Source organism: Pelophylax lessonae, assembly GCF_965119305.1.
Source record: "Pelophylax lessonae genome assembly, chromosome: 5".
NCBI lineage: Eukaryota > Metazoa > Chordata > Amphibia > Anura > Ranidae > Pelophylax > Pelophylax lessonae.
The window spans coordinates 450,550,156-450,622,244 of NC_138772.1; the positions used below are offsets into that span (position 1 = coordinate 450,550,156).

General features: G+C 42.8%; 1 long non-coding RNA gene across 1 annotated transcript; it reads left to right on the top strand.

Moving 5' to 3' along the window:
• The first annotated feature begins 1,541 nt into the window (after positions 1-1,541).
• LOC309555839 lies at positions 1,542-47,145 on the top strand. Its single transcript, XR_014225282.1, has 3 exons — positions 1,542-1,706; positions 11,114-11,200; positions 47,023-47,145. It is a non-coding gene; the product is annotated as an uncharacterized lncRNA (long non-coding RNA).
• The last annotated feature ends 24,944 nt before the right edge of the window (positions 47,146-72,089 follow it).

Genomic DNA, 72,089 nt, shown 5'->3' on the forward strand with positions numbered 1-72,089 from the left:
TCTTTATACCTATACACAGTTATGTTTAACATTTCAGGTTGGTATGCTAATACATTCCTCTACCTTTACAACTGAGCAGCCCCCCCCCCCCCAAATAAAAACCCTGTATTTATACCAATGACCAAAGAGGATGAGCAGGGATGGATAGAAGAGTGAGGGTTTTTTATAGCTAGCCTCATTGGTGGCAATGATAAATGGTAAAGGGATGCTTAGCTCCCGATATCAGTTTAGCACGAAGTACGCATTAAAAAGGCTCTTGCACACAGCCGTATCTGGTTGCATGGCGTATATTCTTTATGTACACTATGTACATTCTATTTATGCCCTAGGGAGCCCACAGGTGCTGGTTATATAAGTAATTTTTTAAACATAACCATATGTCCATATACACATATGACGCAGATTTATGTGTCCAGAATTTTACGTCCATATAGATATGGATGTTTACACATGTACTTGTGTATAGACACGAACAGCCGTTGACTTCTATAGGCAGCTATATGGAGCACCTGTTGGCTCCCTGATGAAGAAATTTGCGCTACATGGCTGTGTGCATGAGTCAGAACAGACACCAAGCTTAAAGCATATCTAAATCCCAAAACAGAAATGTAATATACTGCAGCTTACTAGTCATTACTTGTGCTTGGTGCATTAGTTTTCATATTTCAGGCTAAGAACATTTTCAGCAAGTACAAAAAATACTGGTTGGTCTTGCCTTAAATGAAGTGTCGCTATTAATTTCTGTTGGCTGGTAAGAAAGCAAAAACATCTCTATGTTTCTTGTGCAAACTTCTAGTCTTATTAATCCACCATGTAATGGAATGAAAAGCAGACACATTTAAAGTCAAACCTGTATGACAGCCAAGGCCTCTTCCATATGTTCAGTGGAAGAATGACAAGAAAAAGACAAATAGACAAGAATTGTGTTATTTGTAGTACTACCAGGGAAAAAAAATTCCCTAAAATAAAAAAAACACTACATATTAAAATAGCAGATTCTGCCACTGGAAGTTTTTTATGCAGCTCTTGTTTCAGTGGCAACCTAAAAGTGTTGGATTTCCAGTCACTGTAGGTAATGGAAACAATGGTCACCGGGAAAAATGTGTAGAGTAAAGCTGGCCATATACTAATTGAAATTGGGCCAGTTCAGCAGGGATGGCCAGATTTTAATCAGTGTATGGCCATCCCTGTTCGATAGAGGTTATTAGTTGATGATGGATTCCTCCATCCTCCTCATTTTTGTGAATGGAGGAATCTTCAAACTCATACATATCATACTCATACCTGTATATGGGGAGCTTAGATCTCCCCAGCGGGACAGAGGTAGCCATAGGAATCCAACAGGGTTTTTTCTCTCCCATATTCTATCCAAATATAAGAAAAGAAAATTGCCTTTACACAAACTTTTTTTATTAAAAAAAAAGTTCCTGTTTTCGGTGAAACCTCAGCCTGTCTCTGTTTGCCCTGGATTGTGAATTTGACGTAAGAAACAGAAAACATTTTAAGAGGAAGTGGAACTCAGATGACGAGTTGCTGTTCCTCTTACAGTTTGTATATGATTTTCCTCTCATGGTTTTAATGGTGGATGATAGATGATATGATTAGGGTTCTGGTTTTTTTTCTGCTTCTTTTTGTTCCGATGAGGACAATCACAAAATACATAATGTGTAACAATCACGCGGTGGAGTTATTTTACATACTGTGTGGTAAGTACTTTCTGTTTCTATTTATGTATGCAATCCAGCTTCTTGTACAGTCTTTGCTTGAATGCTGAAATTAAAGTCTATCTATACTCTCTATAGGTTTACTTAGTAGGTTTTCTAGTAGGCATTTTAAGGCATAGGATACAGCTATGTGTTTTAATGTGGGGCATTAAAAAAAAACTCTTGCTATTTTACAGGATGTAGTTTCCGGACAGTATACAGTATCTCACTTTTTGTTAACTATAGGTAAAATAGATATACACACATTCAAAATGCACTGAAAGATCAAAAATAGCAGAGGTGTGGATGGGTTCTGTGGGAGCTACATTATTTACCCTATTGTCCAACAATATCAAAAAATCAGCAGCGCAGTATTCTTAATTTATATGTGCTCATCGATCCATATATGAAATAACACTTAATTAGAATGAAAAATTATGATATCCAATAAATAAAATATATTTTCCTTATTGTTTACACAGTATATAGATATTTATATGCAATTTATGTATTGAAATTGTTTACATATAGAAAGATATTTAAATGCACTTTATTTATTTATTTATCGGATATCACAATTTATCATTCTAATTAAGTGTTATTTCATATATGGATTGATGAGCACATATAAATTAGGAATACTGCGCTGCTAATTTTTTTATATTGTTGGACAGTTTTTTTCCTTTGGTGGAAGTGAAGCAGCTGCGATTCCCTTATAAATTGACACAATTTTTATTATTTATCACATTTGGGGCGGGTGGTTTTATATTTATTATTTTATTATTTTACCCTATTCCCTGAATTGCCACCAAAGCCTTGGGATAAATCCAGGACATTCAGGAATGGGGTACATCTGACATTCTGCTTGCCTCTCACAATGTAGTGCTCACTGCCCAAGAAGCCTTAGGCAAATGCTGAATTTTGTTTAGATTTTTGGGGTCCAACTGTGGCAGCATATGGTAAAAATGAGTGCAGAAACGTAGAACAGGAGCTTTGCTACAAAGCCTGAAAGTTAGTTAATGTGATACTAAACACAGACTGTTTGGTTTACATTGTCCCTTCAAATTTTGTATGTGGATGATGGCATTGTAATTATTTTAATAAAAAACAAAACAAAAAAAAAACATCCTAGTGCCTTTTTCCCGTGTGATATACAGTACAGTTGTCACATGTCCCAGCTCTCTCCCAGCCTGTCTGCAGGGAAATATAAGCAGGAGGAGCTTCTTTTTTTTTAAAGATAACTACATTGTACACAAAATATATGGGTACAAAAATAAAAGAAAACACAGAAAATAAAGTAAACAATGCTCAAATATCACCATATAGAATATACAGTATATAAATTCATTACACATAGATCAAGCATTGAAGGAACAGGTGGCAATCCAAACTCAGCTACAAACATGAACTGTATATTGTCCATATAACAGTGTATACAAATACAGTAGTCAAGAGAAAGTGAAAAAATATCCACAATAGGTCCCTATCTCTGGTCAGTACTTTGGGTATTAGGTGGTATAGTATGGTCTTAACACACCCATAAGTCCCAGATTTTATGGAACTTACGAGGGCAAGCTCTGGCTTCACACATCAATTTATACAGCGGGAGTGCCTGATTAACGAGGGTAAGCCAAAAAGCTATGGCAGGGGTATTCAGAGAATTCTGTAGCATAGTTATACATTTTTTAGCGTAGATAGAACTAAACGTAGGAAAAGTTGGAAGCTTTTAGAAAGAGATTTATCATCAATGTACAATGTTCAACAATGTGGAAATAACATGGTGTGGGCGGATTTCTGCCAGGGACAGGATGTGTCACGCCCCTCTAGCCTGTGTCTTAGAATAGGAGGGAGGTGAAGCCTCCATTAATCTACATATTTTATCCCACCCCCATTGTGTTTAGCTGGTTAATGGGCATGAAGGAGGGAGGGAGTGGGATGTAATTTATCACTGTGTGTACGCCCACATGTGTAACTCTATAGTCATATGGGCTGCTCAGATTTGATAGGGAGGAAATGCTCAGCATAGAAACTCACTGAAATCGGAGCATGTGCAGAGTTGCCACCACAGCTGCAAAATCCCTAGCTGAATCAGGGAAATAAACAGGAGGTAGAGATAGAGTACAGCAGGATCAACCAGTTTTTTTGCAAGATACAGAAAACAATTCTCATGGTGAATGACAGTATTTAGTGATAGTTTTTTTATAATGTGGGTTTAGTGACACTTTAAAGTGGAACCTCACCTGACACCATTGTTGGAAATCTTTGAAATACTGAGTACTTCTGGATGTGGGAGAGCATGTAATGAAAGGGTAACTTCATTTTCGTATGGAAAAAAATAAAAAAATATATACCGTATACAACTGCGACACAAGTCATAATGACCACAATTTACAAGCGATATTTTACTGCATCCGAGTAAATAAACGCACAATGTTTCGAAAAAAAAAAAAACTGCTATTCACAAAGAAACTCTCTTTAAAATCTTGCATGCGTTATCTTTCCAAAGAATGCCTTAAATACCGCATGAAACCATGCAGTAAGTTATGGCAAGCATCTGATATGATGCTTTTCTAAAAAAATTGTAAGACAGCCAGCAGTTTAGTCGTGGCTGGTATGCTGAAGGGTATCAGCATCCATGAATAGATCCAGCAATGTGCAATAATTAAAGCTTCTTTCCTTTAAAAGGACCACTTGAGATCTCCTCCTCCTCCTTTGCATTGCTTCAAATTCCAGAAGACTGGATTCAAAGGGCTCCATCCTCTTAGTTATGTCATCTGCCAGCCTCCAGCAACAACTCCTGTCTAAAATGTAGCTCCAGCTTGCACTTTCCCACCTATTCTTTAAACCAATCACTGGGGGGGTCTGACCATTGCTATAGTTATCGCAAGCTTGGACCAGTACTTAATTACCGTATGCATTTATTTATTTATTTCCTTTTGCAAATTTACTTTATTGCCTCTTCATGGGGTATTTACCAAGCGTTTTTGGTGTTTGTGCTAAATATCACATACGAGCAATAGTGAATTGACATTTTCATTATCGCATGCGTTAGGTGGTCACGTGACCGTCACAACACATGCGATAACCTTTAGTGAATTGTGCCCATTGTAAATGAATGTTATTTAAAATGACCTTTGTTTTTCAATCTGCAGCTCTGTTTTTTTCTGAAAATGGAATGCAGTATGGCTACCTGGAGTTGTTCTGTACACAGAATGTATACAGAACGCCCCCCAGAAACATAATTTCCTACTTGTGTGATTGGCTCACTGATTTTCCCAGAAGTCTGCCCTAAGATACAAGTCAGATTTCAGGCATCCTCTGCAACATATGTAATTTTTGGTGAGATGCTTCCAATAGGAAATCACATCTAAATGGATGCAGACCCAGCAGCTTTTCTCATTAGAGCCCTGCAGGTGCACAGCTGATTGATAATTATGAGACCACTCTCATTAGTCTCACTTTACCACATGGATACAGACAAACACACAGGGATTTCTTCAGGTAGGATTCTGCAACAAAGTTTGTTAAACTCCTTGCAATGTACAGAGATCACCCAGAGGGGAATGTTTTTATCTCAACAAAAGTGGAGTTACGCTTTAAAGCATAATTAAAACCCAAATGGCTTTTTATAGGTTTTAAGTACAGTAGGGAATGTGTAAAACACAAAATCTAGCCTTCACTTCCTGTGCGGTAGACATAACTATACGTCAAAGAAAATCTTTCCAAAGATAAGTTGCCACTAGAACAAGTTTCCCCATTAGAAGATCCCCTCTCTGTTTCTGCTTTTGTAACAGACAACCCCAAATTGTGGATTTTGCCCATGTTCAGTCTTAGTGGCAATGGAGACCAGGATTAATAGGGGACTGAAAATTCACAATAGAGACATAGACAATATTAAATAACTGACAGAGATTCTAGCCCTTTCCCATTCTATCTAAAGATTAAGAAAAGAAAAAAAACAGTTTTGCATTGCATACACTTTTAACCTGTGTAGCCTCTGCAACGGACCAACATGGAGTGCGATAATTATACTTTCAGCCCAGAGATGCCACAGAGACTGCTTCTTCTTGAACCCTGAAAAGCTGTCGCAGAGAAAGCCCCCACCCAATCAAAAGGTCTAAGACAGGGGTGTCCAAACTATGGCTCTCCAGCTTTTTAGGAACTACAATTCCCATGAGGCATTGTAAATCTGAAATTCACAGACATAACTAGGCATGATGGGAATTGTTGTTCCTGAACAGCTGGAAGGCCATAGTTTGGACATAGCTGGTCTAAGGGGTGTAATGTAGGAGTGCCAGAGGGTTTTATAATGCTCACGCTCTGCTATAGGCCACCCAGTCATTCTGCCTAGTGTGTTCAGAAGTATGGATGTGATCTTATGCTGTGAACTTTTGTCCCATAGCCTTTTTTTCTTTTTTCCTGAAGGGTGGGAACCTCTCCTCCCCATGACAGCCAGGGCGGTTAGCGCCTTCTGGACGTTCTTACATCGGGCGTCTGTTTCTCATGTTGCAAGGCAATCTGGTCATCCCTGCACTCGTTTACAACATTTTTATACAGTTGATGTGTTAGGCATCCTCCGATGCTAGTTTTGGTCGCCATGTTTTGCAGGCGGCTATTTAGGACTCTTGGGTGCCCCTTCTGGGTGGTTCAGAGTGTTGGCATGTTGCCCTGGGTTTTTATGTATTAGTTGGTTTGCCCACCATTCGTTATGGCACCACTTTGGGACATCCCTGTCTGGTAATGAATATTGAAGAATAGGCTGTGTCTATCAATGAATATAAGAGAAAACAGGATTTTTGTTACTTACCATATAATCTCTTTCTCTGAGTTCATTGCTCTGAGACACAGCACCCACCCTTCTTTTTTCTCCTTTGACATTGCTTGTGACTGACTGGGTTGCCTATAGCAGAGAGGGGGTTTTATGCCCAGGGAGGACTGCCCATAGGAGGTGTCCTACTCCTGTAGGTAGGGCTAAAAAACCCTGCTTGGTAATGGATATTGAAGATCATCAATTAACTCAGAGAAAGGGATTTTAAGGTGAGTAACAAAAAATCCCGTTATTACCTAACAGAATAAAGTTTTATGATTTGTTAGATAACAAACATGATTTGGGTCATATTTACAATTCTCTTAGGAAATCTAATGCCTTCTGGACCTTTGTAAAATAGGTATATTTGGCATCCTTCCATACATTAATGTAACTGTGTTTTATGAAGGTAACTCCATCAGCAGAAAAAAAAATAATAATTTCATGCGTATTAGGCAGTGTGTTCAAATTAATAAACTGGCTTAATGCAAAGCACGTTAACGCACATGAATTAAAGTGCATTCATTTGAAGCACCTCAGCGGACCAGGCTGGTGTGAATAGGCCCTTAGTAAATTAACCACTTCCTGCCTGCCGTATAGTAAAATTATGGCGGGCAGGATGCACTCTTGTTCTAGAATGACGGCGCCCCAAAACCGGCATGCGCCGATTGTGGTTATGTCATGTTACTAGGGCACAGCGCAACCCCAATCTCGGTAAAGAGCTGATGATGCAACTGTTTACCTATGTGATTAGCTGTGTCCAATCACACCTGGTCACATGTAAACAAGGAATTGGCATTTATCGGCTCTCCTTGGCTCACACTGACAGAATGTGTAGCCAGGAGAGCCGATCAGTGGCATCTCCTCACAGCGGAGGCCTGTACAGGTAATCAGGGCACTGATCATCATTGCCCTGATTACAGTACAACCCCCAGCAGTGCCCATCAGTGACACCATTCAGTGCTGCTTTTCAGTGCCTATCAGAGCGCCTATCCATGCCATCTATCATTGCCCACCAGTGCCACCTATCAGTGCCCATCAGTGCGGCATATTAGTGCCTCCTCATCAGTGCCACCTAATCAGTGCCCTTCAGTGCCACCTCATCAGCCCACATCAGTGAAGGAGAAAAATTACTTATTTACATAATTTACTGACAGAAACTAAGAAAAACTTTTTTTGTTTCAAAATTTTCAGTCTTTTTTGTTTTTTTTTTTAGCAAAAAAAATTAAAAACCCAGCAGTGAATACATACCACCAAAAGAAAGCTCTATTTGTGTGAAAAAAAATGCTAAAAATTTAATTTAGGTACAATGTTGCACGGCCGCACAATTGTCATTCAAAATGGGACAGCACTGAAAGCTGAAAATTGGCCTGGGCAGGAAGGGGGTAAAAGTGCCCTATAGCAAGTGATTAAAGACTTTGATTGCAAAAAAAATTGTAAATAACACATGGTTAGTATAAGGCCACAAGTACACTGGGAGTTTAGCCCACATGGGTCAAATCCCAGCATTTTCAGGGGCCTGGGAGGCACAGTTACAGTGTCCACCCAAACTGTCAGCAGCCTGTCAAAAGCTATGACAGACTGAAATAAACAGTGGCTGGATGCTGTACTAAGTGGTGCTTAAGTTTAGGGCTGTATGTGTTCTGGGACATATGCTCGGAAAACAAAATTCTTTCATTCTGGGCTTATGCCCCTAAATGCATAGGCTCTAAATGCGAGTACCACTCGGTACAGCATCCAGTCACCATGTAGCCTGTCATAGATTGTGACCTGCTGCTGGCATTGGAACTGGATAATGCAACTGTTCCTCCTGAACACCTGAAAATGCGAGAATTTGATGCACATGGGCTTATTGCTCAGTGTGCATGAGGCCCAGTACTGTATTATTCTTTGGTGTTACAAAAAGAGAAAAGAGGTCTGAGTAGTAACAAATATACACCAATCACAAATCAACGTTTGTCAGTTTAATGGTTAAGTGTAATAAGTGTAATTCCAGCTAGGACTTTGTTTCTAGCGTTGTACTCTGTTAGAAAGAGATTGGATCCGATTTCATTGCTGTCTTGGTCAATGCAGGGAAGAATTTCTCCTCAATTTCTGTCCCAATGAAAAAATGTCACCAGACATGAAGTGATGGGAAATCTCTCCCGGAATGGAACATTCCGCTGTTGAGTGCTGCTCTTTAAAACAGAACGTCACTTTCTCAACCAATATTGACTATTTTGAATCCTTATGCTGCTAGTAATAGTAAATAGATAGGAAAGTGTATTACATTTACTGGTTTTAAACAGTTTTTTTTTACATTTCTTTAGTTACTTCTTTAGTTTCCATGCCTAGACAAATGATATCATACATCCCAGGAGTCTTCAGGAGGGGATGAGGGGTTTTCTCAGCTAAGTACACCCTACTGCCTGCATGCCTGAACTAAGGGCAATGGATTACAGGAAGTAAATGCTACATTAATCATCTGCCCCTACTCAAGATGGCCAAGCCAGAAATGCTAGGGAGTGTTTTTCAAGGTTATTTCTCAGCAAAATAAAGCATTGAGACATTGATTGATAGCTAAATTTTCTTTGAATAATAAAAATAAATTAAATAGCACTTTTGTAGTTCCATTTTAAAGCCATTGGGCACTAGACAAATTCACAAGTTGGGCAGGTTGGGGAATATACCTATGAAAATATAGAAAAAAAGCCAAAAGGCAAACTGTTGGGACTTTATATGAGAGACATGACAGTGACAAGGCTGGTAGGTAAAGGTATAGCATTTATTATTTGTATATATATATATATATATATATATATATATATATATCATATAGTCATAGTGTACAAGATAAACATAATGTATGATATATATAACAAAACTGGAGTAATACAAATGATGAATGGTCCCCAAGCCAGCTTGAAAGAACCAGCATAGCAATAGACAATAATGGGAGTAAATTGAGTATAATCATAACATCCATAACTGATGCGTTTCGTGGCCTAGTATCGCCACTTCTTCAAGAGTAGGTGTATGATCCATATCTATAAACAAAAAATAATACATATAAAAGTATTTTGCATAGCACGATGGTCATTGGAAGCTGAAAGGGGAGGGGAGAGGGAGGGAGAAACCCCCACAGTCTCACAACTTACATGGTGGCTCCGGCAGTAGCTGGTAGTGACTGTGGGACATGAACCCAATGCCTCCCACGGGAGCTGAGGACGCAGAGGGTCAGCGGAGAGAGCGAATAGTGCCACACACAGGAAAAAATGTAAATGGAGGTAACTGCGGTAGTAAAGAGAGTGTGGACATGACAGAAGTAATTGGAAGAAATTATGCATAAAATTGAAAGAAAAAACGCTAAATAGAAAGTGTGTGAGTGAATGAGAAGGTGGAAATGTGGAAACCGAATGAATAAGTACAAGGGTGAGGAGGGAAGAGAAAGTAAGAATAGAGAGACCCCAGTTAACCGAGAATCAGAGGATGAACAAACAAGGTGAATAATCAAAGGGAAATGGTATGTGATCCAAAGTAAGAGGTGAAGGTGCGAGAGAGAAGGAGGTGAATACCCAGGAGTGAAGTATGAGGGAGTGTGCCTTGCTTTCGCCAAAGACCGCCGATCCAATGACATCCAGCGTCACGTCAGTGCATACAAATGATGGGAGGACCCGCGGGAGCGGCTGGCAGTGCCGACCGTCCGGTGGGCTCCCTCTTAATACGGATAACAATAACATAATGTATGATATATATAACAAAACTGGAGTAATACAAATGATGAATGGTCCCCAAGCCAGCTTGAAAGAACCGTATTATCCGTATTATCTTGTACACTATGACTATATGATATATATATATATACAAATAATAAATGCTATACCTTTACCTACCAGCCTTGTCACTGTTATGTCTCTCATATAAAGTCCCAACAGTTTGCCTTTTGGCTTTTTTTCTATATGAAATTAGGGATGGAGACACATGGTTTATCCCACCATGCGCCTCATTTAAAGTCCCGCCCTCCCCCCCCCCCTATACCTATGAAAAGGATCAATGATGGCATAGAGGAGTGAAAATAGGTGCAGAAGCAGTGTCTGTGCAGGGGCTAGGCTGTTTGCAGGAGCTATCCCAGATCCCAGATAGGTTTATCTGTTTGAAACTCATTTAGGGGCTTCAGCATGGACTTCACCAGGAACAAACACTTGGTAGAAATAGCAGCAGCCAGGTAAGTGAATGTACTGTGGTCACTGGAGTGGTCAATAGAGGAGAGGAAAACATGAAGAGAAGCCTAGGAGGAGAAACAAAAATGTATTGGTATACAGTCCTATTGAGTTGATAAGGAAGCAGAATCAAATTATCAATGAGCTGGCATGAAGATGTCCGGAAAGACACATTTTAGTAGGGGAGGGTTGATAATCTCAACAACCCAGACAATTAAAACCCGCCAGGGGTTCTTACCCTAGTACCTACCTACCTTATACAAAACTAAAAACAAATGTTTTGGCTGGAATTGCACTATAAATGTTGATTTTTGTTCACTGCACTTAATAAGTCCTTTAAACCCATTATTAAAGAAAATATATTTCTATGCATGGATTATAATACATGTGTATTTGTTTTTCAGATGACAACAAACATTTGTCTTTTTCTGTAGATCCCTGTACTTCTACTTGGAAAGAAGAAGTGAATATTTCTATGACATTTATACCAAGTAATTTTTTCTATTTGTTTAAAAATATATTTTTTTAAGGATAAAACAAATCAGAAAAAAGAGGATGATACTTACCTGCAGATATACAAACTTAGGGTAACCAATGATTGACAGACCTTCCCATGTGAAAGATAGACACAGGACATCTATACATCTCTGACCATGGAAAGGACAGTCTTTGCCAAAAGAATACATTCTGTTTGGTTGCTATCAGTTACTGCGCTTTAGAATGAGCACTTTTATCCTCACACGCTTTTAATAAAATTATAACTTATAAAGTGGCTCAGGGCCAGAAGTGATTTTATGCTGTCAGTAACTTTGTTCCTTATTCTCCAAGTGATGAAGTAGTACAGTCACATGGAGATTTCCCAACAAGCTGCTGGGTATGTGTGTCTGTACACAACAGAATGTGCTTCTAATGGTCGTGGCCTGAGTATCTCATATTAGGTCATCAATTTGGGTATAGACCATATATCTATATATAAGGCAGTGCAAAAAGCAGTGTCTTCATGCAAAGTACAGTAGCCTATAGCAGTCTGGCAACACTTAGTTTATACAAACCAGGTTAGCTAAAAGATTTAGAACGGATTGCTATGTGGTCAGTGTATTTTATACTGGCTTGTTCAATATGGTTTATTCTGAAAGAAAAGTTTATGTAACTCATACACTGTACTTGGTTATTCCAGAGATGAAGCTTTTACTTTTTTTTTTTAGGTATAATATTTAAAGCTGAACCCCAGGTGAACACATTAAATAGTGTTATCCTCCTGGCAATGCTGTGTAGCAGGGCTGTACAAATATTAGGAATAGATTTACTACTAATACATTGGGAGGTAATCCAGCTTCCTTATATATAGTACTGTGCAAATGTTTTAGACAGGTGTAAAGAAATGATGTAGCATAAGAATGCTTTCAGAAATATATATTTTAATTGCTTATTTTAATCAATTTACAAAATGCAAAGTGAGCGTACAAAAAAACAAATCTAAATCAAATCAATATTTGGTGTGCCTACCCTTTAGCTTTAATCCAGCCTCAATTCTTACACTTGCACAGTTTGTACACTTGCACAAAGTCAATGGTATGGTATTTAGCAAAAATATTATTGTGTGGAAATAAAATAATCAAACACTAGTGAACACTCAGGATGTTAACATGGTTGGGATTTGAACTCATGACTTAAGAACTTTTTGCTTGTGAGCGCAGACCACTAGACCAATGTGCCAAGGACAATTAGACTTGCATAATAGTTAAGTATGATTAAAGAATGAACATAGATAATTAGAACTCTATAGTCTCCTAAAAAATATTTTTGTAACATGAAAAAAAAAAAATAAACATATATCAGATATGTAACTGTAATTGATAAATACATGTAACCTCATGGAATAGCAGAATTACTCTGTAATATTCCTTCAGAACAGCATTCGTTAGCAAAAGAAGAAAACAAACTATGCACAATAATTGTCATATAAATAAATAGCCACACACGAGGTAGAGCACACCCCATATTTATTGGCATATATGTACACACGACCATAGCTAAATATTGCAGCGCAGTTTCATATAGGAAACTCGTAGGCAATTTCCAGGTATGAAAAGGGAGGTAAATTTGCGCTAAGGATGAAGGTATATATGTACTGTATATCACTGGTTGCTGCCTACCTCATAAGTATAACTCAATAGAGATATACAAGAAATAGAAAGGGGGGGTGAGGTAAATGGCGCTGCCTAATACAAAGTTCTGGGTAATGTCAGATATAACATGGCACTATGCAGAGTAAAATGCCACAATTAATTTCCAATAAAATCATATACATCAAACGTGTAAAGGTGCTAAAAAGTGCCGATAAGGATAAAATTCAAATCTATAAAATTTGTACAGTATGAAGGTGGTAGTGAAAATAATGAGCACGGTTAATAAATACACTTGATTGGTGGGTCAACCACAATGAAAAATTATTGTAAATATAAACAAGGTGACTTCATGTGAAATATGTGGTTGGATTATAAAAAATAAACATCTAAAATTAAATAGTATATTAAAGTGCAAAGTGATTACCAATAGTAAGCAAATGGTGTAATATCATATACTGGTATGATAAAGTGACTGGTGCAGCAAGAAACAAAGGTGCAATGATTATTTAAATGGCAGTATTCCTAGATGAAAGGTGACTGAAGTGCTTAAATAAATTTTGGCAAAAGTCCATAAAGTGTTAATTGATGTGGACTCCCAGAAAGCTGAGGTGGCTCTTGAGGTGATCCAATTCGGACGTGCAGGTGAGGAAACAAAGTGCTCCCCTCTCAGTAAAGCCCGTACTCACTGGAACTCTGTACCCCTACAGGGGTAGAAAGCTTGGTACCCTCAAGGGGTAAGATCCTCTCAGGTAAGTGGCCCTGTATTCACTGGTATAGATCATCCGATTGGGTCCCCAAGACATGGGATGTACTTAATAATGGTGAACATTATAGCTTCCAAGGGCGTCAGCACAGGATACATGGGATAGTGGGAATCCAGACCATAAAGAGAAGAGCCTCACATAGTGAAGTATAGTAATGTAAAAGTACTTTATTAAATACAGAAAAGGTACTCACAAAGGTATAAGGTAAACGAGCGTAGAAAGAAAACCGGGACCGCAACGTTCCTGTGTGTAGCAGAGTTTCCGGAACGCGATACGTTCCAATCACTGGAAGTGCGTCCCAATAGCAGCGGAAGTGATGTGATTACACCTTACGCTTTTCGTCATTCAGACGTCATCAGAGGCAGCGTCAATCACGTCAGCTCCGTTGGACAATATAGCAAGTGGTCACCAGGCAACCAGGACAAACAACGGAAGGCTAATCTTATTACAGCCAATCAGTAAATCATCATAGTAGTGGTCAAGTGTAGCTAGGTAAAAGACTGCATACTAATAAGATCCCCTAAGTGAGGAGATACGCTGGCCAATAAGGATTAAGACTATGTACCGTAGTCTAATTGCTAGGTAAAGTAGATATGTTGTATGGCTGGGAATCCCAATTCAAACAGGATATATGCAATAGGAAAAATAAATATATTTAAAAGAGGAAGAACTTGCGACACCATAAAAACTCTGTTGTAAATTATTAAAAACCAATTAAATCTGGATATTAATTTTAAAATCAGATATGAATTAAGAGCTACCCCTTAGGTGCCATAATCCTAGTAATATACAAAGAAAAGAGAAAATGAATGGTACAACAAAACGTTGTCCAAGCATCTATTGGCGGACTTTATGGGCACATACTGAGTGAACACACTTATTGATTTAAAAGAATTACTTTAATAATTAAGAAAATTTTAAAAGAAAACAAAGAGCACTATGCAAATGTTGACATATATATAGTTTCTTATACATTCAAAGTTGATATGCAAGCATTCTTGGCAATGGGTGAGGATTATGGTTGTTATACCAATCTGATATAGTCAACGCGTTTCGCATTTGCGCTTCATCAGGACCTCAGATGATGAAATAACCTCTTAATAAAACAGAAGCATATCATACATTATTAGTTTATACATATATATATATATATACAAAAATGCATACATTTACAATCGTATTAACATACATAGATGTTTATTACATATGCATGTATGTCGCCATGTGGCTATGAGGGCAATAGAAAAGCGGATAAACCCACCTCCTCAAGTTGCAGTGCACGATACCGTACGACCGGGGGCTGAGCTCAATGGCAGAGCACCTCAGACCACGACCACCTGAATTGGTAGATTATCAAGTAACATTTATATTGTTTTCTTTATTGTTTTTTAATTGTTTTTAGAATATTTTTAGAAAAATTAATTTTGACATCTATTATGGAATATTCTATAACACAATGATAATTACCTTGAACTATATTTGATGGATATGGGAACAGGTAGGACGGCTGGATAGAGAATGATATGTGGATCGCCTGAACGTCTTACACCTGAATGTAAACAGTATGTTGGTATTTATATTGTAATAAGATTCCTCAATTATATTATAGTATGTACCTCCCTTTCTCAGAGCATGTAAGTGAGCATTTTAAGCGCCGTTCTGTGATATAGATATATCACACCAAAGTAAGAAATAAAATACGAGAGGGCAGAAGAGGGAGGTAGAGGGGAAGGGAGTGAGGGGGGGAAAAAGGGGGGGGGGGAAGGGAGGGACAAGAGGGGGGGGGGTGGGGGGTAAGTGAAGAGAAAGTAAGGTAAAAGGAAAGAGAGGAATAAGGGATAGAAATGGAAGAAGGGGTGGGAAGGGGAGGAGAGTGAGATGGGGAAGGGGGGAACAGAGACAGATGGTTGGTGTGCATATATGTAATCACAGGTATACGATATAATTTGGGTATATATTTACTAGTATTTTATCTCTGTATACCTCAAAGAGGCAGAGGAAAGGGTGTCAATACAGGTCCAAAAATTCAATTTTATCGGGTAACATAGTCCCCCAAGAGGCCCCACCCACTCTATTTCAGGGGGAGGGGGGGGGGAAAAGGGGGTTTTTTCTATCTATATATACTTACAAATGACTTGTATTCTTATACATCAGACAAAAAGATGTCTCTGTTATAGATAGTCTCTGATATCTTGTTATTCTAAGGAATTGGATAGACCCTCATCCAACTGGTAGTAGTAAAACAGATCGATTTGTGCTAAGGATGGAAGGTAAAGATATATTCTGTTGGTATTAGCTATGCTAGTAAGTAGTACAAATCATATTCAGGTATGCAGTATATTCTGGCTCTCTTTCTCACAAAGGGTCGGTGTACTCACATGCTGCTACGTCCACATTCATATTCCAGCCGCCTCATCTTGCTCCCTGGTGGTCTGTGGTCTAAATAGGGTCAGCACACCGGCTGCTAATCAGCACAGGTGTTCGACATCGGCCGCGGCGCACCGGATGTGCGTCATCGGTCGTCGCCGGATATGACGTTCAATGGAACGTGTCTCATGTCGGAGGTAAGAGGGAGCCAATGGAGGCGCAGGGTGCTCACCAACGACCCGGAAGGGGTGGGTCATCGCCGCCCTGTCGCCTCCAAGAGGCCCTCCCCACCTCCGACATGGTGCTTAACTGTACCCAGAGGAGGTACCTTACACCGCTAAGCAGATGGATATTCCCGTGATCAAAGCTATCACGGCCAAATAGCGACACATCTTTTTATGCAATACAGTATATAAACAGGTATGTTTAAACAATTAAACCATTTTCATTTTTGTTTCTGCCATCAAGAGATATTCTTTCGTTTTTTTATCATTAATTATTTTGTAAAAGAATTCTTATGACAGTTTATTTGTTGTACCACCATTTGTATTTTTTTATATATATAATGGTTAAGATGGTGATGAGTAGGACCGCTCATCTTATGAGCGTTTTGGCGGACATCTATTACATCCTGGTTAGGTTATTATGCCTATATTGTGTGCAGTGGAGTGGGTTATGACGACCCAAACGAGGGGAGTATTCAATTTAAAGAGATATTGGAAAGATTACTGAAGTGTTAGATCTTATATCCACTATTGCAATTTTCACTACGTAACTGCAGATCATCATCTGAGGAAAACAAGAGGCAAGTATGTATATGCCTTATGATGGTATGGTGGCATCTTTTTGGGTGCAGATTTTATTAGGTCATTTGGGAAGTTAAAGTTTGGATTTAATTTTTACATTGTCACCAGATATCACAACAGCAATTAAGATTTTTTATACATATATACCAATTCAGAGGAATGGTTTGAAGCTAAGAGCCTCATTCAAGCCTGGACTTATGGTGGCCTTAAGGTTATAAATCCATCTAGCCTCTCGTTGAAGTATAATTTTATCAAATTCGCCCCCTCTTGGATTTTCTAAAATCCGTTCGAGGGCGGCGAATTTGATCACTCTGGTGTTGTTTTTGTGGTAGACGCCAAGATGTCTTCCAATAGGCGTAGATAGGAGGTTATTTTTACCGTACCCTATATGTTCCTTGATGCGGCGCCAAAACTGTCTCTTGGTTTTGCCTATATAGTAGGCGCCGCACTCACAGAACATAATGTATACTATGCCTATGGTTTGGCAATCCACGTAATGTTTAATTGCATGTAATTGGTTATTGGGTAAATAGAGGGATTGGTTTTCGTATATCCATTCGCAGAAATCACATCTGCCACATCGCCAGGTACCCGGTATGTTTTCTTCTTCTATAGCCCTTTTATCCACAAAGTGACTTTTAGTTACTTGGTCCCTAATTGATCTTGCCTTCTTGTATGTTATTTCTGGATAGTCTTTTAGATACTTGCTCAGAATGTCGTCATTCCTGAGCAAATACCAATGTTGTTGCAAGATATTTCGGACTGTTTGATGCTGTTTGTGATATGAGGTGACAATACGTACATTTTCCTCCGTATTCTTAGTTTTTTTATTGAACAGAATTTCTTCCCTCGTTTTTTGGCACGCTCTATTGAAGGCCTTACGTAATGTGGTGGTTGTATAGCCTCTTTCCAACAATCTATTACGTAGGTTATTGGCCTCCATTCGAAATTGCCCCTCACTTGAGCATATGCGTCGCAGTCGTAGGTATTGAGAGTATGGTATACTTCTCACCAGTTGTTTTGGGTGGAAGCTTTGTGCATGTAGCACAGTGTTACCTGCGGTTGGTTTGCGGTATAAGGTTGTCTCGATTTTCCCAGTATTTGTAATAGATATAGTTATATCTAGAAAGGGTATGGATGTGTGATTTTTTTGATGAGTAAATTTGAGGTTATATTGGTTTGTATTGAGGGCATTGAGGAATTTCCGCAGGTCCTCCTCTGGCCCCGTCCATAACATAAACACATCGTCTATGTAGCGGAGCCAGAGGAGGACGTGCGGAAAGTGACAGGAAAGGCCGTCGTCAGAAAAAAGAGTCCGCTCCCACCCCCCCAGGTACAGGTTGGCATAGGATGGGGCACAGGAGGTCCCCATCGCTACCCCCTGCACCTGGAGGTAGTGGGAGCGGTCAAAGACAAAGGCATTTCCAGTCAGTATAGAATGGAGGCCATCCAGCACAAAGTTGGTCAGTCCCCCATGTTTAAGGGGGCGTTCCAACAGAAATTCTCTTATTGTTTGTAGGCCCTTTGTGTGGGGGATACTACTATAAAAGGCTTCAATATCTATCGCCACTAGTGTGGTATTAGGTGGGACAGATAATCCCTCCAGTCTCTTCAATAAATCTGGTGTATCTTGGATATAAGATGGAAGTGATATAACATGTTCTCTCAAGATTATGTCGATATATTGGCTGAGGGGTTCAGTATAAGACCCTATCCCTGATATTATGGGTCTGCCTGGGGGGGGTCCGTGACTTTAGGGCGCTGAAGGATCTCATGGACCTCCTTGAGGAAAATGAGGCCTTCGAAAGTTCCCTGGTCCCGGAAAATCCGCAGCCCCTCCACTCTGGTTCAAAAATCACAGATACATCTCAAACTATTAAGTCTTCCCTAACACTACCCCTACCTGCACCAACGGTACAAGAATTCGCGGTACATACAGTGAAAAAGAAATCTGATAAATTTCCATCGTTACATACAAATCCAAATATAGCAGCCTTCATCACCCAAGTAACCAAACAAATCGAGTCAATACAAACAACACCCAACAAGAATATGGACAACTTGAGTCCACAACAGAAAAAAGCCTTAACTGCCCTAAGCAACAACAACAAAATCGTAGTTAAACCTGCTGATAAGGAGGGGAATGTGGTAGTGATGGACATAGAGCAATATAGGACAATGTGCCTTAATATCTTAAATAACAGAGAATGGTACAAACCAATAACGCAAGACCAAGTCAATACACTTCAAAAAGAATTTACACAACTACTGTTTAGAGCCTACCAAAAAGGAGTGATAAACAAAGACACATATCATGCGATTTTGGTTAAAAATCCAAAAATACCAACGTTCTATGCCACACCTAAGACACATAAAAGCCTCACAGCCCCCCCAGGCAGACCCATAATATCAGGGATAGGGTCTTATACTGAACCCCTCAGCCAATATATCGACATAATCTTGAGAGAACATGTTATATCACTTCCATCTTATATCCAAGATACACCAGATTTATTGAAGAGACTGGAGGGATTATCTGTCCCACCTAATACCACACTAGTGGCGATAGATATTGAAGCCCTTTATAGTAGTATCCCCCACACAAAGGGCCTACAAACAATAAGAGAATTTCTGTTGGAACGCCCCCTTAAACATGGGGGACTGACCAACTTTGTGCTGGATGGCCTCCATTCTATACTGACTGGAAATGCCTTTGTCTTTGACCGCTCCCACTACCTCCAGGTGCAGGGGGTAGCGATGGGGACCTCCTGTGCCCCATCCTATGCCAACCTGTACCTGGGGGGGTGGGAGCGGACTCTTTTTTCTGACGACGGCCTTTCCTGTCACTTTCCGCACGTCCTCCTCTGGCTCCGCTACATAGACGATGTGTTTATGTTATGGACGGGGCCAGAGGAGGACCTGCGGAAATTCCTCAATGCCCTCAATACAAACCAATATAACCTCAAATTTACTCATCAAAAAAATCACACATCCATACCCTTTCTAGATATAACTATATCTATTACAAATACTGGGAAAATCGAGACAACCTTATACCGCAAACCAACCGCAGGTAACACTGTGCTACATGCACAAAGCTTCCACCCAAAACAACTGGTGAGAAGTATACCATACTCTCAATACCTACGACTGCGACGCATATGCTCAAGTGAGGGGCAATTTCGAATGGAGGCCAATAACCTACGTAATAGATTGTTGGAAAGAGGCTATACAACCACCACATTACGTAAGGCCTTCAATAGAGCGTGCCAAAAAACGAGGGAAGAAATTCTGTTCAATAAAAAAACTAAGAATACGGAGGAAAATGTACGTATTGTCACCTCATATCACAAACAGCATCAAACAGTCCGAAATATCTTGCAACAACACTGGTATTTGCTCAGGAATGACGACATTCTGAGCAAGTATCTAAAAGACTATCCAGAAATAACATACAAGAAGGCAAGATCAATTAGGGACCAAGTAACTAAAAGTCACTTTGTGGATAAAAGGGCTATAGAAGAAGAAAACATACCGGGTACCTGGCGATGTGGCAGATGTGATTTCTGCGAATTGATATACGAAAACCAATCCCTCTATTTACCCAATAACCAATTACATGCAATTAAACATTACGTGGATTGCCAAACCATAGGCATAGTATACATTATGTTCTGTGAGTGCGGCGCCTACTATATAGGCAAAACCAAGAGACAGTTTTGGCGCCGCATCAAGGAACATATAGGGTACGGTAAAAATAACCTCCTATCTACGCCTATTGGAAGACATCTTGGCGTCTACCACAAAAACAACACCAGAGTGATCAAATTCGCCGCCCTCGAACGGATTTTAGAAAATCCAAGAGGGGGCGAATTTGATAAAATTATACTTCAACGAGAGGCTAGATGGATTTATAACCTTAAGGCCACCATAAGTCCAGGCTTGAATGAGGCTCTTAGCTTCAAACCATTCCTCTGAATTGGTATATATGTATAAAAAATCTTAATTGCTGTTGTGATATCTGGTGACAATGTAAAAATTAAATCCAAACTTTAACTTCCCAAATGACCTAATAAAATCTGCACCCAAAAAGATGCCACCATACCATCATAAGGCATATACATACTTGCCTCTTGTTTTCCTCAGATGACGATCTGCAGTTACGTAGTGAAAATTGCAATAGTGGATATAAGATCTAACACTTCAGTAATCTTTCCAATATCTCTTTAAATTGAATACTCCCCTCGTTTGGGTCGTCATAACCCACTCCACTGCACACAATATAGGCATAATAACCTAACCAGGATGTAATAGATGTCCGCCAAAACGCTCATAAGATGAGCGGTCCTACTCATCACCATCTTAACCATTATATATATAAAAAAATACAAATGGTGGTACAACAAATAAACTGTCATAAGAATTCTTTTACAAAATAATTAATGATAAAAAAACGAAAGAATATCTCTTGATGGCAGAAACAAAAATGAAAATGGTTTAATTGTTTAAACATACCTGTTTATATACTGTATTGCATAAAAAGATGTGTCGCTATTTGGCCGTGATAGCTTTGATCACGGGAATATCCATCTGCTTAGCGGTGTAAGGTACCTCCTCTGGGTACAGTTCAGCACCATGTCGGAGGTGGGGAGGGCCTCTTGGAGGCGACAGGGCGGCGATGACCCACCCCTTCCGGGTCGTTGGTGAGCACCCTGCGCCTCCATTGGCTCCCTCTTACCTCCGGCATGAGACACGTTCCATTGAACGTCATATCCGGCGACGACCGATGACGCACATCCGGTGCGCCGCGGCCGATGTCGAACACCTGTGCTGATTAGCAGCCGGTGTGCTGACCCTATTTAGACCACAGACCACCAGGGAGCAAGATGAGGCGGCTGGAATATGAATGTGGACGTAGCAGCATGTGAGTACACCGACCCTTTGTGAGAAAGAGAGCCAGAATATACTGCATACCTGAATATGATTTGTACTACTTACTAGCATAGCTAATACCAACAGAATATATCTTTACCTTCCATCCTTAGCACAAATCGATCTGTTTTACTACTACCAGTTGGATGAGGGTCTATCCAATTCCTTAGAATAACAAGATATCAGAGACTATCTATAACAGAGACATCTTTTTGTCTGATGTATAAGAATACAAGTCATTTGTAAGTATATATAGATAGAAAAAACCCCCTTTTCCCCCCCCCCTCCCCCTGAAATAGAGTGGGTGGGGCCTCTTGGGGGACTATGTTACCCGATAAAATTGAATTTTTGGACCTGTATTGACACCCTTTCCTCTGCCTCTTTGAGGTATACAGAGATAAAATACTAGTAAATATATACCCAAATTATATCGTATACCTGTGATTACATATATGCACACCAACCATCTGTCTCTGTTCCCCCCTTCCCCATCTCACTCTCCTCCCCTTCCCACCCCTTCTTCCATTTCTATCCCTTATTCCTCTCTTTCCTTTTACCTTACTTTCTCTTCACTTAACCCCCACCCCCCCCCCCCTCTTGTCCCTCCCTTTCCCCCCCCCCTTTTCCCCCCCCTCACTCCCTTCCCCTCTACCTCCCTCTTCTGCCCTCTCGTATTTTATTTCTTACTTTGGTGTGATATATCTATATCACAGAACGGCGCTTAAAATGCTCACTTACATGCTCTGAGAAAGGGAGGTACATACTATAATATAATTGAGGAATCTTATTACAATATAAATACCAACATACTGTTTACATTCAGGTGTAAGACGTTCAGGCGATCCACATATCATTCTCTATCCAGCCGTCTTACCTGTTCCCATATCCATCAAATATAGTTCAAGGTAATTATCATTGTGTTATAGAATATTCCATAATAGATGTCAAAATTAATTTTTCTAAAAATATTCTAAAAACAATTAAAAAACAATAAAGAAAACAATATAAATGTTACTTGATAATCTACCAATTCAGGTGGTCGTGGTCTGAGGTGCTCTGCCATTGAGCTCAGCCCCCGGTCGTACGGTATCGTGCACTGCAACTTGAGGAGGTGGGTTTATCCGCTTTTCTATTGCCCTCATAGCCACATGGCGACATACATGCATATGTAATAAACATCTATGTATGTTAATACGATTGTAAATGTATGCATTTTTGTATATATATATATGTATAAACTAATAATGTATGATATGCTTCTGTTTTATTAAGAGGTTATTTCATCATCTGAGGTCCTGATGAAGCGCAAATGCGAAACGCGTTGACTATATCAGATTGGTATAACAACCATAATCCTCACCCATTGCCAAGAATGCTTGCATATCAACTTTGAATGTATAAGAAACTATATATATGTCAACATTTGCATAGTGCTCTTTGTTTTCTTTTAAAATTTTCTTAATTATTAAAGTAATTCTTTTAAATCAATAAGTGTGTTCACTCAGTATGTGCCCATAAAGTCCGCCAATAGATGCTTGGACAACGTTTTGTTGTACCATTCATTTTCTCTTTTCTTTGTAATTTTAAAATCAATTATTAAATGGATATATGAATGCAAATAAGCAATAAATATATAGGTATATGTATAAAGGAGTATAGATAGTCAAATATAAATAAATATAGATAAAACAACTCCTTTTAAATATATATGATACATTAAATAAATAGAATGGAAATTCAAGAAAATATGTATACTTTTGGATTGGTGAATGAAAACCTCATATAGGTAATCCTGTGGTCTGGTAACACATGTCAGGTCACCTGTGGCCAGGTGACAACTGCACCCTGTTGGAGGCAGGGGCGCAGCGCAAGGTAGTGAACCCAATAGCAGACTGCTGCGGATGGACCGGAACGTGAGCCCAAGATTCCCCTGGGCGCGGAGTCTAAGACCCAGCAGGTGTTCACCAGGGCCTCTAGTGGTGAGGATGGACTTCGCTGCAGCTGGGCCCAGGTCGCGGCCCCTGGGGTCCCCCAGGTCACGCTCCGTAGGGAGAGAAGGGAAGCAGCCACTCAGGACCCACAGAATGGTGATGGGTAAGCTGAGGTCAGGGTAACAGGCAGACAAGGGTAGTCAAGGGACAGGCCAAGGTCAGGGTAACAGGCAAACAGGAATGGTCGGAGACAAGCCAAAGTCGGTACACAGAAGAGTAGTTCAAACACACGGCAAACAGGAAACAGGAAACTAATACTGTTGAACAGCAAAGCAGACCTGCATTGGTTAATATAGGCTTCCTGTGATGACCTGGGCGGGGCAGGAACAGGAAGTACAGGTGATAAAAAGGATCCAGAAATGCAGTCTGACCTCTAATACAGACATGAAGGTACAGGTAAGCTTGCCAAGCTCTATTGCAAGTCCATGACAGTACCCCCCCTCTTACGAGGCCTCCCCCTACCTCGCCTGGGCCCAGGTTTAGAGGGACACCTCAGATGAAACCTTCTTAACAGACGAGGTGCAAAGACCTCCGATGCAGGAACCCAAGACCTCTCCTCAGGACCAAAGCCTTTCCAATGAACAAGGTACTGAAGAACGCCTCTACAGAGTCGGGAATCCAGAACTTGACTGACCTCGTATTCCTGATTATCCTCAGAGACCGGTGCCATGGTAGGGAAAGGACGAGAAAACTTATTGAGGACTAAAGGCTTCAAAAGGGAAACATGGAAGGAGTTAGTAATTCTGAGGCTTTTGGGGATCTGCAGTTTGAAACAAACCGGATTCAGTTTAGAAATTATGGTATACGGACCAATGAATCTTGGAGCAAACTTCAGGGAAGGCACTCAAAGCTTGATGTTCCTGGTGGAGAGCCAAACTTTGTCCCCTGGCTGAAGAGAAGGTGGTTTACGCCTCCAGCGGTCAGCAAAGCCTTTGAATTTGTCGGCAGCTGCCCGGAGGGAATCATGAACGTCACTCCAGATAGAATTGAAGGACTCCTGAGCTGAAGCCAACGCTGGGATATCCGGAGAACAGGCCATGGGAAGCGGAAGTTGAGGATGTCTTCCATAAACTGCGAAAAAGGGTGTTTTCTGCGAACTGGTATTTACATGATTGTTATGTGAAAATTCCACCCACGGAAGTAGAGAGGACCAATCGTCATGATGAGCGGAGACTAAGGTGCGAAGAAAAACCTCTAACTCCTGATTAACCCTCTCCGTCTGCCCATTAGATTGAGGATGGTAAGATGAGGAAAAATCCAAGGCAATATTGAGGGATTTGCAAAAGGCTCTCCAGAAACGAGACGTAAATTGAACGCCCCTGTCAGAAACAATGTGAGAAAGAACCCCATGGAGGCGGAAAATTTCTCGAATAAAAATGGGAACCAAGGCAGGAGCAGAAGGAAGACCAGGAAGGGGAACAAAATGAGCCATCTTGGAAAACCGATCGACTATCACCCAAATTACTGTATTACCGTCCGACAGTGGGAGATCGGTGATAAAATCCATGGCAATATGAGCCCAGGGTTCCTTAGGAATGGGCAAAGGCATGAGGAGACCAGCAGGAGCTTGTGTGGAGGATTTAGACTGAGCACAGACATGACAAGCCTTGACATAGTCTTTGACCTCCGAGCGGAGATTAGGCCACCAGTAGTGACGGCTGATAAGCAAGAAGGAGCGGAGAAACCCTGCGTGGCCTGCCACCTTGGAATCATGCCCCCAACGAAGAATCTTAGTTCTTAGCTCAGTGGGGACAAAGGTCTTACCAGGAGGAATCTTCGAGTCCAGGGTGGTAGAATGGGCAATAATGCATGAAGTGCGGATGATCGGCTCAGGTTCAGGAGTGACTTCTCGTCCAAAGTGTCAAAGGACCTTGAAAGTGCATCAGCCCGACCGTTACAGGAACCAGGTTTGTACGTAATCGTGAAATGAAAACGGGAAAAGAAAAGACTCCACCTGGCCTGTCTGGGATTCAAACGTTTAGCATTCTGTAGGTACTGTAAATTCTTGTGATCGGTGAAGATCGTTATGGGGTGAGGAGAACCTTCCAAAAGATGACGCCACTCTTCCAGCGCCAATTTAATTGTGAGAAGTTCCCGGTCGCCGATGGCATAATTTCTCTCTGCCTGAGAAAATGTTTTGGAAAAGAACGCACATGGTTGACGTTTCTTCTCAAAGAGTTGAAGAAGAACAGCTCCCACCCCCACTGAAGAAGCGTCCACTTCAATAAAGAATGCATCCCCAGGATTAGGTCTCCTCAAGAGAGGCCCAAAGACAAAGGCCTGTTTCAGATCATGAAACGCAGCTACAGCTTCGGGGGGCCAGACTTTGGCATTAGCACCCTTCTTGGTCAAGGCGATAATAGGTGCAGCAATGGAAGAGTAATTCCTTATGAACTGCCTATAGTAATTTGTGAAGCCAAGAAAGCGCTGTGTGGCCTTAAGACTAGCAGGAAGGGGCCAGTTGGTAATGGCTAAGACCTTCCCAGGATCCATACGAAGGCCCAAACTTGAGACAAAGCATCCTAGAAATAGGATCTCAGAACATTCAAAGGAACATTTCTCCAGCTTGGCATAGAGATTATTCTCTCGAAGGCGCTGGAGTACAGTGCTGACATGGTTTCTATGGACATGCAGATTTTCCGAAAAGATCAGAATGTCATCCAGATAGATGACAACAAACTGGTACAGCAGGTCCCTGAAGATCTCATTGACAAAGTTTTGAAACACAGCTGGGGCATTACACAGCCCAAAAGGCATGACCAGGTATTAGTAGTGACCGTCCCGAGTGTTAAACGCCGTCTTCCATTCATCACCTTCACAAATTCGAATGAGGTTGTACGCCCCTCTGAGATCCAACTTGGTGAAAATGGAGGCACCCTTCAACCTATCGAATAGTTCAGATATTAAGGGTAAGGGGTATCGGTTTTTAATAGTAACAGCGTCTTAAGGTACCATCCTTCTTGGCGACAAAAAAGAACCCTGCTCCTGCAGGCGATGAGGATTTCCGGATGAAACCTTTCTCAAGATTCTCTGCGACATACTCAGACATGGCCTGGGTCTCAGGGATGGACAATGGGTAGGTACGACCCCTGGGCAGAGTTCCCCCGGGAACAAGGTCAATGGCGCAGTCAAAAGACCTGTGGGGAGGAAGCACTTCAGCTGATTTTTTACAGAACACATCCCGGTAATCGCTGTATGCAGCGGGAAGGTCAGAAGATACCGATGTGGTAGCAACCGGAAGTCTCTCCTTAGGGGTCACCTTGGAAAGACATGACGAGAAACATGAAGGGCCCCAAGCAAGCCAGGATCTGCCCAGAGACCCAGTCCACATGGGGAGAGTGGAGCTGTAGCCAAGGAAGGCCCAATACAATGGGAGTAGAGGCTTTGGGCAGGATGAGAAAGGATATCCACTCCTGGTGGAGAATCCCTACTGACATCCTAATGGGTAGTGTCTGGAAGCGAATAGGGCCCCCTGGAAGAACAGTGCCATCAATAGCCGAGACTACCAATGGCGTAGAAAGGGGGGAAAGGGTGAGCTTCATAGAAGAAGCAGTTCTCCAGTCCATAAAGTTGCCGGCAGCCCCGGAATCCAGATATGCAAGGGTTGATTGGGGAGAAGTGCTTACATGAAGGGACACTGGAAGAAGAAGACGGGAAGGTGATGTTTCTGGGTCCAATACTCCACCTTCCAAATGTATTAGACCCGAGCATTTCCCGGACGAAGCGAACAGGAGTCACGAAAATGGCCCTTGCCTCCACAATAGAGTCACAAGCCCAAAGTTCTGCGCCTAGCACGTTCCTCTGGGGTTAGTCTGGTCCGGCCCAGCTGCATGGGTTCCTCAGGCAGAGGATGCTCCATGGAATGAAGAGAGGGGAGCTCAGACTGGCTAGATCCCAGGGAGTGTTGGCGTTTTCTTTCTATGGACCTCTCCTGAAAACGAATATCGATCTGGTTACATAAGGTGATGACCTCGTCCAGACCGACGGGGAAGGTTCTTCCCGCTAATTCGTCCTTCACTCGTTCAGATAGACCCTGCAAAAAGGTAGTGACCAGGGCCTCATTGTGCCAGCTCAACTCAGCTGAGAGGATACGGAACTGAAGAGCATATTGTCCCACTGAACGGGATTCTTGGCAGAGACGTAAAAGAGCACTAGCTGAAACCCGAGCCGGCTCCTCGAAGATATTACGAAAGAGCTTCAGGAAGTCAGACAGGTTGGAAACTACCGGATCATTCCTCTCCCATAGGGGGGCAGCCCAGGCTAGAAAGGAGAGGAGGGAAATAATATAGGCTACCTTTGCCCGATCAGACCGGAAGTTTTGCGGCTGAAGCTCAAAATGGATGGTGCATTGGCTAAGAAACCCCCTGCAGGCCTTGGAGTCTCCAGAAAAACGGATTGGAGGAGGTAGATTCAGTGAATGCGAATCTGTGACTGGCGCGACAGGCCCAGCCACTGGTTGCTCTTGGTGTTGCGGATTCGAGGTTCCCAACGAGGTCTGAAGCTGTTCAAAGCGGCAAGACAGCTCCTGCAGGAATCGCATCACCTGAGTCTGATTAGCTTCTTGCGTCTCGAGTCTGTGAACTAAGCCCTGTAATGGATCATCTGGAGGGAGCGGCATGTCGGCCGGGTTCATGGCTGTTCAAACTGTCAGGTCACCTGTGGCCAGGTGACAACTGCACCCTGTTGGAGGCAGGGGCGCAGCGCAAGGTAGTGAACCCAATAGCAGACTGCTGCGGATGGACCGGAACGTGAGCCCAAAATTCCCCTGGGTGCGGAGTCTAAGACCCAGCAGGTGTTCACCAGGGCCTCTAGTGGTGAGGATGGACTTCGCTGCAGCTGGGCCCAGGTCGCGGCCCTGGGGTCCCCCAGGTCACGCTCAGTAAGGAAAGCAGCCACTCAGGACACACAGAATGGTGATGGGTAAGCTGAGGTCAGGGTAACAGGCAGACAAGGGTAGTCAAGGGACAGGCCAAGGTCAGGGTAATAGGCAAACTGGAATTGTCGGAGACAAGCCAAAGTCGGTACACAGAAGAGTAGTTCAAACACACGGCAAACAGGAAACAGGAAACGAATACTGTTGAACAGCAAAGCAGACCTGCAGTGCATTGGTTAATATAGACTTCCTGTGATGACCTGGGCGGGGCAGGAACAGGAAGTAGAGGTGATAAAAAGGATCCAGAAATGCAGTCTGACCTCTAATACAGACATGAAGGTACAGGTAAGCTTGCCAAGCTCTATTGCAAGTCCATGACAACACACTTATGACATTGTTGAAGTTAAAGTATACAAAATTAAACGAGAATTGAATATGTCTACAGGCCCTAAACATCTTTAAATCTCAATGGATACATTATCTGGTAGGTAAATCAGATGCCATACCAATAATTAATATCAGGTTACCGAATCCTAACATTTGGTAGTGATAGTGTACACAGTTGTTATATATAACCTAGATCTGAGGGACCCTTAAAGGAAGGAGAACAGAAGGGAAGGGGGGAAAAATCATATAGTGGGTTATCCCTATATAGATAAATAGTTACTATAGGGCCTCCCAGGGTGTATAAGCACTGGAGGTGTCCTAGGTGTAAATGCCCTATAGTCTCGCCGATCAAGAAATAATACTAGTTGTAAAAACCAGAAAAGGTGTATAAAATCTTTTCATATGCTCACAAAAAGAGGTAGTGTGTGTCAAGAACTATGCTAGACCAATATGGTACTCAATAGGTGGACCCAAGGGAGAAGGCGGGGTAGACCAAAGGGCCATAGATGAAAAAATAAATAAAGTCTGGGGAAGTTGATGTATCAGAACAGAAGTAGCTCAAGAAAGAAGGAGCACAAGTGGTGATAAGCCCTAGTGTCAATAATTGGAAATAAAGCAATTCAAATCTATGTCCAAATTCAAGCCCCCAGGCTGGAGGGATTCAAATAGGTAAATTCACTTGGTCTCGTTTCTTGATATTTTTATTGTCTTGTTATCCCCTCTCCAGTGCCCTTTAATCCTATCAATACCATAAAAAATTAGTCCTTTGGGATTTCGGTTATGTACGTCAGAGAAATGCTTGGACAAACTGTGTTTAGGGAAGCCATTCTTAATATTTTTAATATATTCCCTTATGCGAACATCATCATAATAAAGAAGGTCCCGTGGTCCTTCCCATGTATTGGAGTTTACAAGGACACTCCACTATATAGGTTACATGGGTACTCTGACAAGTGATTAATTCCCTTATTTGAAAAGTTTTCTTGTTAACCCTTGATTTGAAGGAAGTGGTTTTCCTCTCTTGTGTTAGATTATTTTTACACGCCAGGCATCTTCGGCACCTAATAAATCCTTTCAATTCCGGGAATAGTTTAACCCTTCTTGGTGGATCTACCACATTGTAAACCAATCGGTTCCTCAATGTGGGTGCTTTCCGGTATATATAAACTCAGGCCTATTTGGTAGGATCTTAGAGAGGGTTTTATCTGATTTCAGAATAGGCCAATATTTCTTAAAAAATATTTTCCACAGATTGAAATGATTGTTGAAACCAGTGATGAATGCGCAATCAATTTGGCCATTATTGCTTTTTGTTTTGCTAGTCAGTAGATCTCCTCCGTTCATATTCAAGACCTAATTCTTGGTGGTCTCTAGTGTCCTCCTCTGATAGCCCTTTTCTTCAAACTTCTTAGTAATCACTTCTGCTTGTGATTAATTTTCTTCCAGTTTTGCACAATTTCGCCTTAATCTCATGTATTGGCCCTTAGGGATGTTTTGTTTCCACTTGGGGTGGTGACAGCTAGAAGTGGGGATGTGCCTGTTTTATCCGTAGGTTTAAAGTAGGTTTTTGTTTGTAGGTTATTCCCCTCCATATATAATCGTAAGAACAGAAAGTCGATTTGTTCCTTGTTGTGTGTTCCCGAAAATTTGACGTCGTATCTGTTGTTGTTCAACTCTTGTAGGAAACATTCGAGGGTTTCCTCTGTTCCATCCCATAACATAACAATATCATCTATATACCGACGGTAGAAACATAAATTGGGTCTGTGAATGTTATATACTAGCTCTTCCTCCAACATGTTCATAAATAGGTTCGCGACACTGGGGGCATATCGATCCCTCATTCCGACACCTTTTGTTTGTACATAAAAGTATTGGCGTACCAAAAATAGTTATTAGACATAGCCAATTTCAGTCCCTCGAGAATATATTTGATTTGGGCCTGCTTTAAATTTGAATCTTCAAATAGGGCTTGTGTAATGTTCTGGTACCTCTGGTACCCTTATTCCACTTTCCAATTCAGTGTATGCGTCCCACCATTCTCTTCTGGTAGGTGCGCATACACCTTTAAGACCGATGCTGTCATCACTGAGTGCCGCAGAGCGGCTATTTCAACCGCCGGCGTTCTCACTCACATGTTCGTTCAACCGTCATGGTTGGATCGTCCCTGCCTGAAGTCAGCATACCAGATGTTACTCGCTCCTGTATCTCGCTACCTGAACTTGTTCCATATCTGATCCTGTGTCTCGCCACCCGATCCCCCCCGGCATGCTGCTTTCACCCTTCACTCTTCATCCTGCCTTGAAGCTCATATGCTGACAAGCGCACCTCGCTGTCGGAACCTCGCTGCTGATCCCTGTATCCCGCTACCGGATCACTCGCTCATACCGAACCTCTCTACTACTGCTTGCTATTAGTGATAAGTACCCCGCAGGGGAATCCTCCATAACCTTCCTACTAAGCTCACACTATCTAGCTCTGCATATTAAGGACTGTTACTATCATCTGCACTATTATTTAGATTGCTAGCTCTTGAGCCTACTAACATCTATCCTTGCACTGGGTTAGTCTCTCCTGTATGTCATCTGCTATCCTACCACCTACTACCATACATGATTGCTAACCTATCTGCATCCTACCTGTTACCATCTATACTCTCATGAACATTTCTCTCAAGTGCTGTTCACCTATTGTCACTGTTCATACCTGTCTCTTCAGCTCATCACCATTATACTGCTATATACATCTATCACTCCAGGAACATCTTATTGAGTGTGTATATTTGTATGCTGAATCAGACAGACCACAGTGATGAGTCTTGGGAGTTGGAATTGGTATTTCAACGTATCTCTACATGACTGCTGAGTGGAGTTTTTCTGCAGCTGCAAATCCATCTTGTTTCAGAAAACGCAGGAGCGTTACAGATTCAACGAACCTAAAATGGATTCAGCAGATTTACCCACTCAAGTGACACAATTAAAACAACAAGTGACTGCGGTAATACACGCTCTTACTGAATTAAAAGAAGACAATCAGGCTCTGAAGCAGCAGGTAACCCGTCTATCACAACTTGCCGCTGCTCAGCCCCCTGAACCCAAAATAAATCCTCCTCTAGTGTTTACAGGTGATCGCAAAAAATTTTGTGAATTCAAAAACGCCTGTCAGTTACTTTTCTTGCTAAAACCTCGTACCTACCTTACTGATCATATCAAAGTCTGTACTATTATTTCATACCTAACGGGTGATCCACGGGCCTGGGCAGACTCTCTCTTTGAGAAAAATGATCAGCTTCTCAACTCCTATGCTTTATTCCTAGCGGAACTCGCTAGTCTATATGATGACCCCAATAGGCAGAGTACTGCCGATATTCAATTGAGGTCCTTGAAACAAGGTAGGAGACCTGTAGAAGACTTTGTAGCAGAGTTCAAAAGATGGACCCTTGATTCAGGGTGGAATGATACATCTCTGAGAACTCAATTTAGACTCGGCCTATCAGAAGCCGTTAAAGACGAGCTCGCCCGAGCGGATTTACCGGACACCCTGGATGCTTTGATACAACTCAGTATCAACATAGACAGGAGGCTGCGAGAAAGAAAGGCTGAAAAAATGGGAATGCCATTGTCCAGTCCTTCTCGGATTTCGGCCGTTGACCCTACTCCTATGGAGGTAGGAACCATACGCCCACCTTTATCAACTACTGAAAGAGCCAGGAGACGATCCAGTAATCTTTGCTTGTACTGCGCATCCCCGGATCACATGATAAGCGTCTGTCCCCTTGTCCGCAAAAAAGAGGGTGAGTGTTCACATGTCCTCCTAGGGGGATTGACAACTTAATTTACTAACCCTTATCTTTTTGTTCGTTTGACATTGCAGTGGGACCAGACTAGGATTACCACTAAGGCCATGATCGACACAGGATCTTGCGGAAATTATATCGATATACGTTTTGCTACTTTAAATAAAGTACCTATTATTTCAAAACCTAAGCCTGTCTCTGTGAGTCTTATTAACGGTATTCCGTTATCTTCTGGCCCAATCACTAATCAGACACATGCACTCTTGTCACCACTAACGAGTCTCATACGGAGACCACTACCTTCGACCTATTATCTTCGCCCCACTTTCCCATTGTTTTGGGACTTCCCTGGTTACACACACATCAACCAACCATAGATTGGAAGAAACGGACCCTAACCTTCCTCTCTTACTATTGCGAGAGTACGTGTAACCTCCCGTCTTATGGAAAGATCCTGTCTGTGGTGTCAGATGAGATTGCACCACTATGCTATCAGGATCTGTCCGAAGTTTTTCTTGAGAAAAATGCTCAAGTACTGCCTCCCCATAGGGATTATGATTGCACTATTGATCTACTCCCAAATAGTAAATTGCCTTTTGGTCATGTTTATCCTCTTTCGCAGGATGAACTTTCCCATCTCAAGGAATACTTGGATGAGAATTTGACAAAAGGTTTTATTAGACCTTCCACTTCTTCCACAGCTGCAGGACTTTTTTTTGTCCGCAATAGAGACTCAAGTCTCAGGCCTATTATCGACTATAGGCAATTGAACGCCATTACAGTAAAAGATCGCTATCCTTTGCCGCTTATCCCTGAACTCATTGAACAAGTGCGTGGAGCTACCTACTTTTCAAAATTGGACCTGAAAGGGGCATACAATCTAATCCGAATCCGTGATGGAGATGAGTGGAAGACAGCATTCAGAACCAGATACGGATTGTTCGAATATCTTGTAATGCCATTTGGGCTATGTAACGCTCCCGCAGCCTTCCAACGATTCATAAACGATATCTTTAGAGACTTACTTGATGTCTGTGTTGTGGTATATCTGGACGATATACTTATTTATTCACGATCCTTGTCTGAACATATAAAACATGTAAGACTTGTGTTATCCAGATTACTCACACACAATCTATACGTGAAACTAAAAAAATGCTTATTTCATAAAGAAGAAGTATTATTCCTAGGATACATCATATCCAAAACAGGAATTAAGATGGATATGAGTAAGATATCCTGTATTCAGGATTGGCCTATACCAACCACCCGCAAAGCACTACAGCGATTCCTTGGATTTTCAAACTTCTATAGGAAGTTCATCAAGAACTTCTCTGCCATTGTGAGACCTCTCACACAACTCACAAGTATTAAGAAACCATTTAAATGGTCAGATGAAGCAAATGAAGCTTTTCGCTTGTTAAAAACAAGCTTTACCTCTGCTCCCATACTACGCCATCCAGACCCATCCCTCCAATACATTCTGGAAGTAGATGCGTCAAATATGGCAGTAGGAGCAGTTCTCTCCCAACGACCAACGAATACTTCACCACTCCATCCAGTCGCCTTCTTCTCTAAATCTCTAAGCAGCCCAGAGGTGAATTACCCAGTGGGTGAAAAGGAACTGCTTGCTATAAAACTGGCTCTGGAGAATTGGCGACATCTACTTGAAGGCACCCGATTACCAATACTCATATATACAGATCATAAAAATCTTCAATATCTTCAGACTAACAAAACCCTCTCCCACCGGCAGGTACGATGGTCACTATTCTTCCTAAGATTTAACTTCCTAGTGACCTACACACCTGCAGACAAGAATAAAAAAGCGGATGCGCTATCACGATTAACTGAAGATAATTGCTCCGAAATCCCTTCCGTTCCTATAATACCCTACAAGCGTATTATTGGGGTTGTCCGTTCCTTGAAGGAAGAGATTCTGCACAGTATAGGTTTGGATTCACATCCACCACAACTAAGTGCTGATGCAGAAGGCTTCCTCTACTACAACGACAAACTCTACATACCCCCTACTATGCGCACCAAGATCTTGGAATTGTCACATGATGTGCCTATGGCAGGACATATGGGTATGACAAAGACCCTTAATTTGCTTACCAGGCAGTTTTGGTGGCCTGATATGAAGACATCTATACAAAAATTTGTCTCATCATGCAACGTCTGTGCCAGGTCCAAAATTGACACTACAAAACCATCCGGTCTACTATGCAGTCTACCAATACCCCAGACTCCATGGGAAGTTGTGTCCTTGGACTTTATAGTAGAACTACCACCTTCCAAAGGATTTAATACCATTTTAGTGTCAGTGGACCATCTGACAAAGATGGCACATTTCGTTGCTATTCGCAGACTACCTTCGTCCAAACAAACAGCGGAACTACTGATGAAACATGTCTTTAAGTTACATGGAATTCCAAAAACTCTTTTGTCTGACCGTGGATCACAATTCATCTCCAATTTTTTGCAAGAACTATGTCACATACTACGAATTGAGCGAAAGCTCACTTCTCCCTACCATCCTCAGACCAACGGACAGACTGAAAGAGTCAACCAGTGCATCGAGCAATATTTACGTTGCTACACATCATACCTACAGGATGATTGGGTGGATCTCCTCCCTCTGGCAGAATTTGCCTACAACAACGCAACCCACAGTACGACCAAACAGAGTCCGTTCTACTTGAACTATGGGTTTCATCCCACTATTCTTCCACCACGCATCCTTCTATCAAGTAACCCAGTAGCCTCAGACTATCTTACCCAAATAAAAGACTCTCTGGGTTTACTTAATACTACCATCTCACACGCTCATAGTCAACAAAAAAAGTACTATGACCTTCGTAGAAGACCTTCTCCTCAGTATGCTATTGGGGACCTCGTTTGGCTATCAACAAAAAACTTAAAGCGGTAGTATCCCGCTTTTTGACACTTTTACCTACAGGTAAGCCTATAATAAGGCTTACCTGTAGGTATAATTAATATCTCCTAAACCGGCACGGTTTAGGAGATATTTGCAGTGCATGCAGCCGCTCACGCGAGCGGCGCATGCGCTCTGAAGGTCCGGGGGGACCTTCAGTTTTCCTAGCCGGCAGCTTGCCGGAAAATCACTCCCGCGCGCATGCGCGGGAGTGACGTCATCGCGGCTCCGGCCAATCACAGAGCCGGAGCCGCCGAACCCGGAAGAGACGCTTCCGGATCATGGCGGCGCCCACAGCGATGTCCGGGGGTCCGCGTCGGGGCTTCGTTCTAAGGTAAGTAATGCATAATGAGCTAGTATGCGATGCATACTAGCTCATTATGGCTTTGTCTTGCAGGTTTTTTTTTTTTTTTCAGGTTTACAACCGCTTTAAGATTAAAGATCCCTAGCAAAATCTTGGGCCTCTATTCTTGGGACCCTTCCCAATCAGGAAACTTATTGGAAAAGCTGCAGTACAGCTCACATTACCAACAGACCTCAAGATACATCCCATCTTCCATGTGTCGCTACTGAAGCCCCATGTTCCTGACCAAGGAATAAGGCCTACCATCCCACCTCCACCTCCTGTACAAGTTGAAGGCGGAGAAGAATATGAGATAAAGGAGATTCTGGATTCTCGTATCCACAGAAGAAGACTCCAATATCTAGTACGATGGAAGAACTATGGGCCCTAAGACGACACCTGGCTGGATACCTCTGATATACATGCCCCTAGGCTGATTCGCAATTTTCATGCGAAATACCCGGAAAAAACAGTTCTAGAGGCCTTCCGGAGCCGGCCTTAAGGGGGGGGTACTGTAATGTTCTGGTACCTCTGGTACTCTTATTCCACTTTCCAATTCAGTGTATGCGTCCCACCATTCTCTTCTGGTAGGTGCGCATACACCTTTAAGACGGATGCTGTCATCACTGAGCGCCGCAGAGCGGCTATTTCAACCGCCGGCGTTCTCACTCACATGTTCGTTCAACCGTCATGGTTGGATCGTCCCTGCCTGAAGTCAGCATACCAGATGTTACTCGCTCCTGTATCTCGCTACCTGAACTTGTTCCATATCTGATCCTGTGTCTCGCCACCCGATCACTCCCGGCATGCTGCTTTCACCCTTCACTCTTCATCCTGCCTTGAAGCTCATATGCTTACAAGCGTACCTCGCTGTCGGAACCTCGCTGCTGATCCCTGTATCCCGCTACCGGATCACTCGCTCATACCGAACCTCTCTACTACTGCTTGCTATTAGTGATAAGTACCCCGCAGGGGAATCCTCCATAACCTTCCTACTAAGCTTACACTATCTAGCTCTGCATATTAAGGACTGTTACTATCATCTGCACTATTATTTAGATTGCTAGCTCTTGAGCCTACTAACATCTATCCTTGCACTGGGTTAGTCTCTCCTGTATGTCATCTGCTATCCTACCACCTACTACCATACATGATTGCTAACCTATCTGCATCCTACCTGTTACCATCTATACTCTCATGAACATTTCTCTCAAGTGCTGTTCACCTATTGTCACTGTTCATACCTGTCTCTTCAGCTCATCACCATTATACTGCTATATACATCTATCACTCCAGGAACATCTTATTGAGTGTGTATATTTGTATGCTGAATCAGACAGACCACAGTGATGAGTCTTGGGAGTTGGAATTGGTATTTCAACGTATCTCTACATGACTGCTGAGTGGAGTTTTTCTGCAGCTGCAAATCCATCTTGTTTCAGAAAACGCAGGAGCGTTACAGCTTGCCAGGTATGGAACCGTGACTATGCCGATTTTGAATTCACTAATGCATATTCGCATATTTGTACTCCTACTTTCAGTTCACATGCTCACCTAGTAGAGGTCTCAGTTGTTTTAATTGGGAGTAATTAAATATTGAATGACTATTTCTACTCCTTATTCTTAGTGAATTAGGCCCACAGTCATTAACTGAAATAGAAACAGATGTGTAGGAAGGTTAAAACTGGGTGAGGAAAAACAAAACTCTGCTACTAAGGGTAGGTTGTGGAAGACAACTTCATGTCACAGGTACACCATGACAAGACTGAGCACAGCAACAAGACACAAGGTAGTTATACTGCAACAGCAAGGTCTCTCAATGGAAAATATTTCAAAGCAGACTAGGATGTGCTGTTCAAGCTCTTTTGAAGAAGCACTAAATAACGGGCAATGTTGAGGACTTTAGACCCAGTTGTCAGCCAAGGAACTTAATGCAGCAGATGAAAGCACATTATGCCTACTTCCCTTCGACATCAGAAGTGTGCCGTGTCATCAGCACAGAACTGGCGGAAACCAGTGGGACCCAAGTACACCCACCTACTGTTAAGAGAAGTCTGTCCAGAAGTGGTTTTCATGGAAGAATTGGGGCCAAAAAGCCAAACCCCGACATGGAAACAACGTTAAGTGACTTAACTATGCATGAAAACATAGGAACTGGGGTGCAGAAAAATGCAAAAATTCAAAATTTGAAATATGTGGCTGTAGCAGGAGGCAGTTTATTTACAGGCTGGAAAGCAGTACAATAATAGGTGTCTGCAAGCAACAGTGATGCATGGTGGAGGTTCCTTGCAAGTCTGGAGCTGCATTTCTGCAAATGGAGTTGGAGGTTTGGTTAGGATCAATGATGTACTCAATGCTGAGAGATACAGAAAGATACATTAAAACATTGGATTGGGAATATAATTAGTTCCAGGAACGTGCTTGTAATCCAAAACACTCGTATATCAAAGCAAATTTTCCCATAAGAAATAATGGAAACTCAGATGATTTGTTCCGCAACCATTTATTCATATAAAAATTATTAAAGCAATACAAAATACAGTATGAAGTATATTGTAAAAATAAAATAAATTAACCTGCACTTCAGGAGCTACAGAGTATAAAATAGAAGAGAGGCCGTTCACACTGCCATGACCTGAAAGTCGGCACAACTTTTTCAGGCAACTTCGAAGAAACTTCGGGTAACGCCTGGGTAATCTTCCTGTATTGTCAGATCCAAATCACATCAACTAAGATAAGGATCTGACTTTGAGGCAACTTCCATTAAAGTCTATGGGCACAAGTTGGACAGAATTTGTCTTGAAGTAGTACGGGAACCTTTTCTAAAGTCGGAGTGACTTAAGTAGTGAAAATTAAGACAGCTCTCATTGACTCAGGATGGGTTCACACTGTGTGCAAGCGTGGCTCACAGCAGGGGTTCGGGCTTCCCTGTTCTCCGTTTCAGGGACGAATCAGGCCCAAATTTATGCCTGAATTTGGACCTGAAACAGAGCCAAAGATGCACAGGACCCTTGTGCACTGCGCTCCGTGGCCACCCTGGAGATATGTGAACCGGCTCCTTTGAGAACTGGTCACAGTCTCCTGTCATGCCAATTGGATGCGGGGAAAACCCACATCCAATTCGCATCAGTGTGAACCAAGCCTTATACTCAGTTGTGACGTAACGCTACTGCTATGTCAAGACCTCGCTCGTTTATCAAGTTACATTTTATTTAAAACATTTGCTCATCTTGTAAAACACTCGCAGACCAAGTTACTCATAATTTAAGGTTTTACTGTACTTATCCATCATGCCATACCAGCAGAGAGGTGTGTGGTTGGCCCCTAATTTATTCTGCAGCAGGGTAACGACCCCAAACCTACCGCCAATGTCATTAAGAACTATCTTCAGTGAAGGGCTGGCTGAAGGAGCTTTGGAAGTGATGGCTTGGCCCCCACAGAGCCCTGATCTCAACATCATTGAGTCATTCATGGATTACATGAAGTGGTCGAAAGGTTTGAGGCAGCCTACATCCACAAAAGATCTGTAGTTAGTTCTCCAAGATGTTTGGAACAGCCTACCTGCTGAGCTCCTTCAAAAAACGTGTGCAGGTGTAGAGAAGAATTTATGCTGTTTGGAAGGCAAAGGGTGGTCACCAAATATTGATTTGATTTGGATTTGTCTTCTGTTCATTTACTTTCCATTTCCAGGCTAGCCTGCCACATGCCCCAGGAAGGACACTTTATTTAGCCCATACCATTAACCTGCTCCAACAAAGAGACCTTTCCTCATGCTAATTACTCTTACCAAAGACCACCCACCGCCTTCCGTTACGTCATTTCCGGTAGCGGTGGAACGCACGCCGGAGCCAGAGGAGCCCGCTGCACACCGTGATTGTTGGCAATCATACCGAGTATATGACCATACATCGCCTGTTTTAATTCATCAAATGTGAGTGTTTTATCTGCATTTTTTTCAATAAATAAGAAGCCATAGCAATATCACACTATTGGAGATCTCTTTCCTTTTATATACGATCCTTACCCTGACTTGGTGAAAGCCCATAGGAGAACCCTAGTGGTCTCTGCCCAGACCCAAGGAGTGTGTTCCGGATCTGTAGCCGGACTCCGCCTGTATGACCCTGACACTATAAGGTTTAAGGGTCCACTTTGTCCGGTAAGTTCAATACCTGGGGGGAGAGGAAAAGTCACCTACCACCGCACCATTGCAGCATGAATTCGCACAAGATCTTTAGCACCTGAGCACCTTATTTCCTGGTTTCTATCTTTCACTGGCTACCTGCTGGAGTATTAATTGGACTGTTTGTTCTCTGAGATTTATGGACTGTATTATTCATGAATTTTTTCTTTTTCACTTCACTGGGTGTTTTAAAGTGATTGTATTCATAATAGGTGCACTTTCATACTTTTGTATATTTATATATATTTATTTATTTTCACGGGAAATATTTTTATTACATCAAATCTGCGCTGTTCCCTTGCACTATCACGTTTAAAATCCTTTTGATTTTCTTGCACAGCAGCACTTTTGAGACACTTCATCACCATAGCGCAGCTTTAATTTTGTTTTTTCACACACTAGGAACATACCACACCTCTCCTGCAGGGTGCCCTGGGTGTCCCAACCTCCCACACAAAGATTATGATGAGCAAAGACACTGAGCCATTCAGACTGTGCCCAGCCTGTGTTTACATTTGAGAGTCTGCCCCTTTCTTCTGTGATGTTTATCCTCTTCCTGCTCCCCTTGCTCCCTGTGTCCAGTGCCCACGCTTCTCTGCTGATCAGGAATTGCTCCCAGTGATCATAAACAAAAGAGAGACCAATGTGTGGGAGCACACTGAGGACACAATGACCATCAAAGTAAGGGGGCACAGACACTGACTACAAATGTAAGGGGGGCACAGATACTGACCACCAAAGTAAGGGGGGCACATACACTGACCACCAATGTAAGCGGGGCACATACACTGACCACCAATGTAAGGGGGCACAAACACTGACCACCAATGTAAGAGGGGCACAGACATTGACCACCAATGTAAGGGGGGACACAGACACTGACCACCAATGTAAGGGGGGGCACAGACACTGACCATCAAAGTAAGGGGGCACAAACACTGACCACCAATGTAAGAGGGGCACAGACATTGACCACCAATGTAAGGGGGGGGGGGCACAGACACTGACCACCATTGTAAAGGGGGGCACAGACATTGACCATCAAAGTAGGGGGGCACAGACACTGACCACCAATGTAAGAGGGGAACAGACACTGACCACGAATGTAAGGGGGGCACAGAAAATGACCACCAATGTAAGCCGGGCACAGCCACTGACCACCAATGTAAGGGAGGGCACAGACACTGACCACCAATGTAAGAGGGGCACAGACACTGACCACCAATGTAAGGGGGCACAGAAAATTACCACCAATGTAAGGCGGGCACAGCCACTGACCACCAATGTAAAGGGAGCACAGACACTGACCACCAATATAAGAGGGGCACCGACACTGACCACCAATGTAAGGGGGGCACAGACACTGACCACCAAGGTCTACTTTAATGTAGGCTGAGAAAAGGTGTTTGCTCACTGTCTATTGTTTGTTTTATTTTTTTTCTAAGGTGATCCTTTTGTTTATGTGTGTCTGTGAAAGTTTTGCTTGTATCACAGTAGTTAAAGTATTTTGTGGGTACAAGGACTGCAACTGTGTGTAATGTTTACTGACATCAGGCTTAGTCTATATGTAACCATGTTCCTTTAGGCCACACCCACAATCCAGTACAATTTGCCCACACCCACTCCTCACCGCAGCTCACTTTGCTAGGTTGGGGTTATGTTTGTGAGACTCTAGCTTGTGGTGCGGTAAATAAAGTATTTTATGTGGATACTGAAAGACTGTGGTATGTTAGGCCCCACTGCAACTAAAAAGAAAACTCAGACTCCTGCATCAACACAAGCAATGTAGATGCAGGGATCTCTTCTGTTGTGCTATTGTATTCTGACCCCACCAACAGAAAACATTGGTGGCTGCAGTGGCTGATTGAATGCTGGTTTTCCTGCATGAGAAAAATGTAATATAATATATTACTAACAGAGCAATGTCTCAAGGAGTATAATAGGGGTGCTAACCCTACAACCCAAATCAACAGAGGCGTAGCACCCCTATTATACCCCTTGAGACATTACGCTGTTAGTAATATATTATATTACATTTTTCTCATTCTATACCATTGTGGTTTGTAACAGCAGCAGTCTACTTACTTGATTATTACACTTATTTTTATTTTTTCCTTGGCGCGAGTGATTCATCACATATTATTTTCCTGCATGAGTTTGACAGAAGCCGCTCTAACGACTGGCTTCTGTTGAATGAAGAATGTTACATACAGATTGAAATCAGGCTAGTTCTTGTGGAACCAATGATTTTCGGTCCATGTATACCCAGCTTAAAGGATAAGTCCAGGCAAAACCTAACTAACTCTAACTTGCTCTGTGCCACATTCTGAACCTAAACTATCTAACCCTGTAAAGCAAAAATCACTTTACTTACCTATTCTGCACCCGATCCTGTCCGGTCTCCAGCAGCAGAAGCCATGTGCAGGAGAGGACTGACAACGGCTGTGAAATGAATGGGAAGTGATGTCACCCATAGAGTTACTATGAGGCTTCTGTTTTCGAGTGCCTCTCCTGCACCCACCTCCATGCTAAAGCCACCGCTGACAACTCAGCATGGGACTGGACCGGTTTGGCTGCAGAATAGATAAGTACAGTGATTTTTGCTTTTCAGGGTTAGATAGAATAAGGTTAGAATGTTGCACAGAGCAGGTTTAGCGTTAGTTAGGTTTTGCCCGGACTTATCCTTTTTAGAACTGCTGTTCAAATAAATTGCAGGAGGCCAATAGCAGGTCAAATCCAGGTACCTGCACCAGTTTATTAAAAAGAAAAGTAATGATTTATTAATGAATACCTGTGCATGTAGTTCAGCTTTAATGATTACTTGTCAACCAGAGTGCATTGTCTCACTTTATTAATTACAGTAAAATGCAATTCCTCCAAAAAATCAATCAATATAAATTAAAGGACTTCAGTCACACCAGACATGTTGTGCTGATGCACATAGAAAAGTCCATGCATTGTATAGTTTTGTTCCATTGGTTTGCACTTTCTCACTGAAGTCAATTGAAGGAGACTTCCACAATGCATCTAAAGCATTTCTAAATTATTGCACATGTTGTCATTCTTGTGGATTGTAACCTTGGGTGCAAGTTTATCTTGTAAGGGGAGCCATCTACGAAAATCAAATTTTTTTTCCATGTGAAGTATTCTGCAATATTATTTTGTTAATATTAGTATCTTAACTGTTGTTTGATAAAGACTTACTGATTTAAATTGTCCTGTATGTTAATTTATATTGATAGGATTTGACATTAGTGGCGGGAGTAAGTCCTGTATCATTTGCTGCTTTTCAAACAAGAGCATCAGGGAGCATCAATGGCTCAATGTACCAAGATGTAAACATGCACACAAATTCAAAATTGCATTGACTCAGCCCGGTGCCTTTTTGATGGTGCCAGGTGGTCAGGGAAGGCCAGCACTGGCTCCTTCAAGGAAAGTGACAAGCATGTCATTGGATGACTTGCAGCTGTTGACAGAATTTCTAGATGCCAAAGTGTATATATGCTGGTTAAAGAAACACACTTTCATCATTAAGCAAGAAGGGGGGTACCCACGCGCTATCACGTTTAAAAATATAAAATTTAAAAATCTCTATAGAACAGCTGCAAGCACCGAAAATGGCAAATTCCAATGCCAAAAAGGTGCAGAATGAATAAAGTGAAAGTGGTGCTGCGCTATTCTATCAATAGTGTGAAAACCCAATAAATCACTAATGTGTCATAATAACACTACATGCGATGATGTGCCTGATGAATAAAGTGCATGTGCTGGAAATGATAAAAGGTGTATAGAGGTGGGCAAAGGTGTGTATGAGTTGCAATCTCACAAGGTGCATATAGAGAAAAAAAAGATGTGTTCAAAGCACTTAAAAGCATGATAAAAGATGTATAGAGGTGGGCAAAGGTGTTTATGAGTTTCAATCTCACAAGGTGCATATAGAGAAAAAAAGATGTGTTCAAAGCACTTAAGTAGAAATAATCATTATTAAACCGTTAGTAGCAAAAATATTATCTAATGATGGTAAATGGAGGTATAAATATTAATGATATTAATTATGATGATGTTAAATATGATGATATTATTAATTAATTAATGCATTTCAATGTTTTGATTATAATATTGCTTTTTATTTATACCTCCATATACCATCATTAGATAATAATTTTGCTACTAACGGTTTAATAATGATTATTTCTACTTAATTGCTTTGAACACATCTTTTTTTCTCTATATGCACCTTGTGAGATTAAAACTCATAAACACCTTTGCCCACCTCTATACATCTTTTTTCATTTCCAGCACATGCACTTTATTCATCAGGCACATCATCGCATGTAGTGTTGGTATGAGACACATTAGTGATTTATTTGGTTTTCACACTATTGATAGAATAGCGCAGCACCACTTTCACTTTATTCATTCTACACTTTCATCATTAGTATGGTCACAGCATAAACATTTTAGAATTATTAGCCCTCATTATGTGTAAATTCATTGCTCTGCAGAGGGAAATGCCACTTTGTGGGGGTGAGCTGCCACCATATTGTATAAGTAGGTACACCATATTTGAACATTATGGCACACATACCTCTCATAGCACCCACTTTCAGCAGTGTCAAGTCTAGGCCACAGTTTCTGCTCCATTTAATGACGCCATTTCTCTACCGATGCTTTTTCTGGGTCACAAAATGCTCTACTTTGGCCAATGGATGAACACTGAAGAAGTAACTCCTACACATGTGTGCAGGAGTTTCTTCATCCCGAGCACTTCCAACAGCTTTGACATGTAAGAATGACCTGGGATATACACTGCATGCATACATTTAAAAAAAAGAAATGCTATTAGCATGGTGGGGTGTTACTTTTTTGGCAAGTCTCTTCTGCTAAAGAACTTGAACTGCTGACAGTTTAATTTTACTTTAATAAGTATTGCTAATTAATTGAAAGCTAAACAGTATAAAGTAAAATGTTGATGTAAAGCAGTGGAACTATAAAATTTGCTATTACTACTACTATTTAAAATTATACAGTATGCACTGTATGGCCAAACGTTTGTAGACACCTGGCCATCACACCTATATGATGTTGTTGGACATCCCATTTCAAAAACAAAGGCAATAATATGGAGATGCCCCCAATTTGTGGCTATAGCAGCCTTCACATCTTTATGATCGCCCATTGTAGTGAGGGAAAAAAAACCCACAGGGGTAGCCATGACCTGTAGAAGAAGAACTGGGCATGCCTTCTGTGAACAGTCACTATAGGCATAGGGAGCCCAAAACATCCAAGGATCACAGTGCCACGTGGCCAGGAAGAGGCAGGTAGTGGATATGCCAGCTGATTGTGCACCCTAAAGACCAAAGTGGCACATGCCTGTGCAATAAGCCCTGGTGGGATCAAGGCTGGACAGGCACACCCTGACCTGCACAGGAGCGTGTTAGAGACAGAGGAATAGCTCATAATTCAAAACAGAGCAGCAGCTGAGAATCCCACTTCGGGCTGCCACCGAAGGAAGGTGCAGCCTAGGTACCCTAAATTACCCCTAAGGGACTGGGGATGCAGCACCTTGTGGAAGGGGCATATCCCCAACCCCTTCAGCAATTTGCCCTGCCAGAGGACTTGCCTCACAAGGAAATCTTCAGGGACAAGGTTACACCAGTATAGCACCCTGCAGCTAACTCACTGTATTGCATTATGTGACTAGCTGAGTCCCATGCAGGATCCAGTGCCTGAAGCAATGTTACAGATTGTCCTTGCACCTCCTTCTTAGCTGGGTCAAGGTTTGATTAAACCAAAGGTGCAGCCAAGGCGTCAACCAACCTGGAAAGCTGCTAAATGGAAGCTGCAGTGGCTATGAGTAGCTGTTTTGGATCGGGACCAAAACAGTCCTAGATTATATCTGCCCCTGGCCCAATCTCAACCTCGTGTGTGCACACAGGAAAGAAAATCATATGCCGACACACTTGTCAGAGATAGCTGGTTCTGCCTCTATTTGTTCCTCTTTTAAGCTTTATAAAGCATCAAGAAATTCATTCCAGTAATACTCATATATAATACGTATAAGCTAGCGATTGGAGTATCTATGTGTCTATGATTTTCTTCCAGGATATGACAACCTTCTATTTTGAGTGTAGTCTCTCTCTGGAGGTGCCATCTTGCTTCCACGAAGGGAGGAGTGATCTAGCAGCCATTTTGAGTAAGGTAGTAATTGCAGCAGTAACATATATATATATATACACATAAGGTATGCATCATACGGTGAAATAGGCATTTCACTATAACCATTATTAACCATTGATTACATCCATTACATAGCTGGATACTTGGCTAAAGAATCATTGTAACATGTAATCATGTTAACAAAGAAAAAGTAAAATGGAAAGTTTTGCTTCTGTCCGAACAGAGAGAGAAAATGTCCATAGGACACTAGCAAAAAACGGAGGCTTGCTGCCAGTGGAAGAGGCTATGCCGGGGCTGTCTATACAGCTTTGTTTTTTTTCCCAGTGTCCATTTACCTGAATGTAGCTACAAAACCCAATTGTCTAAGACTTAGATCCTGTGTCCTGTAATGTAAGAAAATTATTTTTTTATTTTTAGACAGAATCACACTAAATAAGCAGGGTAGCACAACAATAAAGCTGAATGTGTTTAATAGAGATCACAAATACTGCTAGTTTATGTGATGCTCAATTTACATGTACTGTATGTTTGTGTAGGAAACATGACTTCTTGATTCAAATTGCTTGATAGCAAATCCTGTAGTTTTTCACTTTGTGCAACATATTACCAATGTGTCTCTTGTTGCAGGAATGAATTTGGACTATGCATATGCTACTTTTGAAGTCTGGCACAATGCTTTAAAAGTCTCTGATAATAGATATGATTTGTGTTCAGGAACAGATGATGAATTTAATTTTTGTGGTGCCTTAAAAGGAGGTAAGTCAAATAAATAAGTTATATGAACAGTATGTCACTATTCTTTGCTATATTGGTTAAAAAAAAAAAAAGAAGATGGACAGTATGAACTCCGGATGACCCTGTGTGGGATTGTGTTTCCATCTAGAGTGCAATGTAAGGTAGGGTGACCAGACGTCCCCGGTTTCCGGGGACAGTCCCCGGACTGAGGACACTGTCCCTGGACCAAGGATTCAGGGCCAGATTAACGTAGACAGGGCATGTTGTGGGGGAAGGGCTAAGAGGGGGCTGCAGAGATAATCTGTGAGAGAAGGGTGCAGAGGTGAGCTATGAATATGGGGGCAGAAGTGTCCTCTGAGCATAGCAAACCTCTGAACCCTGCACTCTATGTAATATACTGTATACCCAAAAAGTGTAACCGCGCTAGTGAAAATAAAGAGCAGCAGCTTCCAATGAGATTCCACTAAGCAACAAAATAGTAAAGTAAAAGCTGCGGTAAGTGATAATCATTAGTGGATTAATGAACCCAAATAACAGATATAAATGACAAAAATCATACAAATAATGATGAATAACTGACGTCACACACGTAACCCCGAAAGGACGGGGGGATTCTACACCCGGCTGGCTGTTATTGTTTTTAGTGTTTATACTCTGCATTTATGTGTAGCAATATTTCCAGGCATTGGGCCTGACGTGGGTCTGCCATGGTCACCGGTAACACCAACAGCACATTTAAACTGATTTCCCAAGTGTGAGATCTGAGTCAAAGAACAGTCTGGCATCTTTGGTTTGTTTTGTTTATTTGATATAGGGGATGGGAGAAGGGAATGAGTGGGATACTCCTCTGGCTCAACTAGGTACAAATTGGGACACTTTAGAAAAAATGCCTTTCAGCGCTGACCTTCCTGACTCAGGTAGCCTTCAGTAACACCGCTGCTGCTGCTGCAACTCACAACACTGTACACAGCACGCTGTACACTTCCACTGTACACTTCCACTGTACACTGAATACTTCAGGGCCCAACCACTGGCACCCCCTTTACTCTTCAGGGTCAACACTGGCACCCCTTTCCTTTGCTCCTGCACCGGCTAGCTAGCTCTTGGATCCCTCTGACCTTCTCCGGAGTGGTCCCCTCTCACGAGGCAGACCCCAGGGGCAGTTAGCAGTACCAACGACTGGGCATGCTTTCCTGAAACTCGTCCCCTCTCAGCCCTGCTGGTCCTCAGCACACCAGATCCTCTCTGCAGCTCAGATCAGCCCTCTGTCCCCTCAGGCAAGCCACCTGTGACACCCGATTTCTCTTGACAGGAGGAGAGACAGCCATACTCTCCCTCCTGGGAGACTGCTTCCCGCCAAAGATGCTGCGTCATGTTCTCCCCTCAAACTTGTACCCACTCCCAGAATGCTGTGCACCAGAATCTGCGTTTCTGGGGTAGATACAAACCTGGGTGTGCCATTGGCCGGGTTTCCTCCACTGCCCAATGAGAGCCCTCGTTGAGCACAGTGGGGAGACTCCCCAGTCTCAACAGCCACACCTGGGAACCATGACACCCTAGCTGAAAATCATGGTCCTGCTAATAAGCAGAGAAGGCCTACTACACTTTACCTTGTAGGGTGCTACATACTGTATGTAAGTGTCTTTCTACTTTTTTATAAATTGTATAAAATGGTTTTACACTATGGAGCCTCCAATGGTTTTTGTTTCATGATGGCTGCTTCATTCACTCGTGGACCTTGAGGTTGGGATAAGTGTTGTCACTTAGATGACACATACGGCCTGCTTATCTACAGTCGTGGACATCCTTCCAGGTTTATATTGGTCTATTGGAGTCTTGCCGCTTCTTCTGCCTTGGTGGTTTAAAAAACTAATTTTTCTGGTAAGCAGACCTGCCTTTGGTGGCAGATTTGAGCACTTGCAGTGGATGTACCACACAGCATTATATGTATTATTCTACACACTGCGTTACACTCTTTATTGGGACTTTTGGACTATCACTATTGAGGTTATTTATTTATTTGATGCATTTGGTCATTACTGTGAATTCAGTTATTCATCATTCTTTGTATGATTTTTGTCATTTATATCTGTTATTTGGGTTCATTCATCCACTGATTATCACTTAGCGGAGCTTGTACTTTACTATACAGCTCTGTGTAATATGCAGTCCTGTGCCCAGCCCTCTGGGTATTATGCAGTCCTGTGCCCAGTGCTCTGTGTATTATGTAGTCCTCTAACCAGCACTCTATTTATTTTGTGGTCCTGTACCCGGCACTCTGTGTATTATGTAGTCCTGTGCCCAGCGCTCTGAGTATTACGTAGTCCTGTGCCCAGAGCCCTGTGTATTATGTAGTGCTGTGCCCAGAGCCCTGTGTATTATGTAGTCCTGTGCCCAGCACTCTGTGTATTATGCAGTCCCGTGCCATTTGCCAATACAAAAAAAAATATTTAAAAAATCTGTTCACCCTAATGTAAGGCTGCTTGGCAACAAAGGATAGCTGCATTGTGGAGGAATAAAGCACACAGTAAACTGGTTACAAATCCCAAATAAGCAGGTTAAGGGAGCAGGAGGTTTAACTGAAATATCAGTTTTGGGTGGACTCAACGTTTAGGGCAGGTTTGTCAACCAGGGTTCCTCCAGAGTTTGCAAGGGGTCCTTGAGCATTGGGAGTATTGGCTGATTGATTTCCTGTCTGACCATCAAAAATAAAAGGACATTACACTGCTCCCCATTGCAAGGGGGTCCTTCTCCCACTGACCCCTAGTTGAGGGTCCTTCTCACACTGGTTTACAGTATAAATTAGTGATCGACCGATATCAATTTTTCATTGTTGATACTGATACTGATATTTTGGGGATCGCATATCGGTATCGGCCGATATTGGCCGATATTTTTGTACATTTAAAATTTTGCAAAATAAACACAAATTTCAACACAAATCTGTTACTGAACATGTAAATTTGTCACAAGTTAGCCTGTAGTTTGTTTGTATCTCTTACCTCCTTGCTGCTATCTTCACATGTGGTGTTTGGCTTCTATGGGCGTCGCCTGCTCCACTGTGGGTTATATCCTTTTCCTGTCTATTACTTCCTGGGTCACCTCCCTGTGTGCTTGCCTATATATACACATGCTCAGTGCACTGCTCCTTGCTTGAGCAACATCACTGTTCTCTGAGCTCCCATCCGTGTATCCCTTGGCTATTGTATCTGATTTCCTGTGTACCGACCCGGCTTTGTTTCTCCATCTATGTTCGTCTTCTGCCTGTCCTGACCTTGGCTTGTCTCTTGGATATCCTTATAGTCTCCTGTTTACTCTGCACACGCCAGCGGTCTCCACATCCTCAGCTGGGCCTACCTGGGGGCCGCGACCTGGTTCCAGTCTGCTGCAAGTCCATCCCCACCATCAGGAGCCCTGGTGAAGAAGAAGCAGGCTGGGGCTTAGACTCGGCGCCCTGGGGAATCCTGAGCTGGGGATCTATAAGGGCTCACTACCACAGACTCGCTGACAAAATCTTTATTTATTAACGTTTTTAACATGAAGGGCTCGTTCTTCACATCTTAACTGTATGAGAACTGAATGGAAAATTTCAATTGCAGGGACATTTAGTTTCACATTATTCTTATTGTGCATTAATGCATAATCAACTGCTGCAGTAGTGCACTCACTCATTGCAATAATTTTAAATCACTACTGCAGTGCAGTCAGTGCAAAACTGCTAGAAAAAAAGCTAGGCAACAGCTACACAGTAGATTGGACTGGAGTCAGTGGAGTGGACTACTGCTGCAGTAGGGCACTCACAGCAACTACTGCAGTCAGTGCAATACTGCTATTAAAAAAGCTAGGCAACAGCTACACAGTGGATTGGATTGGAGTCAGTGGCCTACCGCTGCAGTAGGACACTCACAACAACTACTGCAGCAGTGCAAAACTGCTAGAAAAAAATATAGGCAACAGCTACATAGTGGATTGGACTGGAGTTAGTGGCATACCTCTGCAGTAGGGCACTCACAGTAACTACTGCAGTCAGTGCAAAACTACTCAAAAAAAAGCTAGGCAACAGCTACACAGTGGATTGGACTGGAGTCAGTGGACTACCACTGCAGTAGGGCACTCACTGCAACTACTACAGTCAGTGCAAAACTGCTAGAAAAAAAGCTAGGCAACAGCTACACAGTGGATTGGACTGGAGTCAGTGGACTACCGCTGCAGTAGGGCACTCACAGCAGTAGTGATTTAAAATTATTGCAGCAGTGAGTGGCGCACTACTGCAGCAATAGTCCACTGACTCCAATTCACTGTCTAGCTTTTTTTCTAGCACTTATGCACTTACTGCAGCGCAGCGGAGACAGTGCACAACTGCTAGAAAAAAAGCTAGACAAAAGCTAGACAATGGATTGGAGTGGACTCAGTGGACTGAACAGACACTACTACTACACTTTAATACTCCCAGTTAAGTAGAACAATATTATAGGGCAGAAAGCATAACATTTCAGCATGTTCACCAGTTGAACGGCTTCTTTTCTTTTTATAAATTGCTGGCACTTCACTAAAAACACGCTCACTTGGTAATGAGGAAAGAGGAGCAGAAAGGTATCTTCTAGCATGCGAAGCAAGTCTTTTGTAGCGTGCCTCATTTTCTTTCCACCACTGAAGAGGATCACTTCTTCTGTCAATTACTAGTTCATTCAAATAGAGATGAAGTTCATCATCCAGGCTCATTATTGCAGATTCTGAAGAATCCTCCACATGAGGCCCCAATAAAACACTGAACATGGCATCTATTTGACCAGGAAACAAACAAATCAGGCCTGAGGCCTGTATCTCCCCTCATGGACTGAATTGACAAATACCAAATGTATAAAAAAGTATAAATTTATTCAAACAAAGAGTAATTCCTTTTGTAGCAGAATTTTATTGTATTTCATTTTTTATTTTTAAAATGGTTACTTACAATGTTCTTTTGCTTATATTTGCAGGATATTGTACTTATATCTGTTTTTATCTAGATACATGTATGCGAATATGAATACAGCCTATGAAGAAGGACGTGACCCCTAAGCAGTCCGAAATATGTCAGGCTAACTGTGTTCTTTGGCATTCATGCCATACATGCGTTCCATTGATTGTCCATATACATGTCTATGATCTCCTATGTGTGACATATTCTGTAATATGTATAATTATTGTTTTTATATACTCTTTGTTTTAATACATTTATACTTTTTTATACATTTAGTATTTGTCAATTCAGTCCATGAAGGGAGATACAGGCCTCAGGCCTGATTTGTTTGTTTTTTGTCTTTAGTGGACATGACAAATTTCCAATCCATCCGCTCTCCAATATTTCGTTTATTTGACCATGAAGAAGCATCTTCAGCACTCTCACACATGGGATGACAGAGGACACAGATGAGTCGTAATGACTCACCGTCCTCAATGGGTAGGAGGGTCTTAATGATGTTGGCTTCTATGTCCCACTGATCAGCAGTAGGACAAGAATGTCCTCCAAGTCCATATTCACCAGAATATATGGTGAGAGCTCGCTTCTGCTCCAGCATCCTTTGCAACATGTGTAGCGTTGAGTCTCATCGTTGTATGAACAGCCTGTATCAAGTTGCTTTTGGGAGTAGGACAAGGTCTTCCTGAATGCACCTCATTCGCTGCTTGGCAAGGATGGAATGATGGAAATGGCCTGCACACTTCTTCAGCATGCTAATAATGTCAAGCAAAGCTTTCTGGTTTGACAGACCATCATTTACCACAAGTTGGAGGGTGTGTGCCCTGCAACTGAGGTCTGACACTTCAGCAAGTCTCATACCTTTAACCATGTTCGCTCCGCTGTCTCGCAGCACAAGCGTCACTCGGTCTTTGGTGATTCCCCATTCTTCTAGCATGCCTAGAAACATTTCTCTAATATACTCCCCAGTGTGGGATCCTTGCATCACTTTTGTATTTAACACCAAATGCCTTCTTGTTCATCCGCTGTCAATGAAGTGGCATGTAAAACTCATTAGTGATTCTGTTTGTCCTTACCAGCAGTCAGTCGTGAATGAGAGTGAATTGCCAGCATTCTCTGGTTGCAGCATAGCCTTTACTTTCTCAATGACCTTTTGGTGAATCTTTTCCAGCATTTCAGTTTGATAAAATTTGTCACTCTTCAGTGTGTACCTTGGCTCAAGTATGGACATCAGCCGCCTAAATCCTGAGTCAGACACTATTGTAAATGGCTGGTTATTAGTGACCATCATCTCTGTGATTACTGTGTCCAGCAGTCGGGATCTTCCATCCGATTTTAGCCACCTGTTTTTTTTTTTCTGAAACATATCTGTTATTGTTGCCTGGGATAGTGATGTTTCGCCTTGTGATTCATTTTGTTTTTTCTGTGCTGCATTATACAATTCAACATGATGAACTCTTATATGGGTGGCTGGCTGGCTGACATCCTTTGGTGGGTGGCTGGCTGGCACCCTGTGGTGGGTGGCTGGCACCCTGTGGTGGGTGGCTGGCTGGCACCCTGTGGTAGGTTGCTGGCTGGCACCCTGTGGTGGCTGGCTGCCTGGCACCCTGTGGTGGCTGGCTGACTGGCACCCTTTGGTGGCTGGCTGACTGGCACCCTTTTCTGGCTGGATGGCACCCTGTGGTGGGTGGGTGGCTGGATTGCTCCCTTTGCTGGCTGGCTGGCACCCTTTAGTGGCTTGCTGGCTTGCACCCTTTGTTGCTGGCTGGCCGGCACCCTTTGGTGGGTGGCTTGCTAGCACCCTTTGGTGGCTGACTGGCACCCTGTGGTTGGTGGCTGGCTGGCACCCTGTGGTGGGTGGGTGGCTGGCTGGCACCCTTTGGTGGCTGGCTGGCTGGCACCCTGTGTGGTGGGTGGCTGGCAGGTTTAGGCCCAGGGCCTGTGGCTTGCTGGCTGGTACAGGCCTGTGGGTGTGTGGGACTGGGTGGCTGGCTGGCACCAGGCAGCTGTGGGTGGGTGGCCTCGGCGGCTGTGTTACACAACGTGCACTGTGTCTGTGACTGGTCACTGTACTGTGATTTCATAAGAACTTAGAAGAAATCACTCACTGTCCCGACTGTGCACTGCATGCACAGATTACAGTGTGGCCGTGGCAGGTGTAAAACACACTGTGTGCGCACCTGTGAGACTCCAAACGAGGCTGAGGGAGGCGCCTAAGAAGGCAGCAGAAGCTGTCCCAGACTCCCAGTGCGCAGGGGCACATGGCGCAACATACGCAATGACGTCACGGCAATATCGGTAACCGCCGGGGCCAATTCCGATATATCGGGGAAAGTGCATATCCCCCCCCCCCCCCCGATATATCTGTGTTGCCGATAATTGGTCGATCCCTAGTATAAATATATCATAATGTTTAAGCTGAACACATTCACATGTTAAAATAAAAAAAACTCTCCAGCCTAAATAAGTTTTTGGACAGAATGGAGAAGAAATAGAGCATTTAAGGGGTTCTTATTACTATCTGCATCCCTGTTTCCTGGTTGCCACCTGTTATTCAGGACAGGTAAAGGGAGAATCTACTCAGCAGGGATATAGACAGGGGTTTAACGTTGAAGTTTTGGTTGTAGTTCCAATTTATAGGCTAAGTTCACCTTTGTGAAAATAAATAATATACATATTATTGCAGGTAAAAAAAAACATACATTTATTCTTTTCACATGAGCCTGCAGAGCATTGCACCTGTGATTAGTGGATTGTGGGTGCAAGGTCAGGCTCTTCCTACAGTTCCATACCTGTATGTCTGTACAGGCTGTCAGTTTCAGAGCTGCAGGAAGAGTGAATAGACTACGAGGGCACTCATTTGCGCCCTCACAGTCCATTGAAAACTACAAATTGTCTGCCACAGTGGAAGATGGGACTTGTAGTTTGCCCATACATAGTTTCCTATAAATGAAAGACAGGACTGTGTTGGTGGAGCCCCACACAGCCGTGCTGATTTTGAAATGTGACAGCAGCTGGGGGGGAGCACCCATGCCCACTGTCAAGGGGGGTGCAGGGTAATCAGGGGGCGAGCACTGCAAGTATTTGAACATGTTACACCCTAAATACAGCTGTAACATGTTCTAAAGGTGAACTTATCCTTTAAATATGAGAACTTACTGATGGAAATGTAAGTCTATTACGTCAAGGTGTTTTTTTTTTTTTGTTTTGGATAGAGTTGAGAATAGTTAGAAAATTCAGGAAATTGAAAATTTAGAACAGGAGTTTACTTTTCACATGACTGTATAATGTAAGTAAAAGTTCACACAATTTTTCATTTTAGTAAATTAAAAGTACCAATAGTGTTTGTTTACATACAGTGCCTTAAAAAAGTATTCATATCCCTTGAAATTTTCCACATTTCATCATGTTACAACCAAAAACATAAATTTATTATATTGGGATTTTATGGGATAGACCAACAAAAAGTGGCACATAATTGTGAAGTGGAAGAAAAATGATAAATGGTTTTCAAATTTTTTTACAAATAAATATGTGAAAAAGTGGCATGCATTTGTATTCAGCCCCCTTTACTCTGATACCGTTAACTAAAATCTAGTGGAACCAATTGCCTTCAGAAGTCACCTAATTAGTAAATAGAGTCCACCTATCTGTAATTGAATCTCAGTGTAGCACCCTCCTAGGTAGGTGCTAGTGAGAAAGTATAGTTTTGAGCTCTGCCTGCTTACCAGAGGGGCTGCAGGTAAATCTATATTGTGCTCTCCCCACCAGAGAGCAGGATCTGTTAGTGAGGTCTGCTCATTGTGCTCAGAGTGTAACTCATTCTGTCTAGAGAGTGCTTGGCGCTGGTCCAATAGGGAGGCATGTTGGACAGTGGGAGGAAACCTGGCGAATGGGTGCATAAGCTTTTGATACAGTCCTGATGATTGGCAGATGGCAGGTCGCCTCGGTGCATGTTGGGATACTGTAGAAAATCCAGGAGCACATGTGCTTGGGGTCTTTCATTGGAGAGCGGAGTCCTGGAAGGAGGGGGTGGCTGCCTCCTCCTCTGTAGAGGTGCCACGCGGCCTCAGGGAGGGTCATCCTGAAGGCTGGAAGAGTAGCAATGAGGAGCTAAACCCAGAGGTCCAGGGAAGCTGACTGAGAGGGGAGACACTGGAGGATCTTTCTCTGAAGTACAATGAGTACAGAAATTGGTGTCAAGGGGCCTGAGCTGAGGGGGGTCACCCCTGCTCAAAGGATAGTTAGTGAATGGGTGTCAGCGGGAAGATGATGCTAGTGAGAGTGTCCTGGAGATAGGTTATCGTCAATCAAGTCATCTTGTTAGAGAATAGAGAGAACAAGAGACTTACTCACATCCACCCTAGTGGCGGTGTGGATCAACAGCCTGGCTGTTTCATATCTACCAGCAGGAATCTGAAGCTAGAAGTCCTTAAACAATGTGAATCAATGGGAGTATCCCACTATTCCCTTCTCCTATCCCAAATTATCAATAAACAACAAAACAAACAACACCCCTAGACTGCTCATTCATGTGACGAGCCATTGGGAACAAGGAGGGATTCATAGACTTGTCCCAAATAAGGATGTGCTGGTAACCAGGGGAGCCTGCAAAGATGATATCCAGCAGTGCTACATCAGTATAAATACAGCTGTTCTGTAAAGCCCTTAGAGGTTTGTAAGAGAACCTTAGTGAACACACAGCATCATAAAGGCCAAGGAAAACACCAGACAGGTCAGGGATAAAGTTGTGGAGATGTTTAAAGCAGGGTTAGGTATATAAAAAAATATCTCAGTCTTTGAACATCTCATGGAGCACTGTTCAGTCCATCATCCCAAAATAGAAAGAGTATGGCACAAGTGCAAACCTACCAAGACATGGCCGTCCACCTAAACTGACAGGCCGGGCAAGGAAAGCATTAATCAGAGAAGCAGCCAAGAGACCCATGGTAACTCTGTAGGAGCTGCAGAGATCCACAGCTCAGGTGGGAGAATCTGTCCACAGGACAACTATTAGTCGAGCACTCCACAAATCTGACCTTTATGGAAGAGTGTCAAGAAAAAAGACATTGTTGAAAGAAAACCGTAAGAAGTCCCATTTGCAGTTTGCGAGAAGCCATGTGGGGGACACAGCAAACATGTGGAAGAAGGTGCTCTGGTCAGATGAGACCAAAATTGAACATTTTGGTCTAAAAGTAAAAGGCTATGTGTGGCAGAAAACTTACACTACACATCATCCTGAACACACCATTCCCCGCCATGAAACATGGTGGTGGCAGCATCATGTTCTGGGGATGCTTTTCTTCAGCAGGGACAGTGAAGCTGGTCAGAGTTGATGGGAAGATGGATGGAGACAAATACAGGGAAATCTTAGAAGAAAACCTGTTGGAGTCTACAAAAGACTTAAGACTGGGGTGGAGGTTTACCTTCCTGCAGGACAACGACCCTAAACATACAGCCAGAGCTACAATGGAATGGTTTAGATCAAAGCATATTTATGTCTTAGAATGGCCCAGTCAAAGTCCAGACTTAAATCCAATTGAGAATCTGTGGCAAGACTTGAAAATTGCTGTTCATAGACACTCTCCATGCAATCTGACAGCTTGAGCTATTTTGCAAAGAAGAATGGGCAAACATTTCACTTTCTAGATGTGCAAAGCTGGTAGAGACATCCCCAAAAAGACTTGCAGCTGTAATTGCCGCAAAATGGGGTTCTACAAAGTATTGACTTAGGAGGGCTGGATACAAATTCACACCACACTTTTTACATATTTATTCGTAAAACATTTTGAAACCTATTTATCATTTTCCTTCCACTTCACAATTATGTGCCACTTTGTGTTGGTCTATCACATAAAATCCCAATAAAATACATTTATGTTTTTGGTTGTAACATGACAAAATGTGGAAAATTTCAAGGGGTATGAATACTTTTTCAAAACACTATACACTATCAGTACTAATGATTATGGAACGCGGTGACATAGACTCACCAGTCAGGTAATTTTTGCGTGTTTGTGTATTTCTTTTTGAAAATCCGCTTTAATATAATTGTGTTGTTTATATAAAATCTTTTTAATAGTAATCTGACATGACCTACCAGTAAATACATCTTCAATTACATGTTCTTTCTCTAAATTTAGCTCTTTGGAGTGTTGCTCATGTTCACTAATGATGGAATATGTATGTGTTTCCACAGAGACAATCGCAGGGCACAAAATAAGAACCCTTTCTACGTTGCTATTATTTAAGGTATTGTGGCATTGGGCTCACATATTGTCATAGCATTTATTCTTTTACTATGAGACCAGGGAGCCCTAAAACACTCTGTCATGCATATACCAATGCTGAACTGAGGCCCATTCCCTTCTGCATCCTTTGTCTTACTTTTGGTTAATGAGGATGCCCATTCCCCTGATAGTCTAACAACAAGGCCTAAACATAGGAGGGAGTGCGTCAGAGCCTGACTTTAGGGACCAAAACCAGTATTTGCATAACAGAGCACCCCAGTTTTCAGAGCTCCATGGATGCTTAGCAAAGTGTTTGAAAGTACACCCACTCACCTCTAGATGCCTGCTTTCCATGTATTCTGACAGTTTAAAAGTGACCACAGGTTTGCTGCATGACAAACACATTACTATGACTGTTAAAACTGGCTTAGTAGGCCTGTAGTGTCTTTACATACACTTTTATTACAAACAGTGTCATATGCCGACAAAAAAATATATACAGATAGATACATTTCAACTGAACCTGTGCTTTTCCCAGGCTTGGCCACTTAGGTACTCAGCAATGCATCATGGAAGGAATCAAAAAGACTGATTGTGTACCATCCACAGAACAAGGCTCACTGTGCATCATTCATACAGAAACAATGCTCATTGTACACCATTCAAAAATAATCTGCTTTATGTTCATTGTGCACTATCCACAGAGTAATAAGGCAACTATGCTATTTATTTACTATTCACCCAACAATAATGATCATAGTACAAATTCTCTTTCGTTCACTGACGGACACAGCTCCTGATCTTCCTAACCATTGGGTTTTACTACAGGAGTAAGACACTAGGCAGGAAAAAAGTCTGGCTACACCTATGGGCAGTCCCAGGGGATATACTCCCTCTCTCTGCTATAGTTTTTTTTTGTCTAGTCAGGAGTAAGGACCTAGTTCATTGCTGGGACCCCTGTCCTGGCAATTTTTTCTTTTTAAATAGAAAATTTTCTCCCGTTTTTTTTTCTTGTGAGATCTACAATCAACTGATGGACTGGGCGACGGGCTGGATAATCTAGATCCAGTGGTCAGCCCATTCTGGCCAGCGAGCGCACGCAGACCTCAGCTCCACGCTAGGTCGGCCGTGACATACCACCACCGGATGGGGGCTAGTTAAATGCCTCGCGAGGTTGCATACGACCGGGTCTCGGCCAACAGTCCCTCCGTTTAGATGACGAGGGGTTCTGTCTGGAGCGGTGCCCACCTGGTTCCTGGTATGGTGAGTAGCTGTCCTCCCTCTCCCCCTAGAGGGTTTTGGGGTGGACGTGGGCTCTTCCATGGGATAGTTGGACCACCAGGTTCCCCTCCTTCCCATCAGGCACCCCACGCATCTGTCCCCCATCCTACCCCCCCCTCCACTTATGCTGGGGCTGTGTGGGTGGTCTGGTCCACCTCCAGGGGTGGGGACAGGGCGCTATGCTGGTGATGGGGCCGGGGGGTGTGCCGCAAGTGACCAGACGATCGGCTGTGCAGGGCTGTACCTGGTGAGGGCTCTTGTCAGGGTCCCCCGTCCTACCTGGGCCTGTACTTGAGGCCTAGGGATTCCTCCTGGGTCCCTGGGATCTTCATGCTGCCACGCAGAGCCGCCATTTTGTTGTAGCCTTGTGCTGCAATGCATGGCGACCATGTTTGTGTAGTCCGGCAGGCACTTTGCGATGGTTTGTTATAGAAAACAGTGGCGGCCATGTCTGTGGAGCCTTCTGAGCGCCGCTTTCGGTGGTGGGAGCCCCTCCTCATCCCCTGGTGCTGACTCCTGGATCTTTTATTTTCCTGATCGCCGCTAATGCAGTGCAGATTCTCCTGCTGGCTGCGGTGTGCCGCTGGTGACCGGACGATCGGCTGTGCTGGGGGGCAGGTTGTACCTGGTGGGGGCTCCTGCCAGGGCCCCCTGTCCTGCCTGGGCCTGTACTTGAGGCCTAGGGATTCCTCCTTGGTCCCTGGGAGCCTCGTGGTGCCGTGCGGGCCTCCAATTTGTTGTAGCCTTGTGCTGCAATGCATGGCGACCATGTTTGTGTAGTCCGGCAGGCACTTTGCGATGGTTTGTTATAGAAAACAGTGGCGGCCATGTCTGTGGAGCCTTCTGGGCGCCGCTTTCGGTGGTGGGAGCCCCTCCTCATCCCCTGGTGCTGACTCCTGGATCTTTTATTTTCCTGATCGCCGCTAATGCAGTGCAGATTCTCCTGCTGGCTGCGGTGCCAGGTTTCCAGATTTCCACTATTGCGATTTAGAGTACAACTTTGATGCAACTTTGATCTAACTTTACACTCTCTAGATCAAAGTCATATCAAAAGTATCATCAAAGTAGTGCAGGTACCTTTTCAAGGTCGCTGATTTTCAAAGTCGCACAGATGGGAATGTTTGCCATTGATTAGTCGCACTAGTGGAAACGTAGACTTAGTGTGGTTGCCTGTACTATGATCATTGTAGACTGTGAGCTGAGACCCCAGAGCACTTCCAGCTACACTGACAGTCCCCTCCCCCATCCCTGTGTCCAGCTTCCTTCTCCTATGGGAGTCTTCATTCAAAGCCCAGCACAGCTTTACTGTATATGTGCACCTTCCCCCCCCAGCACAGCTATACTGTATATGTGCCCCCCTCGCCCTGGGTCCTGTGTGAATTATTTCTTCATTTTCTCATGAATTTGGATGTACAATGCATCCTTACTGATGAAAGAACACTGGGGGGGGGACTTATGATCAGCTCCTCTCATTCTGTATACGCCCACTGGCTACACAGAAACAGTGTTGCTCCCTGGAAGTGATGTCACTGGCTTTCATTAACCACACCCACTTGCTTCTCTTGGACTCAGCAGAAAGTGGAATTTAAGTCATGTGACTGCACTGAAAATTCAGAATTCAGGTAGATTAACCACTTAAGCCCCGGAGGATTTGGCTGCTCAAAGACCAGAGGTCTTTTTTCAACTTGGCACTTTGTGACTTTAACTGACATTTGCGCAGTCATGCAATGCTATATCCAAACAAAATTTACGTCTTTTTTCCCCACAAACAGAGCTTTCTTTTAGTGGTATTTGATCACTTCTGGGCTTTTTATTTTTTGCGATATTAATAAAAAAAGAGCGAAAATTTTGAGAAAAAATGACATTTTCAACTTTTTCTTTTAAAAAATATCCAATATACTCAATTTATGTCATATATTTTGGCCAAAATGTATTTAGCTACATGTCTTTGACAAAAAAAATCTCAATGATCTCGTATTTTTATTGGTTTGCGCAAAAGCTAGAGCGTCTACAAACTATGGTGTAAATACTGAAATTTACGCAGCTTTAATTTCTGACTGCCTATCTCATTTCATGAAGTGCTAAAATGGCAGGGCAGTACAACCCCCCCCCCCCTTTTTGTGCTGGGTTTTGTGCTATCTTGAAATTTCAGGGCCTCCGAAACTGTGATGGGTAGTGAGGAGTAAAATCAAAAATTTACGCCATTAGAAAACCTGAAGATGGTGATTGATTTTCGGGGTCCCGTACACAGCTAGGCTCCCAAAAAGTCTCACACATAGGGTATCACCATACTCAGGAGAAGCGGCAGAATGTATTTTGGGGTGTCATTCTACATATACCCATGTCATGTGTGAGAAATTTATCTTTTAGTGACAACTTTGTGTTAAAAAATTTTTTTAATTTTCCCAAAACTTGTGGCAAAATATACATGGACTCACCATGCCTCTCAGCAAACAGCTCGGGGTGTCTACTTTCCAAAATGGGGTAATTTGGGGGGTTTTGTGGTATCTTGACATTTCAGGGCCTCCTAAACCGTTATAGGTAGTGAGAAAATGCAATGAAAAATGTACGCCCTTTGAAATTCTGATGGTGGGGATTGGTTTTTGGGGTCCTGTACGCGGCTAGGCTCCCAAAAAGTCTCACATATGTGGTACCCCTGTACTCAGGAGAAGTAGCAGAATATATTTTGGGGTGTAATTACACATGTACCCATGGCATGTGTGAGCATTATATCATTTACTGACAACTTTGTGTAAAAAAAAAAAAATAATAATTTTTCTGAAACTTGTGGCAAAATATAAACTATTCCATTGACTCATCATGCCTCTCAGCTATTAGCTTGGAGTGTCTACTTTGCAAAATAGGGTCATTTGGGGGGGGGGGGGGTTGTGCTATCTTGAAATTTCAGGGCCTCTGAAACTGTGACAGGTAGTGCAGAGGTAAAATAAGCAATTTACGCCATTAGAAAAAAGATGGGGATTGGTTTTCGGGATTGGTCTACTTTGCAAAATGGGGTAATTTGGGGGGGGGGGGGTTTGTGCTATCTTGAAATTTCAGGGCCTCTGAAACTGTGACAGGTAGTGCAGAGGTAAAATAATATTTTTTCATGTAAACAAAAAGTCAAAGAAAAGGCTTGGTTTTCAAGTGGTTAGAAGAGTGGGTGATGTGTGGCTAAGATTGAGCATAAAATGCCGGGACAGTTCAAACACCCCTCAAATGACCCCTTTTTGAAAAGTAGACACCCAAAGATATTTGCTGAGAGGCATATTGAGTCCATGGAGTATTTTATATTTTGCCCTTAGTTTCGGGAAGATGACAATTTGTTTGTTTTTTTACAGAAAGTTGTCACTAAAAGATATATTGCTCACGCATGCCATGGGTATATGTGAAATGACACCCCAAAATACATTCTGTTGTTTCTCCTGAGTACAGGGATACCACATGTGTGAGACTTTTTGGGAGCCTAGCTGTGTACGGGACCCCGAAAACCAATCCCCATCTTCAGGTTTTCTAATGGCGTAAATTGCTTTTTTTTTTTACTAGAAAATTACTTTGAACCCCCAAACATTATATATTTCTTTAAAGCAGAGGCCCTATAGAACAAAATGGTGGATGTTGCAAATTTTTTTGTCACACGGTATTTGCGCACAGATTTTCCAAACGCAATTTCTGTGAAAAAAATAATTTTTTTTTAATTTATTGCACAAATACACTATATAATTCCAAATTGTTTGGTAAAATTTAAAAGATGATCTTATGCCGAGTACATAGATACCAAACATGACATGCTTTAAAAATTGTGCACGCCTGTGCAGCGGCAACAAACTACGTACATTTTTAAAAGCTTTTAAAAGTCTTTACAGGTTGCCACTTTAGACTTACAGAGGAGGTCTACTGCAAGAATTACTGCACTCGATCTGGCGTTCACGGCGATACCTCCCATGCATGCTGAAATTGCGGTTTACATATGACACTAGACCAACGCTTGCGTGCGCCTTTGCGCACAAGCACGGGGGGGGGGCAGCTTGATTTTTTTTTTTTATTTTGCTTTTTTATGTTATTCTGACACCTTTCCTTTCATTTTTTTTTAATAATTTTTATTGTTATCACAGTGAATTTAAATATCCCCTATGATAGCAATCTGTAGTGACAGGTACTCGTTATTTAAAAAATTGGGGTCTTTTAGACTCTAGATCTCTCCTCTGACCATAATGCATCTGACCACACCAAAATTGGTGTGATAAAATACTTTCCCAATTTCCCAATGGTGCTGTTTATTTCTGACGAAACAGAAGTCATGAAATGCTCATAGCTTCCGGTATCTTAGGCCATAGAGATGATTGGAGCCATTCTCATCTCCAATCCGCTCTATGGTTAGATAACTGAACCACCGGCTGCACTCTTGGGTTAGCCGGTGGGACAGGAGAGCCTGAGAAAAACCACGGAAGGCGGCGGAAGGCGGCGGTAGGGGGGGGAGTCCCCTCCCACTGCATGTAAAAGCAGTCTAGCGGACAATTATCCGCTAGGATTGCTTTTACATGTAAGCCGACCGCTGGCTGTAAAAAATGATACCAAAGTGATGCCTAAATCTGCAGGCATCATCCTGGTATAACCACTCAAAGTCCAGCAACGTACCAGTACATTGCTGGTCCTTGAAGGCATATAGTGTAGGTTTTTTTTTTTTTCAGGCAGCCTGTGGGCTGAACTGAACGAAAAAAAGAGAACCTAACAGAAATCACCACATGAATATTGTGTAGTATTACACACCATTAAGCGCCCAAACAGCCGCCCACTGATTTTAATGGTGGGTATACATGACAATATTCCACGTATACCTAAAGGTATTTTAACTGCAGTGGTGAAATCAGCCTACCACAGCTGCTGCCATCAGAGGTATCCATATATGCTGAGCGCCATAGCTGTTTGTGTCAGAATATATAAAATCAGTGTGGCAGCCGACGGGTACCTGCAAGAGAAACAGGTTAACAAAAGAATGAAAAACAAACAAAGTACAGTAAAAGTACAGTAGGGTAGAAGAACATAAAATGACTGACACGACAACTGTTTTTGGATTTTTTATTTTTTTTGTAACACTTTTTTTTCTGTGAACTGCGATTTTCCAGCTTGGGTCTCTCAAAATGTCGATAGCCATCGAACATCTTTCGAGACCCTGTGTTTGTGTGCCCTACACTATGTCGTGCTGTATCCTACACTTATACTCTAATAGTGTATGGTAGCGCTCAAAATATTCCCCGATGCAGAGACCAGGTTGGTTAGGACATCTGGGACAATAATAGTGGGTGTCATGCCTACATCCGCGCCTGCTACAGACACGACATCTTCTTTGAGGGTGTCTTTGGGTAGGGGTACGCGGGAGGACATGTGGAAAATGTCTCCCATGCAGCCGGCTCACTGCATCTGGAAGGGGAAGTTGGGCAGGCATACCTCCTGGGTACAGGTAGGCTTCGATGATCGCTTCCTGGAATTCTCGATTGGATCCAGTTCGTCCTGACGCCCTGTATAGGACAAAGGCATTCAGCATAGCCAATTGGAATAAATAAACAGACGCTTTTTTGTACCAGCGTCTGGCTTTACGGGCAAATAAGTACGGCGCCAAAAGCTAGTCGTTAAGGTCCACCCCTCCCATATTAAGGTTGTAGTCGTGGACACAGAGGGGTTTCTCCATAACGCCAGCTGCCGTAGAAATTTTGATCGTCGTGTCTGCGTGAAGGGAGGACAGAACGAAAACATCCCGTGTATCCCTCCACGGCAAGCAATTTGTCCGTTTTCAAGCAGGCTCTCTCCCCCCGACTAAGACGGGAATTTACAAGCCGTTGGGGGAAGCCCCGGCAATTAGGTCGCATGGTGCCACATGCGCAAAATTGTAATTCAAGAAGGTGACTAAATAGTGGCATGCTTGTGTAGAAGTTGTCCACGTACAAATGGTACCCCTTTCCGGATAAGGGTGACACCAAGTCCCAAACTATCTTGCCGCTGCTCCCTATGTAGTCTAGGCAGTTGGGGGGCTCCACAGTGCTATCCTTTCCTTCATAGACCCGGAAACTAAAGCCCCGTACACACATACTGATCGTCGGCCGAACGATCAGCCGTCTTTTGTCCAGGGCTGTCGTGTCTGTTGAAAACTGCAAAAGACTGCACACGAATTTTGTCGGCCAACAACAGCCGACTGCAGAAGTGATGTCATGTGATGGTTAACTTTCCATGTCTTTTTTCTTTTCTGAGCATGCCCAGTCTTGCTAATCTGCTGTCTGTCGGCCGAAATCTGTACTGACTGGTGAACAATCGGCCGTTCTGGTGTTGGCCAACAAAAATTTTAATGCCTGCACAACAGATTCTGTTCGGCCGAAAATGCGCTGTCGGCTGTCGGAAGCATCATACTAACAAGCCTACAATCGGCCGATCGGTTGTCGGCCGAATATTTACGGCCGACAATCGGTACGTGTGCACAGGGCTTAACTGTGTAGCCTGTGGCCCTGTCAGAGAGCTTGTACAGCTTGACCCCATATCTGGCACGCTTGCTGGGGAGGTACTGTTTTATAGTAAGGCGGCCAGTAAACTTAATCAGGGACTCGTCAACGCAGATAACTTGTTCGGGCGTAAACAAGGCTGCAAACCGCTGATTGAAGTGGTCTATGAGGGGCCGAATTTTGTGGAGCCGATCATATTCAGGGTCTCCCAGAGGACGACAGATTTCATTGTCTTTGAAATGCATAAATCGCAGAATTTGCTCGTATCTCGCCCTGGACATGGAGGCAGAGTACATGCGCATATGGTGAAGTGGGCTAATGGACCAATATAGCCGCAATTTACTCTGTTTGGTTATGCCCATGTGGAGGGAAAGGCCCAGAAAGATTTTAAAATCAGGAACCGTTATAGGTTTCCAGCCGAATGGTCTGGCAAGGGGCGAATTTGGGTTGGCGGCGATAAATTGTTGTGCATATAAATTTGATTGATCCACAATAGATCCGTAAAGATCTTCCGTGAAGAACAGCTCAAAAAAATTCAGGGGCGTAAAACCAGCTGTCTCCATGTGGATTCCAGGTTGGGCAGTGAATGGGGGAAGTACTGGCACTGTAGAATCAGTGGGTTGCCAATTGGGATATGCCAGTGCATCAGGGAGGGCACTATGGGCTCTATGGGCCTGTTTTCGAATACGAGGTGGCTGTGGGCCACTACTCGTGCTAGCCACCGCGAGTAGTGGTGATTGCTGGGGAGGTACTGTTTCATAGCAAGGCGGCCAGTAAACTTAATCAGGGACTCGTCAACGCAGACAACTTGTTCGGGCGTAAACAAGGCTGCAAAACGCTGATTGAAGTGGTCTATGAGGGGCTGAATTTTGTGGAGCCGATCATATTCAGGGTCTCCCCGAGGACGACAGAGTTCATTGTCGTTGAAATGCATAAATCGCAGAATTTGCTCGTATCTCGCCCTGGACATGGAGGCAGAGTACATGCGCATATGGTGAAGTGGGCTAGTGGACCAATATAGCCGCAATTCACTCTGTTTGGTTATGCCCATGTGGAGGGAAAGGCCCAGAAAAATTTTAAAATCAGGAACCGTTATAGGTTTCCAGCCGAATGGTCTGGCAAGGGGCGAATTTGGGTTGGCAGCGATACATTGTTGTGCATATAAATTTGATTGATCCACAATAGATCCGTAAAGATCTTCCGTGAAGAACAGCTCAAAAAAATTCAGGGGCGTAAAACCAGCTGTCTCCACGTGGATTCCAGGTTGGTCAGTGAATGGGGGAAGTACTGGCGCTGTAGAATCAGTGGGTTGCCAATTGGGATATGCCAGTGCATCAGGGAGGACACTATGGGCTCTACAAGCCTGTTTTTGAATACGCGGTGGCTGTGGGCCACTACTCGTGCTAGCCACCGCACCAGCTTAAACTACACTTATTGGACTCGCCACGTCACCAAGTGTTACTGCAGTGCTGGTTGTACTAGGTCCAGGGTGTACTAGGCTGCTGGCACTTGCCAGGCCACCAGAAGGATGAGCGGCACTAGTACCGACACTCTGCTCCATACGAGCACCCTGCGATTCCTGCATCTCAACAACTCCAGAATGGGGTCGGGTACGCCTGGGTCTAACAGGGACCCATCTGTCGTCAGAGTTATCTGTCAGGGAGCCACTGCTGTGATCAGGTTCGTATACTGACACTGATTCTACCAGTGAGGCTTCCTCATCGCTCTCATCTGACATGGTCAGAATACTGTAAGCCTCTGCACTACTGTACCAACGTTTGGTCATTTTAGTTAACTAAATTTACCGGTGCAGTAGTGTGACTCATAGGTAATAAAAGCACCTGGTTGTCAAGGACTATTTCAACCGCTACCAAAAAAACTGCTAATGCTAGCAGGGATCAGGCCTGACTCTGCTAACACAGCGGCTTTGTGTGTTGTGTTTTTTTGTAAGTGACAGTAATCTATTGATTACTACACTTACCTGGGTGGGGTGGGCTGGGCGGAGGGGTTAAACGCAGGTGCTGGCAGGAATCAGTGCTGATCGTGCAAACACCGCGTTTTGGGTACCCTAAACTATGGGGACGCTAGTATAGTTCTGATCAGATCAGATATTGATCTGTTCAAACACTATACTAGTAATGGAAGTGTGTGTGTGTGGTAATCAATGGGGTTATTTCTAACTATGCGCCGGGGATCTGCGCTATTTTAGACTGATGCTAACACTAGCTAATGTCACCTGTGTCACTAATAACAGTGATCAGAAAAAAAACTGTACACTATAAAAGTGACACTGTGGCAGGGCAATGAAGGGGTTAACTGGGGGTGATCAGGGGGGGATCAGGTTGTTAAATATTTATGGGGGGGTGGTGGGGACCCTAAACCTCCTTGGGACAGAAACTAACTCGCTAGCGCTAACTCAAGTCACAATCACACTAATACAAAATCCAGTAAAACAGTATATTACATGTGTATTAGTAGGCACTGTGACAGGAGGGAAGGGGTTAACTGGATGTGAACAGGGAGGGATCGGGGGGATCAGGGGGTTAAATATTTATTGGGAGGGGGTGGTGGGTATCCTAAGGATAAAAGGAACGACCACAATTGCTAAACCTGGTCACAAGTCAAACTTATACGGGTATATAGAAAATGCTATATACTGTGTACAGTGTGTGTTGTGACAGGGGGTGTAGGGGTGATCAGGGGGGGATCAGGGGGTTAAATCTCTATTGGGGGGTGGGTGGCGGGGACCCTAAACCTCCTTGGGACAAAAACAAACTCATTAGCGCTAACTCAAGTCACAATCACACTAATAGAAAATACAGTAAAACACTATATTACTTGTTTATCAGTGTGCAATGTGACAGGGGGAAGGGGTTAACTGGGGGTGATCAGGGGGGGATCAGGAGGGATCAGGGGGTTAAATCTTTATTGGGAGGGGGTGGCGGGTATCCTAAGGATAAAAGGAAGGACCGCAAACGCTAAACCTGGTCACAAGTCACACTTATACGGGTATATAGGAAAATGCTATATACTGTATACAGTGTATGTTGTGACAGGGGGTGTAGGGTGATCAGGGGGGGATCAGGGGGTTAAATCTTTAGTGGTGGGGGATGTTGGCGGGGACCCTAAACCTACTTGGGACAGAAACTAAGTCGCTAGCACTAACTCAAGTCACAATCGCACTAATACAAAATACAGAAAAACAGTATATTACGTTTGTATTAGTGTGCAATGTGACAGGAGGGAAGGGGTTAACTGGGGGTGATCAGGGGGTTAAATCTTTATTGGGGGGGTGGCGGGTATTTTAAGTGTAAAAGGGAGGGCCACAAGCGCTACACCTGGTCACAAATCACACTTATACGGGTATATAGGAAAATGCTATATACTGTATACAGTGTGTGTTGTGGGGGTTAAGTGTGCCTAACTGTTAACTCGTTCACGTCAAAGGCAGTTGCAATATGATTTGCGTTTAGGTCCCGGACCTACGACCCTTCAGTTCTAACTCCCTCGTGTAGTGAATTTTCCTTCTCTGGCCAGGAGATGTACAGGCATACAGCACTCAAGCTTGATGAAAATACATCTAATTTATTCATTTACAGTTCATACATTTATAGGCCATTTCAGCGGGAAAAACCGGTTTAAACTGGTGTACAATCCATGGGTCAGTTTAACAATAGAATATATCTACTAAGACAATACATGAAAAGGTTTTGTTGTCCCTAACACATTGATGCAAATGTGAGACGTCTTGTGTCTGAAATTGCTTTTGTGGAAGGGCCTTCCTCTATGCTCAGCTGGCTGATGTGTTAATATGCAAGTACTTGTCAATGTATTCAGGTATCTGTAATCTATATGCAAAGTCTAACTGTTAAGTGTCCAGAAGGTATGAATGAGATGTGTTTAATATGTCTGTACTTATCAATGTGTTCAGGTGTCGTCTGTAATCTATATGCAAAGTCTGACTGTTAAGTGTCCAGAAGATATGAATGAGATGTGTTTAATATGTCTGTACTCATCAATGTGTGACTTGTTAATGTAATTTCCAGAGACCATATTCCATTGTAAGGTGGGCACTAGCTGAAATGTATGTCTCGGGTATCGTGGAATATTAATATTTCATTAAGGCACGTTGATACACTCTTTCAACCCAACCTTTGATCCCAACCTTATTCAAAGGGTGGGATCACCTAGAGACTGAGAATAGCACTATGTGCCCTCCTGGGTATGTTTGCTGTGCTCTCGCTGTAAGTATACATGTCCTACACATAGATATGATATTAGGGATGCACTGAGCACAACAGCATAACATGATGATACCCACAATCACCCCCACTAAGGTCATTAGTATCCGTTGGATAAATGCAGTTCCAGGCAACCACCCAAAAAACCAGTCCCACCGATTGCTACTGATATCTTCCTTAATCATAAATCCATGTTTAAAAACCACGTACAAGAAGAGGGGTCCGAGCAGGAAGAAGGGCCCAACTCAAGAAAAAGGAGAAGAGAGAGATAAACCCAGGTATCTTTAACCTAAGCAAAGTGGAACTTACTCCTAAGGAATTACATATTCTTGATCAAGGGCTGAAGTGTGCACCTCAACGCCCTATGAACAAATTTAATGTTTACATAGATACCCATAAATACATCAGGAAACTTACTTTGAAAAAACATTTCCTGAATAATCCAATCACATCAAGGTCGAATGTGAATGGAGGGGGTATGATAAACAGTGGTTTAAAGAATAAGTCCCTTATGAATCCTAAAGTTAACCAAAATCATTATGTAGAAGTATTCAAAAACTCGGTATTGGAGGATCTGCAGGAACTTATACCAAATAAGAGAGTCTTAAATGGGTGCAGACACATTATCGAGGGTCTTGAGTCTCTAGAAAAGAGAAAAGATATCATTATAAGGCCAGCGGACAAGGGGGGAGGTGTGGTGGTGTTGGACAAAAGTTTTTACCACCAACAGCTCTCTAATATGCTTGGTGATACGAATACATATGTTAAGTTATCGTCTGATCCTACTGCCAGATTTGATGAAGAATTAAAAAGTTTGGTAGAGTTTGGGTATAGGACGCATGCTCTTACTAAAAAGGAGAAAAAATATCTAACACCAAGTGTGTGTAGGATTCCAACAATCTACACACTGCCTAAAATACATAAGGATGCTAATTGCCCCCCAGCACGTCCGATAGTCAATGGTATTGGATCTGTATCAGCTAGATTAGGCCAATACCTTGACAAATTTCTGCAGCCGAGTGTGGTTAACACAAAAGCTTTTTTGAAAGACACCAAGGACTTGTTGATCATGTTGGGTGATGTGTTTGTGGGGGAGGACGCGCCGGCCTTCTTAGTGACGGCCGACGTGTCCTCTCTCTATACCATCATCCAGCATGATGATGCCCTACTGGCCCTCAATTGGGCTTTATGTAGGAGAGATGAAGTTCCTTTTGCACAAAAACGTTTTATCCAGAGGTCTCTTGATTTTTGTCTCTCCCACAATTATTTTTGGTTTAATAATTGTTTTTATAGCCAGAAGACCGGCGTGGCTATGGGGGCTAAGTTTGCCCCCAGCCTAGCAAACATTTTTATGGCCGAGTGGGAGGACAAGTTTGTTTTTAATCAACACAAAGCAGAACTGCGATTTTATAAACGTTTTATTGACGATATTTTATTTATCTGGGAAGGTTCGGAGGAATCCCTGATATCTTTTATGACCCACTTGAACTCGAACCGAAACAACATTCGGTTGGAGTTCCATTGGGATCAAAACACTATCCAATTTTTAGATGTGACAATTTTCAGATATATGAATGGTTTTGCGACAAAAGTCTTCTTCAAGCAGACCGATCGTAACAGTTACCTGTCCATCATGAGCGGCCACCACCCAACGTGGTTAAAAAACATACCTAGGGGCCAGTTCATGAGGGTCCGGAGAAATTGCACATTTGATCATGATTTTATAGCCCAATCAGGAATAATTAAGGAGAGATTCCTG